General features: G+C 34.0%; 2 protein-coding genes across 2 annotated transcripts; one reads left to right on the plus strand and one right to left on the minus strand.

Annotated features, from left to right (window-relative positions):
• Positions 1-13,495: 13,495 nt before the first annotated feature.
• LOC128185124 (uncharacterized) lies at positions 13,496-33,093 on the minus strand. Its single transcript, XM_052854800.1, has 4 exons — positions 32,918-33,093; positions 17,754-20,251; positions 14,142-14,323; positions 13,496-13,564 (listed from the first exon to the last, which is right to left on the minus strand). The coding sequence occupies exons 2-4, from the start codon at positions 20,248-20,250 to the stop codon at positions 13,496-13,498; spliced, it is 2,748 nt and encodes a 915-aa protein (XP_052710760.1). The 5' UTR covers position 20,251; positions 32,918-33,093.
• A 22,052-nt stretch (positions 33,094-55,145) lies between these two features.
• On the plus strand, positions 55,146-58,913 carry LOC128185125 (uncharacterized). The gene is made up of 5 exons (XM_052854801.1): positions 55,146-55,151; positions 55,299-55,436; positions 55,777-55,885; positions 56,181-56,942; positions 58,801-58,913. Exons 1-5 carry the CDS (start codon positions 55,146-55,148, stop codon positions 58,911-58,913), a joined length of 1,128 nt encoding a protein of 375 aa, XP_052710761.1.
• Positions 58,914-72,089: the final 13,176 nt, after the last annotated feature.

The following is a 72,089-nucleotide window of genomic DNA, read 5'->3' on the forward strand; positions in this document are numbered from 1 at the left end:
GTGAATAACACACTTTACAACATGATATGGAATATTGTTAAAAACATGTTGCTTTAATTTTATCCTACTGTCAGCTGACGTGTTTGTTAAACTATGTTCATAATTGGTAGTTTGATTGTATAATATCCACACATAGACTCAACCAGTATCAAAAACATCTTGGAGACTCGGAAGCGTTAACAGTTTGAGTTATGATGACTCTCCGCTCGTGCAGGTTCAAACTATTTTTTTTTTAAAGGGGCATGGTCACGATTTTGGTCAAAAATTATTTTTCCGATTTTAATGTTTACAATTCTTCAGTTAGGTATTTTTAATAGGCAACCATAATTTGAGTGCCATTCGTTGAGTTATAAGTGAGTTACAGAGCTTGAAACTCCTTGCTTTGTAAACAAAGCGTTTGTTTACATTTTGAATGTTGAAGTGAAAATTCCAGTTATAGCCTTAAAATGAATGTGATAAAGATTAAGAACTGTTTATTTATGCTTAAAATGAATAAAAGATAGACAAATTAGCTTGAAAAAGATTTTTTACTGGTATATTGAACCTATGTAAACAAAAACAGGGCACGAGCCTTGTTTACACGGCAAAGAATTGTGAGCCCTGTATCTTGCTTATAACTCTACGAATGCCTCTTAAATTTCATTTGATCATTAGAACTGCATTCCTTAAGCATTGTAAATAATAAAAACAGAAAAATAGAATTGGAGCAAAATCGTGACCATGCCCCTTTAAGTTGGATATATAAAAATGATTGATAAAAATTAGTGCCTCGTTTGCGGTTGGGAAGTTAAAAAGCTTTTGAAAACAAGTCGACGGTCACATCATCAAATGGATAAAATTTGAGGTTGTATTTAACATACAACATACCTCCGTTGAATATTAATGTGTTCACATAATTGACATGATTTGTAAGTGACTTAAAAAGGGCACATGGATTTGACTTTACTAAGATTCAGAAATATTGTAAGGATGCGCTTGGCCATTGGATAACAGTATTAGTTGAAGGTAAGACAGTTAATGAAATGCGTCTAATAAGTGTTTTAACTTTCCAGATATTGTGCATGTTTTGCATTTTTATGCATGGAATCTGTGAAGAGAATACATTAAAAGTTCTGATCTGGTTTCAGCTAGATAACAACAATATTTACAATTGGTGGTTCAATTGTATAATATCCACATATGGACTCAACTAGTATCAAAAACATCTCTGATCTGGTTTCAGGTAGATAACATTTTATAGGGATGTGGCCTCAACGAGAAAAACAGCCTGCAAGTCCGGGATTCTAGATACTACAGACACGGCAAGACAGTGAAAACACACATTTTTAGTATGGTTTAAAATATTGTTAAAAACATGTTGCATTTATTTTTTTTCCTACTTTCAGCTGACGTGTTTTTTTTTAACTTTGTTCATAATCCATGGTTCATTTGTTATTATCCACATATAAATCCAAACAGTATCAACAAAATCTTTGAGATTCGGAAGAATTATCAGTTTGAGTTATGATGATTTCCGCCCATGCAGGTTCAAACAATCTTATTTTCTTGGTTGAAGCTATAAAAATGATTAATTGAAATTAGTGTCTCCTTTACAGTTGGGAAGTGAAAAACTTTTTAAAACATATTTGTAGAGCTTGTTATGAAGCCAACGGTCAGATCATAAAATATATTTATTTAAATTTGTTGGTCGTATTCAACATACAATATTTACATTTACTTTCTTTACCCCTTTCAAATTGCATTTATTTATTTGAGTGATATTTACGCATAACACAGAAGACCCAATCAGCAAATCTGGTGCGTATGAATACAGCCTTCCTTTAGAATTTCACGAAAAACAATACTGACTCTCCACGAGACTTCACGCCAGATCACGACCCAATATTAACCTACGCTGAATAATATTTCATTGATGTAAATACATTTTATTAGTAAGATGAATTCAATTGATTAATTTCTTGGTAAACCAAAAGTATATTCATCAAACTACAGAAAGAAAAATAAAATTCTTTTATAAATTATCAAATCTTTGTGCACTATTTTTGTCAGCATGATTCGGCTGTTCCAATGGCTCTTCCGTTAATTGCACATCACTCTTTGAATAAGGCAGAGATTTTAAAAAATAAATTAAGTTTTCGGAAAGAGAATAAATGTTAAAAAACGTAATCCGTGGTTTAAATGTATAATTTCCACATAGAGACTCAACCTATATCAACAAAAGTTTAGAGACTCAGAAGTCATAACAGTTTGAGTTACTTTGCCTCTACAGTCAGGTTCAAACTATCTTGTTTTCTTAGTTCGAACCGTAAAGATGATGTTTAGAAAATAATGTCTCGTATACGGATACGAAGTCAAAGACTTTTGAAAATATATTTGTAGAGCTTGTTATCAAGTCAACGGTCACGTTAACAAATATTTAAATTTGAGGTTGTATTCAACATACAACATACTTCGGTTAAGTGTTACATCTGTCCTTATGATTGACTTCATTTTGAGTGACTTAAAAAGGGCACCTGAATCTGACTTAATTATAACCTGGATGGAAAAATATCATGGAGATGCGCTTGGCCATTGGTTAACAGTTATATTTGAAAGTGAGTCTCTCTATGAAATGCTTGTAATAAGTGTTCTTGCTATCGTGCTTTTTTGTCTATTAATGCTATGAAATATGTCAAGGAAACACATTAAAACTCTGATCTGGGGTCAGCCAGGTAACACCAATTGTTACAAAAGCGCCGCCTTTCTACTGTTCACCCTTATTCCCAATTTCTTTTATTTCAGTGTAGGCTTAAACCGATAATTGTCATTTATTGCATCAAATCTGGGCTATTGTTTATAGAAGCTACATAAGGTATATCATTAGGTCTATACTGTGCCTTTGCCATTTTCATAGACATGCAGCCTCAACAAGTAAAACAGCTCGAAAGTCTGGGATTGTACATACTACAAAAAACCAGCAAGACTGTGAAATAAAAACACACTAAATAAAATATTGTTAAAAACATGTTGAATTAATTTTATCCTACTGTCAGCTGACAATGTCATGCTTTTTAACTATGTTAATAATCCGTAGTTCAATGGTATAATTTCCACAAATAAACTCAACCAGTATCAACAAAATCTTAGAGACTCGGAAGGGTTAACAGTTTGGGTTATGATGACTATACACTTAGTTTCAAAATTTTATTGTCGTAGTTGAAGCTGTAAAAATGATCGATAGAAATTAGTGTCTTACAGGCGCTACTGTATGGGGAATTTGTGTGCCTCCATGAAATGACTGTACCATAGACGCCTTCGAGACAGTAAAAAAAACCCACATTTTACAACACTGTATAAAGTACGGTTAAAAAAAATTGCACTGATTTTGGAAAACTTTCAGCTGACCATCTTTGCTAGCCAAGGGGTTTCTGTTTACTTTGCTCCCCATAAACCCTTGGCGGATTTCATAACGAAAACTCGGTGATGTGGATGCGCTCTCTAGCGAGCATATTGCATATATACTTTTTGATCGAAATAAACAACGGGTTATATACACATCATGGCATTAATACAACTTGAAAACATGTTGACTACCGAAGATCGCAGCATAATTAACGATGCTTTTAGTAGTGATTAAATACAAATTAAGTTATAACCCAAGGAAAGTACGGGATGTTTTCTTTATAGTGTTTTGTAAGGACCTGTACTGGGAGTGAAAAGTCGCCGAATTTTATGAAAGCTTTTATGCTATAAAACCAGGTATCGTTATCGTGAATAAAACACAGCTCACTGAACCTTTAAAAGCAATAACCATAAGCCATGGTAAGCAGGAACGTATATACTGACGGGATAGGCAACTTCTACATTCGCCATGTTTACTTCCCATGCTATCACGCGAGCCTTGACAAGTTTGTAGAACTATGTTCAATCACCAGTAAAATATATAGGTTTTTAAAGCGATCTGGTAAGACCATTGTTGTGGAGGCACTGTACCCGAATTTTCGAAATGAAATCCACTTCCCTCCCAATAAACCATTGGCTAGCGAAGATGTCAGCTGACATGCTATTTTAAATACGTTAATTATGTTTATAATAGTGTGGAATTCTACCTACTTCGGGCGCCTGTAAAACAGTAAAAACATTTTACATCATGGTATAAAATATTCTTTAAAAAGTGTTAAAATGCTGAATTGTATTTGAATGCGCTTGATCCTTGGTTAGCAGTCTTTTTCAAAAGTAAGATTCTTATAAAATGCGTCTAATTTGTATTCTGAATCTCGCGCCCTTGGCAGGAGGAATGTTAATACAAGTTATCGAAAAATTATATCATTTATGGGAACCATGAGTACTAATTGCGCCTCATCATTGACGGGCCTATATTTGTATAATATGAAGCAGAATTTATTAAACGCTTGTACCAGAAAAAATATTAATCACTCGCTGTGGCCTTCAATACTTACATTCAGTATATCGACGACATATTACTAATTAACAATTGTTACTTACGTACTTATGTTGACTCGATATATACGGGTGAACTTAAAATAAAAGATACTATAGAGTCTGTTTTATCTGTTTCATATTTGGATTCTTCACTGAAAAGGGACATGGGTGGTAACCTAAGAACAAAATTTTATGATAAACGTGATGACTTCAATCTTTCTATAGTCAACTGTCCTTACTTATGTAGCAGTATATCTTCATCAAATGCGTATGATAGAGTTTTAGTCTCTCGATCAATTTGATACACAAGGGCATGCTTTACGTATAAACAATTTTAAGGCGAGGTAAGTTAAAGACACAAAAGTTCATAAAACTTTTATGGTCGATACTAGGAACCTGTCCGCAAATACAATCTTCCACTGGGTCGCATGCTGATCGACTCTTTTTTTTTTACTTATTGTTAGACCATAATTAATCATCTAATTATGTAGGTTTTCTTTCAGTTTTCCGATGACTACAAAGAATACACGGTGGGTGTGACCTGTCACATGAGGATACTTGCAAATACATGGTAGCTGATCCCTCCTCTAATTTTGTTTGCTCTGCTCCTATTTTGTAATCTTTTTTTAAAATTTGGTTTTGGTTACAGTTTGTATTCGCCACGTCATTTTTATGCCTTTATTGTGTATGAATTTTGTGTGTGCCTATGGCCTGATAATAGCAAAACGCCTCAACAAATAAAACAGTCTGCAAGTCAGGGAAGTTAAATACTTCCGATGACTGCAGAACAGTGAAAAAAACATAGGTTACAACCTAGTATAGAACATTGTTAAAAACTTATCGCATTAACTTTATCCTTTTGTCAGCTAACATTTTTTTCTTCCAATGACCATGTTATTTTCTCAAAAGACAGAATAAATAAGTTGAAAAACAATGTGTAACTGTTTTGACCCTCTAAGTGAAAAGTATAATTTGTAAAATATACTTATGTTCAACTGTTGTGATCTCCTCAGTAATCTTTAAAAATGGCTAAGGGTTCCATAATATATGAGTTGTGATTTGCCAATGAACTCTATCATTATTGTTCGCTAATTTGGGATTCTCTTAGATGATTGTTTCAATGGAACAGCGTACATGTAATAAAGTGTCACTGCTGTGATTACTTAAGAGGAATCTGTACCCTAATAATACAGAACAATGTGATCCTATGTAGAGGCCTTATCAGTGCATAAGATTCAAATGTTAAGATTCTCATATTGAAAAATATATATGAGTACTATTGTTGTTGTTAACTTCTCAGGTGGTTGAATCAATAGCTTAGGGTACCAATGAATAACTGTTGTAATCTTCCAAGTAGACTATCAAAAGGTCGATGATTTAAAGGTTCCAAAGTACAAGTGTTGTAATCAGCTATGTTGATTGTATCAAAAGTGTAGTTATTTCTTCAGTGAAGTGTATCAGTAGCCTCGTATACTTAAATGTTTGATCCTCATAGTAAACTGTGTCAAAAGAGCCAGGTACTAATTTGTTACTGCTGTTATCTTCTTAGTGGACTGTAGTGATGATACATCAATGCATAAGTGTTTTGACCCTTTCCTGTACTTTATCATTAGATTATGATATGTATGCGTACAGTCAATTCAAGCATATCTTTTACAACATACACCATAGCATAACATAACATTGAAATCGCATACCATAACATTAGAAACTCATACCATAGCATCAAAATCATAACATAGCATGCAATCTCATACATTCTCATTCGTCATATCATACCATAGCATACTATAGCATAGTATACAACATGCTTTTAACTCGATTTCAAATGCTTTTATAAAAAAGAATTAATGTTCACATTGCAGATTAGTGGTAAACTTTGGCTTCTAATCATTTAACATTGATATGTTTAGAGCTCCCCTGTGTATAGAGGCGTTTTTGTTTAAATCGCCTAACATACCATAGCATAGCCTAACATACCATATCATTAACCATTCATTTCAATTCCTCATAGAATAGCATAAAATCTCCTATCATTACATTAAAATCTCATAGCATATCATTTGAATTGCATATCATAGCAAAGCTAAGGTTGTAAAAGATATTAATGTACATAGAATGACTGTAACAGTTGTAGTTTTCTTAGCAATCTGTATAAATAGCATATATATTGAACAAATGTGTATGATTTGTGATCCTGTCAACGTACTTTTTCATTACACTGTGGCACTTACCTCTAACTGTTGTTAGTAGATAACATTAACCTTCTTACTACATTTATCAAATATCTACGTACTGATGTAATTAATACTGTATAAGTACAAACTGAGACGTACCTTAAATAATATGGTATTTGTTGTTTAACATGTAGGGAGAGGGCGAATTAAGTTTTTATAACCTGTGCCTAATCCCATTGCAATATATAATGCAATAAAATATGTTCAAATTAACTGTTGTTATTCCCTAAGTAATACAGTATTGATAGCATATGATAGTATTTAGATATCCTCTGATCCTCTAAATGAACTCTAACAATTGCATAACTTCGTAATGTATAATCGTTTTATCCCTCTTAGTGGAATAATATTGTTACAATGACACAGAGAACCAATATATAACTGTTGTCATCCTTTCAGTAGACTCTGTCAATTGTCTTTAGTAACAATGTGTAACTGTTGTGATCTTCTCCGTCGACTATATCAATAACCTAGGTTACTGATGCATAACTGTTGTAATATTCTCAGTAGATTTTTTCAATGGCCTAGAGTATTAATGCATAAGGTTTGTGAATCATGCAGTTAAATCAGTGAATAGCCTAAGATACAAATGTGTGAATATGTTGATCCTCTAAGTATTCGGTATTAGAAGCATACCGTACTTATATAAAACTTAATGAAAAGTATCAATAGCTTTGGTTTTCCTCTCAGTTGATTAAATCAATAGCAAAAGGTATCCATGTTGAATAATTGTGATTCTCTAAATACACACTAACAATATATAGGGTTCTAATGTAAAAGTGTTGTAAACCTCTCAGTTCACTTTATCAAAATGCAAATAGCATTCAGTACTTCCTTAACTGCTGTAATCCCCTCAGTGGACTGTATCAGATGCCTTAGGTCCTGAATTGTAAGTGCTTGACCCTCCTTGTGAACCGTATCAAACTCTTTGGGAAATAGTGTATACATGTAACTGTTGTGATACTCTTTGTGGACAGTATTAAAGCTTCAAGTTCAAGTGTAACTGTTGCTATCTTCTTAGTTGACTGTATCAATAGCTTAGGACACAATTGTGTTTTGTGAAGCTCTTAGCGAACAGTATCATTTATTTTAGATACTTATTCGTACTGTAGTCAATTTTTTCAATTATATGTATCAAAAGCTTAAGGCATTGCGACAGTGGTTGTGTTGTGATCCTGTCAGTAGACTGTATCATTATTTCAAAGTACGAATGTACTAATTTAGAAATGATGTGATTTTTCAGTGTGTTGGCAATGTTAGTAAATAAGGAATAAGGAATCATTCTTTGAGTATTATGCGGTGATAATTTCGGTCGGGGTGTGATCAAATCCAATAAAGCCCGAAGGGCTTCATGATAGATAGATTTGATCACCCTGACCGAAATTATCATCTCATAATATTCAAAGAATGATTCCTTATTACTTAATATATTTATATAATTTTAAGCCATCGTACCATTATTTATATTTTAATAATAGATAAGCAAACCCCGCTGGCGCCTCGATTTGGCGTCATTTGTATTATGGGTTATATAGTACAAAATCGATACGTAGTGTTATCACAGGCGAAGACACTGGAAAATGTAAATATAACTGAATAAAAGCTGCTGTGATTTTTTTATTTGACTGCGCATATATCAATAAATTACGGTACATGAATATTTGTTGAGATCACCTTGGATAACTCTATCATTAGACTTAGATACTCATGTGTAACTAGTGTGATTTCCTCAGTAGTCTGTATCAACAGCTTAGGGCACCAAGGTGTATATGTTGTAATCCTCTCAATGGACGTTATCATTATTCTAGGGTACTATTTTTGTAAGTGTAACTAATGTGATCCTCTCTTTGGAATGCACTGAATGCATAGAGTCCTAATTAAAATGTTGTGATTTTCCCAATGGATTCTATCAATATCTAAAGGGACTTACCCGATGTGATCCTCCCTGGCTGTGATCATTATTCTAAAAAAACTAATCTGTAACTGTTGTGATTTTTGTAAGTGGAATGTGCCAATAGCTAAAGTTATTATATAAAAACTCTTATGATCCTATATCAAAAGTCAAGGATACTTACATGTATATATTACTATAATTGTGATCACCAGGTAAATGATTCCGTGTCAAAGAGTCAATGCTTCAACTGTTGGGAAACTGGACATCGAAAACAGCAGTGTAAAATTGAAAGGGTCTGCGGGGTCTGTAGAAAAATGGGACACGCTCCTGGGTCAACCGAATGTAAGCATTACGTGGATCCTCCGACAACCGGGGAAGTGGTAGTGTTTCAGGGCATGTCCATTCCACTATCCAACTTTTATCCGTGTTCTATCAATGTGTTTGGTGAGAAGCACAACTCCGCTCCGCAGAATATGCTTATCAGCTGACTAACATCCGAAAAAAGGGATTAAATTCTAAAGCAGTTATATTATTTGTGATATTTTTTCATAATGAAATTTGATGTGTTTTTATAAATAATAAATCTGATTGTAAAAGAAATAGTAAATGAATTGCATTGGTTTTTTTTAATCTTAAATGAAAGAGATATACTAAAAGATATTTCTTTTAAAAGTATTTTGTAAACATTAACCGATCAGATCTATAAATGTTTTTATTTATATATGATATTTCTTTTCTTTGGGTGGATAATGTGTGTAAAATGCCTACACATGGATAAAATAGATGGCTGAACCCTGTAACAGGTTGCAATGTAGATAATACCGGTATACTAATTGTTATTATAGTTATTAGTAATTAATAATTTTAATGAATTAATTAGATTTATTCATTTAGAATTTTTTTTAACGTTCACATTTATGAACAGTAAAAAAATACCGAACCAATTCGGAAATTGTTTTATGCGTTTTGTTTATATAAGATACATAGTACTGTCTCCTTAAACATTGCTTTTTTTAGTTTAAAAAATGATTGATAACTCCATTTTTTGTTATGCTTAAAAACCCATAATTAAAATAGAAACTTTCATTCATTTCTAATGAACTCACAATATATTCTCTGAATATAGTAATCAAGGCAAACACAGGTAAATTCTACTTGTATCCTTTAAGAGGATCCCATAATTGCCTAGTTTAACATGTATAATAAGGTGTTTGTTTTGGCAAAAATTCGTGTGGGGAATAAACTAACATGCGCTTGAGGGTGACATTTCACATAAAGCAATTTTTCAAAACGAGAAAATATCTTAATTGTACCAATAAACCGCATACGAAACAAACAATCAAAAACCGAAAATAATTTGTATTGTTTTTAATCAGCTGCAGGAGTTTAGACTTCTTTCCTGTCCACTTCTCAATAAATTCAGCCAGTTTTACTCAGTGGATTTACTTTTTAAGACACAAGGGCAAGTTAAGAATAACAATAAAAAAGTGAACACAATATCTGCAACAAAATGTGAACAAAAAGAATAAGGTGGCAGGGTATTTACAAACCATAATGTTCGGGTATTTAAAACATTTTATCGCAAGCTTAAATAACTTATTTTCTTTGAAAAATAAAAGCTCCTAAAATCATTTAGAAAAAAAATCTAAATACAATTTTTTTCAAAACAGATTATTTATCTTTCATCGATATATTAGCTACTTTGAACACCGCAAAAAATTTTTACCTATAAAAAGCATTTGTATTTTTAAAAAAATAGTTTAACAAACAAATAGAAATAACCTATTTTCTAATCTTAAAAATATTGAAGACGAAAAAAATTGACGAGAATTTTTGTTGTAAAAATGGTAGAAAAAAAATTATAAATCAATGTTACAATTCCAAAACCAATTATTCATCAAGGTTTTAAATAAATCGATTAATTACTTATCAAATAAAAAACCATTAATCAACAGATTAATTTATTAGACAATTGGAAAAGTTTATAACAATACCAAGTTCAACAGTTTAAAGGAATAACACTTAAGAAATGTGCTTAGATGTCCTCTATGCATTAAAGCACACTTGATCCGCTCCCGACGCAGCGTTTTAGATCTGACCCACATTCGAGTCGGATATGACGTGTTTTGTTTTGAAGTATATTTAGCAAACAACGATGAGCACAAATCTATCGATTAAGTCTTAGAGTCGGATAAAAAGATGCATATTTTTTTTACAGAAAATTAATAAGAATGATTAGAATACATGACATATTAACATAATAATTATCACATTTTCCTATACATCTGTTAATGATTTTTCGATGATGTTAATTGCAAGAGTCACAATTAAATCACTCATAATAAGATATTTATGTTTATGTTGAGCGTTCGGCGTAGGTATGAAATTAACACTGAATTAAATAATGTCAATGTGTTTATTCAACACACAGTTAAAAAGGCCCACAGTGGTTACTAGTTGACCACACATATTATGATTTTAATAATTCATTGCTGGTGATAATAAACATTTAAGGATTAAATGAAAATTTATCGTTTAGAAAATAGTTTAATGTTTTCATAGTGAAAATGTGTACTTAAAATAGAATTATCCTAACACCCCCCCCCCCCCCAACATGTTAATAAAGAATTAATAAATGGTCAGTCAAGAATAAGGCCGGAGTGGTTTTCTCCCTTCGTTTGCACCTATGTGATAGTTAAACTTAGGTGCAAAAATTCAGTAATAACTTCTAAGGACTTAGGTGCAAAGAAAATTGTATAAGCTAAATCATTTTTTTGTTAATTTTCTTTTTGTCCGAAATTCAGATGTTTTTTTCTTAAAATCTTCTTTTCTCCCGATGTCATCATGAATAATCTCTTAAAAGATACATTTTCCCTATGAAAACAACCATTGGCACCTATGTGACAACTCAGACGGTTTACACCTAAGTGACAAGATTCGGTTATATATATATATATATATATATGTATACTGAATTTCTGGGTTTGTTAAGAAGCTCAGAAAATTGTCAATTCAAGTGCTTCATGGTAACTATAGTGTGTTGGAATCATTGAGACTCTTGCATTTATATCTTTGCCATACACGTGATCTATCGTGGTTCCACCATCAGTTGTTATTTCCGTCACTAGTTGAGTATATCCATTTCTTTCCATTAACTGCTTGATCGAAGAGATGCCATTGTTTATGTTTTGATTAAAATCGCCCATAATAAGGCAAGGAAGATTCAAAGTCTGAACAAATACTAACATTTTATTCATCGTTTTCAAAAAACATTCAACAGCATACGATGAAGGTCGGTACAATGTAATAAATAATACATTACTCGCTTTAAAAGCTATGTATTCTAGATTGTCAATAGGTAAAATAACTCGTTCATACTGGCATTGTCTGTTAAGCTTTCTGTAGACACATACTCCTCCTTTGCCCTGAGCTTGTATTGCATTGTCTGAAGTGTATGCATTTCTGCGAAGTTGATGAACTGATGAAAACAAATCTAATTCCGTATCAAGGGTTATTTCATTTGTCACCCATGTTTCTACTAAACACATGAAATCAATACTTCGATTTCTTAAAGTAATTTTAAGATCTTCTAAATGGTTTCGCAAACCCTCTATATTGTGATACAACACTGTCAGTCTCTTTTCAGTCACCTCTTTGTCTATGTCAAGAAACTGATGCATCGAGGCCAGACATTCCTGGATACATGGATTTGAATATATTGACTTTTCATTAAAATCTCGCAATGTCAAACCTTCGAGGGAAGTTACACGACTTAAGGCAACATAAGCTTGTCCTGGTTGAAAAATCTTTTTTAATGACACAACTGCTTTAGAAACGGTTAAACCTTGCACTTTATGAACAGAACATGCCCAGGCAAGTTTTAATGGAAATTGTTTTCTAACAATGTTACTGTTTTTCCCTACCATCTCTTCTACTCGCTCGATGGGTACTCTAATTTCGTTATTTACTTTTGTTCCACGTCGCTTACCAACACTTTTGTTGTCAAAACAAACTTCTACCAACTTCACCTCCGATGCATTCGTAGACTTTCCATGTACGAATTTTGTAACAGTTCCAAATGCACCGTTAACTAAACCATCTGCAATATCAATGTTATAAATCAGCATAACCCGTGCACCAACACATATCTGAAGCTCTTTTACTAACCTGAATTGATTTTTTACCGACGAAAGCATATTTCCTTTCTCTTCTCCTCGTGATGACTTTTGTTTGATACAGTCTTCCGCTCTTAAAACCGTTGGTTCTATTTCATTGTTTGAACAGAGTGAAGCTAATGCTTGTGCATTGAATTCATTGACTTGAGCATTCGTCGAAAATATATGCAATGCGTTAATAATTTCGTCATTTTCTCTGCTCTGTAGTAAATCTTTGTCCTCCGAACTTAAGTTTTCCTTCTTAATCTTTATTCTACATCTGTTAAGAAGCTCGGCAAATTGTTTATCTTCTTTTTGTCTCATGATCTCGGTCAAAGTCACAACTTTAAAAGAATCATTCCAAAGATCAAAGTAGCAATCGTGTATGAAAAGAGGCTTTCCCTTAACAGGCGGTAACTGAAAAAAATCACCAAAGGCTAAAACGCTCACATTTCCAAATGGTGTATAATCTCCAGTTTGTTTTATTTGTCTTAGACGGCCGTGTATGTAAGTCAACAGTTTCTTATCAACCATCGAGATTTCATCAATTATCAACAACTTTAGCTGCCCGAGTTTTGTTCTAAGCGTATTTAACTTGTCATCACCAAGTGGTTGATATTCTAATGGCAAAGCGCTGTTTCCAGGTATAGCAAATGTACTGTGAATAGTTGCTCCTCCAATATTAAATGCTGCTACACCCGTTGGTGCCGTTAACAATACTGATATATCGTCTGGGTTTGCTAGGGAAGGAGCAAATAATCGTGATAACTCATAGTAAATGCTTTTAATTAAATGACTTTTCCCAGTTCCAGCACCCCCTGTGATAAAAACTTGTAGTTGCGAAGGTTGTCTTCCACCTATTGTTTCAACACACCATGATTTTAGTTTGTAGAAAATCCTTTGTTGAGTTTCATTCAAAGATCGGATAATTTTTGTGCCTTCATCTTTTGAAATTAAAGGTTGGGAAATTTCAACCGATTTCGAAGACTTTTCTAACAAATCAGGAACTTGCAGTTCTAATTCATTATCGTCGGTTTCTTGAGCTTCTCTCTCAGTTATACATTCAAGCCGATCAACTTCTGATTCTGGACAAATCTGTGACCATGCATTTTCTCGAATACCACCATTTTCAAGTGTTTCTTCAGCCTTTTCTAAGGCATCTATATCCTTTTCAAATGAACTCCGGTTTCTTTCAACAATTTCTTTAACACCTGGAGAGTTATAAAATTCCTCGTAGCTATTTCTAGATTTAAATTCTTCGATTGATCTGTGAGGACAAAATAATTGCAAAATACCGAAATAATATTTCTCAGCGGATTTATCTGGTGAAAATCGGGGGTATCGTATGACAGCTTTTTCAGTTAATGTTCTTTTCTGAATGTAACCCAAGTTTTTCTGCAATAAATGAATGGGGCTTCTTGGATTTTGTGATACCTGCGATGAAGCTAAAACTCTATACGCAGAGCAGAACTCAGCTAAGCACATACTATCAAATTCATTAGAGACGGGTCTTGCAATGTACTTCTCAGTGAGGCTTGACATCCAAATTTCTTCATCTGCATCTGATTTCTTTTCCAAAACTTTTAAAGGTAGACTCATACGAATCGGATTTTCACCTATAGGTATAAACTGAACCTTTCTTGAACATCCTTTCAACTGCAAATTGCAAACTCTGAAAGCAGCTTCTTGTGCACTAACCTCTCTGTGATGTAAATATGCGGCTCCAAGTTTTTTCATGGCAGTTCTTGCTTCATGATTACCATCTCTTGCTTCTCTTTGGGTGCAATCCAAAATTTGACTCATTTCTCTTTCTGCTTTTGAAATGTAAGACACTATATAGACTACGCATGCATATGCATCAGTTATATATTGAATGTCCATGTTTGCATTCCAGCAGGAGAGTAGCTGTGCGTTATACTGATTAATCCATGATTCTTTAGGATTCCGTTTAAGGACAACACATGTTGACTTTGTTAGAGAGTTGTTTGCTTCTTCAAACTGTTCCTGAGTAATACCTAATGTCTGGAACAATTCTTCAGCAACCATCTCTTTCGAGTCATTCTCCTTGATAAAATTCCAAATCCTTGATAACAACTCCTTTGATCCATCTTTTCGGTTGGTCTCTTCAATATTGTGTCGAATAACTTTATCGTATTCTTCTTCGGACATATTCAAGTCAACAGTCTTTATGTTTTCTTGCCGAGGATGACACACAAAAGTTTTGTTTGATGGTGGTCGTGGAAAATTGAATCTACATTCTTTAGAACCTTTTTTACATGACTTCGAATGCGACTTGCTGTGCGTTTGAACGCTTTTAACAATTTCATATGTTTCATCATTTTCACAAGGAATTTCACAGGTAACATATGCATCAATAAAGTCAGTTACCTCACAATCAGCATCTGTATGCAATTTTGGCGCATCTTCAATCCAAAATAGACAATGTGTATGCGGAGATCCTCTTTGCTGAAATTCAACTCGATAAAAGTAATCTTTAACTTTTCCGATAGGATTTGCATTTGATAAAATCACTTTCTTGAGAAAGGTTCGAAACCGATAATCAAACATGCGTGAAACAGTTATTGGATTCTTTTTAAGAAGTTCCCATTTTTCTGAAAGTGTCAAGTCTTCAACATTTTTGAAGTCATTCTGTTGTTTTAAGATAGCTTCAAATATTTCCGGCCATCTCATTTCAGCAGCAGAGAAGGAACAAAACCATGTTGGAATACCCAGTTGCCTGATCATCGCAAAAAGATCCTTTTGTGCTGTCTGCCAAAATGGGGGAGTCCCTCGAATCGGTTTTAGAAATTTATACCCGTCGTCCGTTTTAAAAATTTCCTGCAGAGATTCTTTGTTTTTTAATGATTTCAAAGTTAACTTACTTCCATCAAAACCTTTCTCTGGTGTCTTTCTTAATGCTATTGAAACGTTTGATACTACTTGTTGCAATTCTGTAATATACTGAGAAAAGAAAATCGGTATCATTTGCGTATCTAGGGTCAACATTCATTAATTTGTTTAAAAGATATCTGGACAATGTTAAACGGACGTCTCTTTCATCGTCAAATACATTTTCACCCGTTGGGAAGTGACATGGAAAGCACTTTGTGTCTATTCCTTTTTCTGTTAAAATGCTAACTGGATTATTTCTTTCACAAGGTGCAAAGCAAAATATTTGATCGAAATATTGATCAAGAACTTCTTGACCTAAATCAACTGGCTGCAGACAAGTATCATGTGGCAATGCATGATTCAATTCGTCATCAACAGTTTCGCACATTTCTTTTTCGTGTACACCTTCCTCGTCAGAATCCTCATCTTTATCAGTAGACAATTCAATGGGATTTTCCCAGGTCTCGTCAAATTTAAGGTCTTTGTAATATTTATTTGCTTTGCACAAATATTCAATTGCTCGTCTGACCTTTTGAGTGTTAATAAACTTGAAATCGCAATGTCCTTTATAAGAAAGTTTTCTTTTCAACTTAACTTGAATCAATTGGTTATCATTTTCAGGTCGTGGCAGTGACTCTATAGTATCAGACACATTGCTTGGTACGCATACAACAGGTCCTTGAACACCAAGCTGACCTCCTTTAGGTAAAGCCATCATTTTCCTGAATGGAATGATTCGCGAGACAAGGTGGCGCTCAACAGAATTTAATTCTTTTAAAACTTCTGGTACCTCTACATTTTCTAATTTATTCATATAACATTCACTTGGCATAGTTCCAGATTGGAGTTTTCTATGGCAAGTGTAGCAGACCCACAATTTACATCTAGAAGAGCACACGTGTGTTTCAGTCCCTGGACAGCTTTCTAGATAGTTTCTGGATACACATGCTTGTCCTAATTCAATTCCGTCTGGTGTTTTCTTGTCGTACATTCGAGGATCGCATATCAAGACTTGTTTTCTGAAAAATAGTTTGTTGCATACTGAACAAACATGATCGGGATACATCTTCATTTCATTTTGAAACTGTTCTTGCACGAAAGTCCAGTTCTTCCGATTTTCGTGATTTTTTGTCCGTTTGGCATACACAGAATTTTTTATTTTTTGTCTGTGAACTTCGCTTGTTTTATACTGTGCATAAGAAGCTCTTTTTACCTTGTCTTTATGGTTTTCATCAGTTTTGTACTTTTGTATTGATGCCAGCTGTACTTTTGCTTTATGATTATCATCAGTTTTGTACTTATGTATCGATGCTTGCTGTACATTGTCCCTATGAATCTTATCCGTCTTGTACTTTTTCACTGAAGCTTCTCGGACCTTTGTTCTATGTTCGTCGTTTGTTTTGTACTTTATGATTGATGCATCTTTTAGTTTGGCTTGGTGGATAGAATCTGTACTGTACTTTGTTTTTGATACTTCTTTAACTTTGTCCCTGTGATGCTGATCCTCTCTATATTTGATTTTTGAATACAATTTTAAACTCTCCCTTAGCTGTTCACTTGATTTGTATTTCTGCTTTAATGCATTTATCTTTTCCTGCTTGTATGTTTCATCTAAGATGTATCTATTTGATGCATAGACTTTTTGTTGACTTTTTCGTTTATTTATTTGATTAATACACTCAAAAGCATTACAATTTTCTTTTACTCTTTTCTTTCTGTATATATTCAAGGTTTCAGTACTTTTTCTTTTTCTTCTCAATTTCAACGAGTCAGACATTTCATATTGGGCAAGTGGATAGCTCTGTTTAGAATCTAGAACATCTGAGTTTTCAAAGGTAGACAGCTTATGATCGTTTTCTGAATTAGTTTGTTCTACCTTATTGATCTCAAACTGATCACTGGTTTTTGAGATAGGAGGGATCATTTGACATTCATATGAACTTGTAATTTTTACCCCAGTGACCTCGAACTGCTCAAAACCATTGGCATTCATAGAATTTGCCAGCGCTATACAATGTGTATTAAGCTCTTCAATTGTATGATATTCAAGAAGTATACAAGTTCCACATCCCGACACTTTACCATACATATCTCTGGAGTGAGGATCAAAAACATAGAAGGAATTTCTGCCCTTAAGGATAATGTAGGTATTACCTTTGAATGTGACAAAAGCACCATCGGAGTTTACAAGAGCAATATTCAATGCTTCGTGTACAGTATAGCTTTGCAAACCAGAATCATGCAGGAAATTTCCAGGATATATCAAACCAAACAATGAATCAGCAAATTCGAATGTAAATTCTTTATTGAAACATTCAATTTGTCTAGGAATTTCTGAAATCATTACATAATCATTGTGCATGGTAGAGCTACCTGCCAGAAACTTATACAGATCATTTCCAGTATTCAATACAACATTCATGTCAGTAACATTCCAGTCTTGTGTGTGCTTTACCTTGCTATACATCAAAGAAGCAAGACTGTTCAAAACACATTGTTTTCCGGCGGATGCACCGAACCTAGGATGTCCTTGATGACAGTTGCCATGCAGTATTTTCCTCTCCAATTGACGGTTTTCATCACCAGTGCTACATTGAGAAATTTCTTCCAAAGTGGTGTCGTAAGAAAATGTGTGTTCACTTTCTAATGTCTTGCTTATTGATTCATCCTCAACATTGTGAAATGCTCTTTTCGAAAGAACATTGTTTGTGACTGTGCTTGCAGACCTCTTTGGTATGTTTTCCTCTTGGTCGTCCACAGATAGAACAACTTCGTAATGTGCTCGGTAACAATGTTTCAGATAAATTGCCTCAGGTTCTACACTTAATCTGCTGTTTGCTTGTTTTCCGGAAAACCTTGCCCATGATTTACCGCTATTGTCAAACACAAAAATATCCGTTTGTAGCAGATGAGCTGCAGCAATAATTTCAACTTCGGTGGCCCATACACCATTTTTTAGCATACCCTTTTTCATAACATAATTGCAGACAGACTGGTATCCTGATCTTAAAAAGCTCAAAAATGTTTGCTCATTTTTTAAAAGATGATTCACTATAATGCTTCGTATTTTAAAATGATGGCATTCATCGCCAAAGATTGCAAATGACAGTGCTCTAAAGAAACAATTTCCGTCCCCTACAATAGATCTGGTTTTAACAGGGACCGTGAGCATTTGTTCAATATCTGTGGATTCTTCCGATTCATTTGAAACAACACTGGAGTTTGTTCTTTTTCGCAACCGTTCTTTTGTGACTTCTGATAGTGGACAGAAAGTAAATTCAGTTTTTTCACTTTCAATAACAGACAGTTCCACATTATCTTTCCTCAGTTTCTTCATGACTGCTGGGATTTTGGTTCTCGGTTTTTCTTTCAAAACATCAATCAATCTAACTTCCCGTTTTCCATAGTTTGGTTCTGATAATTGCTGAAGCTTGCGATCAATTTGGTTTTGTATATCAGTTGGAAATGAAGTACATCTTTTCTTAAGTCTGTTACTAATCTCTTCATTCTTTTCTTTGTCACAAATGAGTGAATCAAAAGTCATTTTACGTTTGCTTGAATTCTTGACATTTTTATTCGTATTATTTTCTTTATCAATCAAGATTTCACTTTTGATATTTTTTTCAATATTCACTTCATTCACATGACTTCTTTTTCTGTTTTTGACATTCTCTTCAGCTTGGCATAGACTCAAATGACTATTTGATTCCGTGTGACATTTCGTTTTCCGTTGACATGTAGTTGTTTCTTGTTCAGTTTTTGTTTTTTTATAAAGTTTTGAATCAGTTTCTTGTTTAATTTTCTGTTCTCTTGTTTCTTTGTTCAGTATACGTGTTTCAGTTACCTGATTAGTTTTCAGTTCTCTTGTTCGTTTGTTCAGTTTTCTTTCAGTTTCTTGTTCAGTTTTCAGTTCTCTCGTTTGTTTGTTTAGTTTTGTTTCAGTTTTTTGTTTAGTTTTCAGTTTTTTTGTTTGCTTGTTCAGTTTTGTTTCAGTTTTCAGTTCTCTTGTTTGTTTATTCTGTTTCGTTTCAGTTTCTTGTTTAATTTTCACTTCTTTTGTTTTTGTTTGTTTGATCAGTTCAGAAGTTCCATTGTTCAGTTTAGTAGTTTCAGCAAAGTTCAGCTCAGTAGTTTCAGTATTGTTCAGTTCAGCAGTTTCAGTATTGTTCAGTTCAATAGTTTCAGTTTTGTTCAGTTCAGTAGTTTCAGTATTGTTCAGTTCAGTAGTTTCAGTTTTGTTCAGTGCAGCAGTTTCAGTATTGTTCAGTTCAGTAGTTTCAGTTTTGTACAGTTCAGTAGTTTCAGTTTTGTTCAGTTCAGTAGTTTCAGTTTTGTTCAGTTCAGTAGTTTTTGTATTGTTCAGTATAGTAGTTTCAGTTTTGTTCAGTATAGTAGTTTCAGTTTTGTTCATTTTTGTTTCAGTTCTTGTTTGTGTGTCAAGGTTTTTTATAGAGGCCTTGACAAGCCTCTGGCCACTAACTTTGTTAGTTTTGGCCAATGTTCCTGTAAAGGAACATACTGTTTCTGGGTTTTTAAAAGAGTTCCCCACCAAACTCTGTGAGTGTTCAGTGTTTGCTGCAGACTTTGCTGTCTTTCTCTTTTCTTTTTCCCTGGCTGCTCTTTGGGCAGCAGACACTCGTTTCGACCTCATTCTACAAAATAAATCAAAGCAAAATTAAGCTTAACAAGAATAGTCTTACTATATTAAACAAATAGCGAAAAATTGCATTACCTTTAACACTCATAATTAAATGTTTAAACCACAAAAATGTCAAAGTTTTAAGGTGGCTCAACATACAAAAATATTCAATGATAATGTTCAATGAAAAATCATGGTTTGAAATAAAGAACGGATAACAGGGCTGTTACAAAATATTGTATTCAATTAATCACATTTAACTTAATAATTAAATTAGAATTTCTTCAAATGCTTGCGATTAAAATAAAATTGATGACATAGGAGAAAATTCGTAAAGTATTTTAGTAAACATTCGATAGGCTATTAGAAACCAAATTGCAGACCAGAACAGTTTACAGATATTATATAAGATGTCTAATGAACTGTGACTTCTGTGATTCAAGACTTCAAATCACCCCTTTAGGTTTCATAATTGCAAAGCCATATGGACCCACCCTAGGGATGCGCCAATATCCCATTGGCCTTTACTTTACCTACTAATAAATGCTTAAATGCAACATGAGATCAAAATTTTAAATGCATTAAAATCACATCGCGTAGCACTTTTTACACCAAATATCTTAATGAATGAGTCTTTTCTAGCTTTCAATTTGTCAAAAGTAAATTTGATTAAACGTTCATTAAATCAATATAAAAGGAAATTAAAATATTGTATATTTATCATTCTTTTTTACTATCATACAACTTGGCATTGAAATAGTAATCAAAGTTTGGAATCTAACAAAAACTATATTTTTGATGGAACATTGGCGTAAGAAAATATCCATGTTTTTTCAATTCAGAGTTGCTTTAGATTCAAAAGTAAAAAAATAACATTAATTTTGGATTTTTTTATAATATGAACTAATAAGATACATGGGTTTCAGAATATGTTTTTTTTAAATATAACTTGCCTATCAAAATAAATTTATATTAGCTTTTTAAGCACTCATTCTATAAAAATATTTGTGTGAAAAAATCATTAAAATCAGATTTTATCTCTTATTATTTTAGAATAGTCAATATATTAACTTTTCTGTCAATTCAGATATTTATTTACGTCCTTCATAAAATGAAAAAAACAGAAATATTTTAATATTGGAAACAAAAAAAAATAATCAAAATATCCTCAAAATTTAAGAATGTTAAAGGAAATGCAGGCTAAACAATATCAATTTTAGTTAATATATTTATTATAATTTTAGTAGTTTAAGCTGTTAGACATTGTGGTATTCTATCATTTCACTGAAGAATATGAATTTCATATCTTAAACAGATGTTTACATAACTGCGGATAATTACATTTATTTTTTTTCATCCTTTAAGTTGAGAAAAAAGGTAGTCACCTTGACCTGATGTTAATGTGAAAACAAGATGGTCAAATTTGATAACATTGATAGAATCATTTGGTTATATGATCTGTTTGACTGTCAAAATTTCATGAAATTCGTAATATCAGTAGTACGTCTGATAACGTAATACTCTGCCCTTAATTAAAAAAAAACCAATGGGAAATCCATAATATATGACAAGTGCGAACAAAAGACCCAGATGCTGAACAACACGAGAAGTTCAAGTATTATTAACTGAAATATTGCAATTAACTCATGTTTATTAAATGTTTAAGTTGAGTGGCAGCCAATATAGCATGTAGAGTATTTTCATAGACACCAATTACTATGTAACAGATGGTAATAAAAAGATGGTAAAGGTATCTTCATTTTCATGTCTATTAGTTGCTATATATGCAAGGCTGTTCAAAGTTAATTCTATGTTTAACGTAACCTGCTCGCGTAGGTTTAAAGGGACCTGGACACGATTTCAGATGACAATTTTATTTTTGATTTTTATGTATTAAATAATTCAATTGTGTATTTTGAATGATTGACCAAAATTTGAATGTTATTAGTCGTGTTACAAGCGAGATACAAAGGAAAGAAGTCGTTATGTAAACAAAGCTCGAGTCTTATATTTGTTTACAAATAATGTAAAGAAATTACCATTTCTTTGACAAAATAACTGGTGGAAACAATGTGTTCATAAATAAGTTTATCAACAACAAAATGCAACATTAGATTGAAACTTTTACCAATTCAAGACATATGTAAACAATAACAAGACTTGAGCTTTGTTTACAAAACAAAGTATTTTAACCTCTGTAACTCGCTTGTAACTCCATATTTGACTTTCAAATTTTGATAGAGCATTAAAAACATCCATATTAACCATTCTTGACGTTAAAATAAAAAAATATAGAAAGCTGTCCAGGGACTGAAACACATGTGTGCTCTTCTAGATGTAAATTGTGGGTCTGCTATACTTGTCATTGAAAACTCCAATCTGGAACTATGCCAAGTGAATGTTATATGAATAAATTAGAAAATGTAGAGGTACCAGAAGTTTTAAAAGAATTAAATTCTGTAAATGAATGGAAATCATTTGTTTGAAAATTTTGTTTGTTTTAATTTTATCGCCCTCCCTCTTAGATTTGGTATTTTGAAGTGACACAAGCATAGAAATAATTTTGGGTGGCCTAACAATGACAGTTTAATGATTTAATGATGAACATCCATTGATGTGCACACATAATACAGAAAAATAAACATGTGCAGATCTAGAAAATTCAAATTTCTTTAAATTTACATAGAAATTACCAAAAATATGCCTTGAATATGCTAAGTAGATCTGTTTTATAATAATACAATTATTAGCAAACAATTTTATCATTTTGAAAGATTTTCAGACAAGTCTAAATTTGTCTTATTGGCTTCCAATATGGATTCATACCATTTTGCTGCGAGGGCACTAAGCTAAAATCATATACAAGTTTACTATCTAGAGAAGTCACTTTCCTAATAAAGCATGGTAATAAAACATTAGATATCAATACATGTACAACGAGATGTAATTATAATCGGGGCGATTATCAAGTCTCCCAAATGAATGAGGCCATCATTGGGGGTAGGGATGACCCACATGGGTCAAACTTTACAGACAAAAAGATTTAGAACCTGATTATTTTTATTTCTGAAGTTTCATGATGTTTCCCAGGGGTCCTTTACTAAATACCAGGTGAACCAACATGACCCAAGGAACAAGAATATATATGGCACTTCCTGTTTGAGGGGGGTCAGGACCTACCTCAGGGCCCATGACCTACATACCACGTGATGCCCCTTGACACAAGGAACAAGGATACATATGGTTTTGGGGTGGGGATCTTAACCATTTCCAAGATATTCGGGAACTTCCAGTTTGAGGGGGGGTAGGGGAGTCAGGACCACCCTCAGGGCCCATGACCTACATACCATTTGATGCCCCTACACAAGGAACAAGGATACATATGGATTAGGGGTGGGGATCCTAACTGTTTTCAAGTTATTTGTGCACTTCCTGTTTGAGGGGGGTCAGGACCACCCCGGTGCCCATGAACTACATACCATTTGAAGCCCCTAAACACAAGGAACAAGGATACATGTGGTTTAGGGGTGGGGATCTTAACCGTTTCCAATATATTCGGGCACTTCCTGTTTGAGGGGGGTCAGGACTACCCTCAGGGCCAATGACCTACATACCATTTGATGCCCCTAAACACAAGGAACAAGGATACATATGATTTAGGGGTGGGGATCTTAACCGTTTCCAAGATATTCAGGCACTTCCTGTTTGAGGGGGGTCAGGACCACCCTCAGGGCCCATGACCTACATACCATTTGATGCCCCTTGACACGAGGAACAAGGATACATATGGTTTAGGGGTGGGGATCTTAATCGTTTTCAAGTTATTTGTGCACTTCCTGTTTGGGGGGGGGGGGGGGGGGGTCAGGACCACCCCAGTGTCCATGACCTACATACCATTTGATGCCCCTAAACACAAGGAACAAGAATATATATGGTTAAGGGGTGGGGATCTTAACCGTTTTCAAGTTATTTGTGTACTTCCTGTTTGAGGGGGGTCAGGACCACCCCGGTGCCTAAGACCTACATACCATTTGATGCCCCTAATCACAAGGAACAAGGATACATATGGTTTAGGGGTGGGGATATTAACCATTTCCAAGATATTCGGGCACTTCCTGTTTGAGGGGGGTCAGGACCACCCTCAGGGCCCATGACCTACATACCATTTGATGCCCCTTGACACGAGGAACAAGGATACATATGGTTTAGGGGTGGGGATCTTAATCGATTTCAAGTTATTTGTGCACTTCCTGTTTGAGGGGGGTCAGGACCACCCCAGTGTCCATGACCTACATACCATTTGATGCCCCTAAACACAAGGAACAAGAATATAAATGGTTAAGGGGTGGGGATCTTAACCGTTTTCAAGTTATTTGTGTACTTCCTGTTTGAGGGGGGTCAGGACCACCCCGGTGCCCAAGACCTACATACCATTTGATGCCCCTAATCACAAGGAACAAGGATACATATGGTTTAGGGGTGGGGATCTTAACCGTTTCCAAGATATTCGGGCACTTCCTGTTTGAGGGGGGTCAGGACCACCCTCAGGGCCCATGACCTACATACCATTTGATGCCCCTTGACACGAGGAACAAGGATATATATGGTTTAGGGGTGGGGATCTTAATCGTTTTCAAGTTATTTGGGCACTTCCTGTTTGAGGGGGATCAGGACGTATGCATGGGCCCATGACCTACATACCATTTGATGCCCCTTAACACATGAAACAAGAATATATATGGTTTAGGGGTCAGGATTCTAACAGTTTCTGAGATAGATGGTCATTTCCAATTCCTGGGGATGGGAATGACCCCAGGGGTCAGATCTAAGAAACCCTATATATTGCCTGTAACGGTCAATATATGATTCTGAAAACCCTATATAATTATCTTTGTCCCTTTTTAAGTTATAACCATTTACAATAGAGTTTATGATTTTTCCCATAAGGTTTAATGTTAGAACCCACACCCTTTTGACCCCCAGAAAAGTGGTTGGCCAACCCTAAATGAGAAAAATCAAACCAGGGTGCACACCTATCGTATCCTCGAGTTTTGTACAATTCTGTTCAGCCATCTTTGAGGAACGGGATCTTCGTTTGGGAGACTTAATGAATTGTGGGTAAATAAATATCCTATAAATAAATTATAGCTACATGTGGTGTCTTTAATTACTTTACACTAACAAGAAAAAAAATCACATTAAATCTTTCAGTAAGCTTAGAAATAGTGAAAACCTATATAATATCATTCAATACATACACAAACTCAATCTTTCATTTTTGTGAAAACTCGCAATTTGCTGGGTTTTCTCAGATTTTATTAACACTGATTCCGGGACTTGGGTGCTAATTGACACCTTCGTTACTCCCAATCTTTATAATTTCTAGCATTCAGCAATCTCACACACACTTCCCATTACATGACACATTAAATTAAATATCAACAGGACAACATTAAGATGGTGACCATCTCAAAGGGCCCCACTTAAATAATGGACAATAGGATAAAAAGCATTTCATATAATTTTGCTTTTGACCTTGACCTATAAATATAACTTAAAAAGTTCCCAGCTGGCATTAGAACTTTCAATTCAATCTCATTACTCATAATACAGACATACATTTTTGTTCAATTTGAGCAAGATATTCACTAAATATGATTATAAGCTTACTTTTTTCATGAAAACAAGAAATCACATGTAGGGCGGCATGTCTTTTGGTTAATAAAAATGCTACATGTACAAATTATCCATTTATCAAAAAAGATCAATTTTTAATATCAGTTATGGTTGTTTTCAAATATGTGTGAGCAATGACTCAAGGAAATTGCCACAAGTTTCATAATATTAGGTAAATGTGTTTAAACTAATGCTTCTTATGAAAATCAAAAGATAGGAGAGGGTATACATGTAAGTGTATTTCTAAGTGATGTGATGCTTTTATCATGATAATATCATGTTGATGTATGTAGCATTGAATAAGGTTTCTTATTTAAGGAGGTTGAACAACAATTGACCTCTAAAAGATTAGGTGAAGATGCTTTACTTATGGAGAGCCCTATGAATCTGTGTTAGATAGAGGAAAGTGTAAATAGTGGGTTCATTTAAATGACCATATTTTTCTTAAACCTCACTGGAATTGGCAAAATGTGGTATACTTTTTCTCAGAATAGCATAAGCTTTTTAATTCTAAGACAAAATGAGTTTTCAGAGAATGTTAGTGTGAGTTAAAGATAGCAAGGGACAGTTTCGGATAAAGTACCCGTAAATATTTTTGTAAAATTGAGAGTTGCTGTACTTGAAGGCTTATGAGTGTTGCTAAAATTCATGAAATTATTTTTAATGATTATCATTAGTTAGAGGGATGTCTCTTGTTGAAATTGACATGAAATATGTAAAGTACAGGCAACGCGGATCCCGTATTGGCCTGCGTTACCGTCACGGTATTTTTATCGTTCCCGCGATACACCATCGCGGTTTTTGATCGCGGTATGGATAGCGACCGTGATGACACCATGACAGTGGGATTTACCGTTATTCCTGCTGCTGCTTGTTGTTGTTACTTTACCTGTACTGTACATTACAGGCAATGCTGGTCACGTAAATCCACGTCAAATATGCGACTTTAGATTTAAGCATAACAGCTGCATTGTAAATAAATTGTGGTCCATATTATTATAAAATTAATAAATTATATTTATGAAATAGAATTTCATGAAATCGGAAACTACATTCGAATTACAACATAACATGATTATATTACGCTGTTAAATTTTGTGATGTGTAAATAAGAACACATATCTTTGTATTTGACGTGCTTATTTCAGTTATTATTTCTATTAGTTAATAATCCTGTTTTTATAACAATCTTAAAATTAAATATTTTCATTAGATGAACTCGTATCAATGCAGAGCAATTTCATCTTCTCATTTTATAAGTTGACACGCATAGTGCCGTAAACTGTCAATACATGTGTATGTTTTAAATTGAAAAATGAACAAATGTCGGGAATCAACTAACAAATCTATTTTTCCATTCAATAATAAAATTATCATTCATATATAAAGTTGGTGCTGCGTTAAAGCACATGGAATCATAACGTGTTATCAGTATGCGTTTCCTGTGTAAACATATTAAAAAGTTTAAGTTACGATCATTTTCTGTGTATACATGTAGTGATTAACAAACTCAGGGGAGAAAACGACATGCCCTTGAGGGTTTTCACACCTTTTCACGACAAAAGAAAAAGTCTATATCACGTACGGCTTCGTCTAATCGCACAACACCTTACAGGAGAGAGAGAGAGAGAGAGAGAGAGAGAGAGAGAGAGGGGGGCGTTTAGGCGTAATTTAACGTACACTTATGTGAAATATACTAATATCCAATACTAAATATTCATAAAATTAGTATTCATAAAGGAATATGGTACACTGTGATTGAATCCATCATGCAATTTCAGATTTGAGTCCACGTGCTGCACCTGTGAATCAAATCAGCCCGCTAGCTCTACCATGTGTTTCCTTCATGATAAAGTTCCGTTCTATTAGTTTTATTTTTAATAAAGAAAATAAGAAGTATGTTTAACAGTGAAGTTTTTTTTTGCAATGTTCATGATGCATGATATACTGTGTTTGGAAAGTTTAATTCGTTGTGTTTTTTCTCTATCTCTCGTTTAGTTTATAATGGAGGTTTTTTTGCGGGAAGGAACATCTTCAACACGTTTAGCGGTTAAAGAACGCAGTAAAATGAATCAATTATTTGATATAACTATTAGTAAAATTGTTTCATATGCATGTAGAATTCTACTTGGTCAATCGTTACACAGATTATCTACCTGCCTCATTCCTGTGTATTCTGTGCGTTCAAGCGTAGAGTGAATTCCTGTCAATGCGACGGTTTCACACCTATTGGGACTAAAGTTAACTTCGACAGTCATAAAGCGGTGGGGGGAGGTAAGGTTTCGGGTTTACATATTTGTAGTAGCTTTCAATATACTGAAATGTTTTAATGTTTTTTTATCGGCATGAAATATCAACAGCAAAACTTTCAAAACATGTTCTTAATTTCTTTCAAATGTGTAAGAACATAAGAACGGTTTAACAACATTTCGTTCTCAAAAAAAATTATCTAGTTATTCTGCTGAGAGAGAGAAAGAGAGAGAGAGAGAGGGCTCGGTCGCGAGCGAACGCTAACCTCCATCACGGCGGGTAGCTGGTACACCATCATGACACCAAGACATTGGATACCCACAATATCTTTCGATTACATAATTTTATGCAACCCTGGGTATCTCTAAGACTCCTTACTCTCTATTTGTTATAATTTAGTTCAGAGAGATACACGTTAATTTGATTTTTCGCATTACAATGGGGTGTATTCGTAGGTGGCAAAGAAGTTGATGAGAAAGGAAAGGCTGGTAGACACACGGTATCTTCCATCTCTCGCAGCTTGGCCCTCATGTCCTGCTCACATCCAGCATGCAAGACCACAGCTCGATCGACTTCCTCAGGCCCACTGAACGTCACACTCATTTCCACACTGAACATTCAAGTCAGACTGAGTCTTGAAGAACACACGGCTTCGCACTTAAAGATTGTCGTCGCAAACGTAATGCACTAGAAAGTGGGAATCCTCGCGCAATTGACAAAGATGAGCCATACATGTACCTAAAGTAACGCAACACAAATTCACTTAAACTTGAATTCACAAAAAATGTTCTTTACACGTAGAAGACCTTGTAAGAAATGAACCGAATGTGCTAAAAATACCGGGTTGGTAATTTTATAGGAAGCCCTAATTTTTAATCACTTACTCATCATTAGTTGACACACATGGACTTCAGCAACAAACAACACAAATGTAGGCGGACCAATTAATTGTTAAGAAAACACAATCGCACTGCGTACACATTTATAATTTTATTGGCAATTAAAATCATTTCATGATAATTTTTAATTTAACGACCTTTTTAAAATATGTTTATTTTATTTGCAATTGCTGCACAATTATTAAATTAAATACTTTTATAATTTATTTAATAGCTATGAAATAAAAAAAATAGTAAAAAAGACTTCGATTATAATCTCTGTCAAAATCTGGTTAAATATCGTCATTAAATATAAAGAAACATGCAATGTATTTGTAATTCGGGGAGATAACTCCCGCTTGTATACGATACTTTTCCATCGATAATTTTACGGTGGCGGGGACAGGTAGATGAAGAGTTTACCGTGATGGGAACGCGGTATACCTGTCTCACCTGGCCGATCACCTCGATGTGTTTATACCGTGACGGGGCGCGGGAAACACGGGATCCGCGTTGCCTGTACTGTAGGCCCCATATGTAAGGTACATGAGAATCAGAAGTAAAATGCAAAACCGCAGCTATGACTGTTGTGTTGACTTTTCACAGTGAAATTGCAAGTAACAGATGGGAGGTAAAATAACACGAAAAGTAGGTGGATGGGACATTGTAAACTATACACCGTCCGATATGTTTCTGACATGTGATGGTGCAACATGCACATGGTACGGAAGGTCAACCCTTTACAGGGAATTTATACCTGGGGGAGGTCTAAAAAGCTGAAAAATCATGAAAAATTAGCAAAATATGAAAGGGTTAAAATCTATTAAAATAAAATTTGTAGAAAAATTTACAGGTTTTGAATAGTAGTCTTTTTCAGAGATTGATGACTGGCCCTATAACAAGTGAATTAAAGGTATTTGTGCTGAATTGGAACTAAGGAAATTCTAGTTACAGAGTTCCAAAGACACAAATCCCCTGGCTACAATGAATTGTATCAAAAAAACTGTCCTGTGCCACCCGTAAGCCTTGCAACTGCATTACATGGGGTATAAAAATGAAACATCATAACGTAGACTGAGTAGGGCTGTCACGGTTCCAAAATTGTTGGTTCGGGTCGGGTCGTAAAATTTTTGGTTCGGTTTCAGGTTTTTCAGGTCAGGTCTAATTTCAAATAAAATTTTCATTTTTTTTGCCACTTCAAAAGTTTATTTCAATCCTCTATTACTTCATTCTTTAAGAACAAACTTCAACATAATAACTAGTTTCATGACTAGCAAATTGAATTACATTAGATAATATAAGTTAAATAAAAAAAAAACTATTTTAATTTATAGAATATAATCATCACCGATTTATAAAACTTAATGCTTATTATAATAAATGGTTACAAGTGATTTGATAAATCTAATATAATGTTAACAAAATAAGTATATTTAAGATTTGAAACAAGTATAAAAAAAGTCTAATGATACATGTATGTTCGTGTATTTTCGAGTTGCAAGTACATGTACATACATGTAATGCACACGGCCGTGTGTTCTGTTTTCTGTAACCACGCAGATTTTCCCACATTATTTTGCATGAATTTGACTTCTGGCTTTCCTTATTCAATCTCACTACTTATAAATCCAGATAGTTCTTACCCTAAATATTTCTATAAACAAATATTGAAAACATGTTCATCTTGAGCTGCCATCTTTGTTTAGTGAAGTCGTGTTTTTCCTTTATACACAGGTAAATTGCCTGATACTTTATTTAATGAGTGCACACGCATCGGTGAACATGGCCAGTTGTATACAAGTCAATGTTCATAACAAACAACAGGTCCATACTGATGAACCTTTCAATTTAGATGCCATTTTTCATAGAAAACGGATAATATTTCAAAAATCGGAACCGAAACCAAATTGTTCCAGGGTTTTTGGGTAATAATGGTGACCAGTGACAGCCCTAAGACTGAGCATGCAACCTTTAGTTCAGGTTGGTAAAATGAAGATGCTTTGGATCCAGCAATGTAGGTTTGAAATTTACATATTTCGTTTCCTTTTTTACCCCCCCCCCCCTAAATTTACTGTCTTTGTTTTAAAAATCTGCACTCGACTCAACAAACACACATAACATACATTATACTGAGCGTTCCCTTATCATACTTGCCAACCTCCAACATGTAAAAATCTGGTCATGACCAGATTTGGAAAGTAAAAAATCTGGTCATAGCGCGTAACAACATTCACGACATATTTCAATGATGTATACAACAAAAATGTGTGTTAAAATATGTGTGTTATATTTTATTGCAAAGAAGCATTGTAACTAACAGTTGCTGATTTTGAATTGTTTAATACTTCCGATGTTGGTATGTACTTAAAGCAATCAACAGACTGGTTAAATTTACAAGACAGAAGGGCATTTTAATTTTCATTATTAAGTTCCGAGCGAAAAGTGTGATTTTTTAACAATGCTAAAAAATGCATTCCAAGTTTTAAGTAGAGCTGAAACGAATACCATAAATAAATATTCAAATATTTGTGAATGCTATTCTAATCGTATTCGAATATTAGTAGATGTCATCTACAAAGTAGTATTTACGTTTGACAGCTTATTTGACTATGTAATATTGCATGTGTAGACTGCATTAACATGTCATCTAAACTAAACATATAAGTATCCAATGAATAAGGGGCACATTTTATTTTTATGAAAATGATATTAAAATACATCTCAATTAACTACAATCAAAAGATTTATTACTTCTTAAATATAATACAGCAGTACTGACACCTGAGTCCGATACGTAATCAATCACTTCCTGCCATGCCATGTATGATTATAGTATTTGATAAAACCAAGAACAATCTTTAAAAAATCTTTTGATTTACCTTCGATATTATCATTCTGTAACCAACATGCACTCGCTCAAACATATTTAACAAATTATTTAAATCTTTCTGCTATAAATACAATATTCATATTAATATCCGAAATGCTTGTCTCCGTCCGATGTAAACCGTGCTTTAAATTCAATGTAAACAAGTATGGCAGTCATAGATCAGAATTTTGAATTTATGATAAAATAACAAATATCATGAGACCGATTGGTGTTTTCCTTTTAGATGATTGGTTGCAGCTTTCTATATAATACTTCTTGTACCAACTAGACAGAGTTTGCAAATGGCATTGTATAGTAAAATGTTCCAAAACCAAGCTTCTCTTTTCAATCGTAACGAAATAATACGATGCTGTATAGTTTACAGCGCTGCATACGGACGTTAAACATGTGACTGAATATTTGAATAATAAATTTCCATTCCAAATATTAGAAATTTACTATTCGTTTGCGAATATTCGAACACTCATTTCAGCACTAGTTTTAAGATTTGCATTTTTTAACATTAAATTTAATGACATAGTACCCATACTCAGTCTTAATTACATATAATACAATAAAGAATAGATATGCAAGGCTGTCTAGCTGACATGTAAACTGATATAGTTGACACGGTGTAAAATTATAACATCTGGTGATATTAATACTGTTATAAAAGTGTTGCCATCTTCATGCTCTTCGAAAAAGGTCTGAGTAGTTGCAGTTGTAAAAATATGAGCAAAGCGAGCCATCGGGAGAGGTCACCAAATTTCCCTTTATATACTTGTTTACTGCTCATAACACAAATTTAGTGTTTAGGTAGGCTAGCCCACAGGAGCTCGAGTTTTTCTCAAAAAAGCCAAAAAACTTACTTTACTGACTGAACCATGAGCTATGTAGCTTAATAAAGAGACTCCGATGTGTTCAGTCAGTTAAGTAAACTAACTTAATAGTACTAATGAGTCCACATGGTACCAACACATTTGTTCATGAATTTGTTTTTACTTACATGTTTTATATGTAGGTCTCTTCTTGATACAACAAATGATACAGCTAATTCAAAGCACCGTCTTCACAAATTCTTCTGAACCAGCGTTGTCAACCTTCGTAACTCTTGTAGAATATTCTATGACTATCTCAGACTACCAAACATGTGAGCAAGTGAAGTGTCGATTTGCACGAGGTGTTTTAGCTATTAGCGTACTCTCGAACCCGATGTACATGAACATGTTAATTCGCTCCACGACACGTTCGCAACCCAGTGATTTAAAGCGCATTTCTTTCATCCCCGTATACAAAGGTAGACGGTATCTCTCATTGCTTCATGAAAAAGTGAATTTTAACTTTACAAATTCAATGACTGTACTTAAATTATCTGCATACCTGTTTTTATAAAATACTGACAATAATGAATTGTTTCTATAATAGAATTTCAGAGTGCGGATGCATGAATTTTCTCGCGAGAGATAGAGAGAGGAGGGGGGGGGGGGCATTCTAAGGCGTGATTAATCAGTCTTGACATTTCTTTGATAGATTAAATACGCTTTGTATAGCATGATTTTCGTTCCGTCCATAACGATTTTGGTCCCACGTAAAATATTAATTGCAGTTCCGGAGTGCAATCACAATCTTAATCAAAGTACTGAATAACTGGCGGGAGTTGATTTTGTCGATGTTTATTCCTTTTTAAATCAATGATATGTTATTTTGCATGACAAGTACATGTATACGTAGTTTCTAATTTGAATTACGCATATTTTTATAATATGCATGAATTTTTTAACTTTTTCGACTAGAATGTCGAGAAACCTCCTTATGAATCATGTTAAATAATATTTAAAGATAAAATTAATTCAATCAAACTATGTATCAGTGGTAGAAATATTTCTCGAAAACTGTATGGATCCAAGCAATATTGAACTCTAGTCTCGTTCAACCAAACGCTCGGCTGACACCGTAAATCTCCGACAAGGGTTTACGGAGACAGCCGAGCGTCGAGTTGAACGAGACTATATTGAACTCTGGCGTAGGAATACATACGACTACAAAAAATATTTAAATTGTTCATACCATTTAAAATCTGACTATTTTTAAGGTGTTTGTAAATAAGTTTCCTTGAAAAACAATGCTTTAGCATACTTTACATCGAATTCATCAATTATTTTCAAGAACTAAGTCTTGTCAGGAGCAATGATTTGTGCTGAGGTCCAAACACTGTTTCACTTTCGGTTTGTCCGAGTGACTGTATAGGATAGTTGATTAAAAATCAACTCCCAAAAAGTTATTAACCCAGCCACCCTTATTTAAAAATTATTTCCATGTGTACAGGTTCAAATAAAGATCAAATAAATAGAATATTATGAATGCATATACATTAAATTGACCATAAAAAAGTTTAGTATCCGACAAGTGACACATATAGGCCTGGATAAAAAAAATCATGTACATGCGTATAATAAACTTGTAGAAAGGGAATCCTGTTAGAAAATTCAAAACCCTAAATCCTTATTTTGTGAGTACAAAATTTAATTTGAACCCACCATTTATTATTATGGTGAACTCCAAGTCGAAAAATGAATGTATTGAAATACCATTAGCTTACGGACCCCCCATCGTTCGAGAGCTTTTATATAGTATTAAGCAGTAGCCTGGTGTGTAGTATCAGAACGTTTTTCGGTCTGCTCATTGGTTTTTGTTCATGACTATGACATGTTTGAATATCTTACAATATCTAAAACGATTCATGCTTAAATTCCCTTGAAATTAGAATTAAAAAAAAATAGAAAAATCTAAAATGTTATAAATGGTATAAAATCAGAAAAAACTATCCCCTGCATTAGGCTAATGATTGATTTCAAGTTGTCTCTTTATTTTAAACCTTATAGGATATAAGATTTTTTTTTTTAAATTAGAAAAATAAGACACAAAAAACGCTCAATGACTACTAATATTTAAAGCCCTTGTCTAAGGATTCGAGGTTTAAGAAAAATTTCAAAATTGAGGATGACATGTAAAATATTTTACAATACATCAGAAAGCTGATTGCGAATTTTTAAAAAGTCACACATATTTAACAAAGGATCTTCCATAGAGAAATTAAACAGAGCAATCCTATAAAATCGAAAGAACTTGCTTCTAAGGTATTAATAATATAATAACAAATTTTGCAGTTTATGTTTAGGTTGTGTAGGTTGATACATGACCCCGTTCGCTATTATACATGGAGATACTTAATTTATTTTGATTTTGGATTTTAAAAATTCTCTTTCACAGACACTTCAAGAATTAAGTCAATATATTATACACAGCTAATAATTTCTTTACTTGTTCTTTCAATTTTTAACCTTAAAATGAATTATTTTATTCAAAATTTATTGACTTAATTGAAGAATGAAAAAGTTACAGTTTTTATCCCAAAATCTGTTTTTCTGTCTAAGTATAAGATCCCTTATTATACAGATGAAATACAAAAACATAACTGGTTGATTATGTTTTTGTACATCTTAACGATATTGTTTTTATGATTTCTTAAAGAGATGGTTTAAAAGAACATATTAGAAGTATAGCTGCCCAACGAATAAGCAATAAGAACAATATACATGTAATATCGATTCTTACATTTCTAGTATGTTCCTTGTAAAAACCGGAAAAACCAAAAACGGAAGTCCAAAACCATATATACGCGTCTTATTTAGAATTGGTACAAGACTATTGCATACTACTTTTAATACTTTAAGATTTTGTTGGAAATATGGTTACGCATTAACTCGCAAAAAATTTAAATGCTTAAAGAAAGATAACTCTAGAACTTTATATCTAAATGTACTGTTAAATTTTCCATAGAAGATCTTTTAAAATTCATATTTTAGAAAGTACTCATCTATTAAACACTTAACCTGGTATGTATATAGCTTTTATGATTATCATCCATTGTGCAAAGCGAGACAACTCTTCTAATTTAATTTTTTGAATTGTTAAAAATATATCATTTTGAACCCCTTGAAACCCCTATAAGGAGTCAAAAAGTTGCCCCTTGGACCATTTTTTTTTTTAATTGTACTCTTTATTCTGAACTATTAACCGTAAAAATTTTAAAGATCGGATGAAAAATAAAAAAGTTACAGCTTAAGGGCTGTTTTGAATAGTGACCCCTTCAGATCCCTTATTTTTCGGAATTTTATTTTCAGAACCTTTTCCGGTCTGCGCATTAGGTCTCTAATTGTAAATAAGAAATATAAAAATATTTGCTAGAAAACTGTTTGAGAAAACGTTACATGCGTGAATTTAATTTAACATAGAAACTCCCGTAGACAATTTTCATCGGCTCATAAAACCGGAAGTACTCAATACTATTCAATGAAACTTGGAATATATCTTAAATACGTCTATTTAAACAATATCTATCCGTATTATAACATTCCTAAGTTTTCTGATTTTTTTTTGTTTTTTTCATCCCCCCTTTTTTCAAGTTTGAGGCCTAAAATCTCAGAATACAGTCAAAAAATGGCGCTCGGACCATAATTTTTAATTTGTACTCTTTATTCTTAACTAATAACCGAAAAGAGTTTGAAAATCGGATGAGTAATAAAAAAGTTATAGCTAAAGTGCTGTTTTTAATACTGACACCTTCAGGTCCCTTATTTTTCGGAATTTTTTTCCCAAGACCTTTTCCGGTCTGCACATTAGGTCCCTAATTGCAAATACAAAATATAAAAATATTTGCTTGAAAACTGTTTGAGAAAACGTTACATGCGTGAATTCAATTTAACATAGAAACTCCCATATACAATTTTCATCGGCTCATAAAACCGGAAGTACTCAATACTTTTCGATGAAACTTAAAATATACCTTAATTACTTCTATCTAAACAATATCTAAACGTCTTATAACATTCCTAAGCTTTTTGTAATTTTTTGTTTTTTCATCCCCCCTTTTCTTAAGTTTGAGGTCCAAAATCTCAAAACTGATAAGAGATAGAAACTGGCCGCCGCTTTACTTTTTAAACAACTCGACATGGTTGATGTAACTCTAAAATTACAACGAATTTCCTTTAAAAATAAAAACAATATATTGATTCATTTAATTTCTACTATTTTGCTTGTGTGAACCGGAACTAACGGAATCGGAAGTCCAAAACCTTACATACTGGTAACATTTAAAAATGCTATAAGACTGTTGCATAGTTATTTCTGAAATCCTTTCCGTTTGCAAACAATCGCTGACGGAAAATCTGTCGAGAAAAAGAATAATAATAATAATAATAAAACATCAGAATAACAATAGGTCTTTTCGACCGAAAGTCGAAAAGCCCTAAAAAGATAATGTAGGTCTACTGGGATACAGTGATCAAGGACATAAAGTAATTACCAGCAAGTTTGCAGGCGTACACACACTATAAGGCAATATCAAAATATAAATGTTTATATAACACTGTAATTCTGTGACATTTATGTGTATAGACAGAGTGTTACACGTGACATTATATAATACCATGCTGCTGCATCCCTAATTAGGCGGAAATTAAGAAGATGCAAACTATAAGAAAAATCTGTAAATGAAAAATTTCAGGGTGACCTTACGCCTATGAGAAACAATCAGAGGTCAACATAGTTCAGCAGATAAATTAATTTCGAAATTTTCTATAACAGTTTGCCACCAGGCTTCTCTAAATAAATAGATCCTATCACAAGTAGTAGAAACATGCTCAAAAAATATTTTTGAACGATTTTTGACATAAACTGCAGATGTGCGGGGAGAGGTCAAGGAGAGTCCAAAGATTAACAATACATTTACTCAGAGTAACTTCCTGAACGTCGCTAGGAATTTTCCATATCCAGTCTGGTTTGTCGTTTCTTGTTATATGTCTAAATTGAGTAAAGTCGTTGTCTCGGAGCATGTGGTTTGATTAAGAGGTTGTAAAGTGGTATAGCACAGCTAAGTGAACAGTAAACTTGCAACCAAAATAGATTTTCTACTTTTTTATAAAAAACAATGTCTCCACACAGTATAGAAGGCCTTCTGTTTGTCAGGAAAGGCCAAATATACTGGACTACCCTATATAGCTACTACCTACTAAGTTATGAAAGACCGTTTCTTGTAGGTTAAATGAAGGTGATATGCATCCAAGTTTTGGATGGAATCCTTGCTGCTGTGGATTTGGAAAGGAAACGGAAAAGAGAACATGATCTTGAACCCTAGGCGTAATATTTTTGTTTCAGAAAGTTTCATTAAACAAGGAAGAAGGGCTATCGGTCGATAGTTGTCAGGTGAGCTCTTTGATTTGTTGTTACTTTGTAAATAGGAATGATGAGATCTTTTTTCCAGATAGATTGAATTCTGCCTATGTTGATAACTGGTTAAAGAAGTGTGAGACGCAGGTGAAGAGTTTGGATCCTCCAAATATGAAATGTACATTCTGGATACAGTCGAGCCCAGGTACCTTCCTGTCTTTAAGTTCTTTAATAGCCTTGGTATTTTTGGTAGTGGTTGATGTCGTGAGTTGTGGGGGATGGGGGGGGGGACATTTACGTGGTTGTACAGTTTTCCTATTTCTAGCAGAAACTCAACATATATGCTTTAAAGTTTAATAATTCAGATTCATTTAGTACATTGATTTTGATTTAAGCATACATAAACGATCCGTACACATTATGAAACGTGGCTGAAGATCTAGCGATCGGTAGTATGCTCTGATGGACAATTCTAGTTGCTTGTGGTATGTCAACCCATAGTAGTAGATATGTAGCTATTATTAATATGATACAATTTTCGCGTGATAAATGTGCGATATCTGTCAAAGTCTCTTTTGAATTTCGGACTACTTCTATTGTAAGTAAAACGGTAAGATTTGTCCAAAAGTCGACTGCTTGTTTCGATGTAAATCGGATTACCTTAATCTGTTGCATGCTTCAGCTTTTAACAATGGGAAAACATCTATAGTCTGTCCCAAGTTATTTCTACCATAACTTTTTTATGATTTTTAATATAAATACACATACCTGTGAAAGAAGTAAAGTTGAAATCGACAAAAGGGAAAATATCCAAGATATCTTCATTGAACAATTATCATTTTCACCTCATAAAATTTCACAGAAACAAAAACAAATTTATCATGGAGATTTATAATGGGAAATGTTTACATCTTTTCTCCATTCGGAAGTACTCGGGATACCACGTGCAATTTTTCAACGTTATCATCCGGGCTTAATAATGGCTGATGCAATGCAAAATGTCCGTAGACTTTCAATTTTTGGATGTGTATTGATACCTGAAGCGGTAGGGGGGGGGGAGGGTGTTTCAAAACAGATAATCTGGACATTTCTTATATTAGTGGATGTACATAATTTGAGCACAAAGGTCATTATGATAATCGAAATATCAAGCAAAAAGTGGTGGAAGCAAAACTCGGGACAGAGTATAACCATCCAATACTACAAACTGTTCGTTTCTTACCTTTACTTGATTTAAATCCCAACAAAATGACAAGTTGTTAACTTGAACTGCATACGGTAGCGATTTACTTCAAGTAGTACATACAATTACTGGAAATGTTTAATGTTAAGTCGCACATAATATTCCTGTTTTCGGTTTTTTTTACAATTATTAAAAAAAAATCAATCAATAGGGTTTGTCCTTTTACCATGCCAAAGAAGTGAACGAAGTTTGATTAATATTCATGAGAGGGTTTTCTTTGGAATTTTGCTAAAGAGCTGACAATGGACACATACATGCATACACACACATGCACAGCAGCGGTGCTATATCCCCCTCGCAACAAGTTGCGCGAGCGGATAATAAACAATGGTGTACAAGTAATTTTTAGATCATTCAAATATTTCTGTGTTTATGATGTAATACATGTAATAAACATATGTAAATAGGTGTATATTTTCATTGTCACTTATTGCACTTTCACCCCAAAGTAAAACATAAGTATTGACAATGTTTAGGTTTAAAATATGAACAATTCTGGTAAATAGAACATTTTAAGCATCTTTATATTGTTTACATGTAAAAAAGGTAAGTATCTCTGAGCTTGCCACAAGAACAGAGTGGACTGTTCATATATTGCATTGAAATAAATTATTATTTAGTGCACAATTGTGACGAAGTCTATCTTTAATCCGTGTCTGTTCGTAAAGGTGTTTTTACGTGTAAATACTTTTTCTTCTCTCTGGCCTCAGACAATGCAAAAACAAATTATTTAATATTTCTTCCAACAACTAAATCGAAACAAGCAGAACGTGTTGAAACTTTTGAATTCTTTAACTTATCAGCTACATGTAAAGAAATGTTTTTTTTTTAAATCAAGTTGATATCTATGTAAGCCTAATAAGCTCAAAGTATTCTACATTCAACTTCTTTTCGTGGTGGTTTGTATACTGATCTATGAAATTTCAAATGATTTTTTTCGATGATTATTTTCAGATAATTTTTAAATTAAAGGAAAACAAAATCCTTGATTTTAAATTTATTTGAATGTAAATGATTTTTAGCTGGGGTTTTTTTTTTTTGTTTGACGGGAATAAAACTTTACCAAGATTAAAATCATTCATTTGTAAATACTTTTGTGTTAATATTGTTGGCATGAAGTATTTTGGGTTGTTTTTTTTTTTCTAAAAGCCTGTGAGCATGATTTACACAAGATCACAACTGTTTAATGCATATAGTGTTATAGATACATTTATTCATAATCATTACACTGATTAAGCAAAACTAATAATATTCTTAACTAAACATTACTTTAAATCATGTGTTGGTTATTCAATTATTTTTTATTTCAATTCAGATGGGTAAATAAACCCCAGTGACAGGGGTGTTAGCTTGTGTTGTTTTAGGAGACATGTGATCCATTATCAACTCAGGTGCAGATAATTACCTTTAAATGGTTCCTTCACTCAAAATGGAATTAATATTGATTGTTTACAGGGTATAGTTTTTTCAAGCATTTACTTGATATTGATCTATTTCTGTTAAATTAAAGTGAGTGTAGTCAGGGTAAGACGGCATCAAATTTTACATAAAAATGATGGCTTAGGATTTTGTGTTTCTCCCAATCTGATAAAAATATACCGAATAGGTTCTAATTGAAGAAAAATGGGTTCACCAAAGTGATAACGTGAACATTTTCGGTATACCATGTAGACTAAAATCCGCCAAATGTGTATCCCGCCAAATGTATCCCGCCAAAAGACCGGCTACACGGTACATGTAACAGATACCTTTTAATATATTTTTTTTTTTTTTTATTAAATTTTTATTGTCATTTTCATAATTATTACAAGGAATTCAAAAAGACAAAGCAAATATTTATTCGCACTCACACACCCTTTCATACACTTGCACACATAAATATCAGAAACACATTCTAATTGTTTACAGGAGAATTAAATTTCAAAAATATTTTTCCAGTTTGACCATTGTTTGTCAAATTTTAACATTTCACATGATTTAATTGATATGTATCTTTCAACCTTATATTTGAAATAGATATGTTGTAATAGTCCCTTTAAGTGAGGGATCTTTTTTTGTTTCAAACAGTTAAAAATATACTGTTTGGTATACAAAATTATAAAGTTTACAACTTTGTTACCCTGATTTAGAGGTATTTCACCAAATATTACATTATTAACATTAAATCCAATTCTATTTGTAGTTTTACAATAGATATGCATGCTGAGTTTATTCCATAATGGCAGTATTTCTAAACATTTAATAAATACATGTTGAATTGTTTCTACATCTTCTTTGCAAAAAGAACAACAATCATCAGTGCTTACATTGATTTTTTTAAGATAGTATTTTGTAGGCAACATTCTGAAAAGAATTCTGTACTGAAGCCATTGTACTGAGGTATCAGCACTTGTTTTAAAACATACTTTAAAGAACTCTTTAACAGAAACATTAATTTCTAGTTGCATGGATAGTTCAGTGTTCCATTTCTGAATGGAACTTGGTATAATATCTTTACTATTAATAAGATTGTACAAGTTTTTCGAACATTTTTCAAACAGTAATACATACTCAAAGTAAAATGGAATGTATGGATAGTAATATTTTCTAACATCAGATCTTTTTATAGACTGAGATCTAAGGAAACTAGATATTGCATTAATAACACTGTTGTATAGCATTGTACATACATTAGACAGTCTATAATTTTGTGCAAAATCATGCTGTTTCAAAAACTGACCATCTTCATTTAGAAAGTCACCTATAGTTTTAATACCATGTTCATACCAATTATAAACAATGATTGGTTTATTACCAACACATATATTTGTATTGTACCAGATTGGCATAGCACATACATTTGTTGTAGATAATGAATAGTCAATTGTTCTTAAAACTTTTAACCATGAGTGTAAAACATCTTTCCAAAAATTATTACTATGATTTATTATGTTTTGTACATATTTGTCACCAAAGTCTAACAAATGCTTTACCACTTTGTTGCCATGAATGTCTAAAAATATATCCGTCCATGGTTTGTTATCTTTTGTTAACCTCTTTATCCATGAACATTTTAATGACACTAAAAAATTGTTAATATCCAACATTTTAATACCACCCTTTAAGTAGTCTTGAGTAATGAGTTGTCTCTTGACTTTATCTATTTTTGAATTCCATATAAATTCATAAAAAAGATTGGTAAGGGAAGAAATAATTTCTTTATCTGGACTTGGTAAGGAAATAAAAAGGTGATTGAGTTTTGGAAGAAGTAATGTTTTAACTACAGTAACTCGACCAAAAGGAGTAAGAATTCTCCTTTTCCACTGTTGTATTAAAGCTTTGATTTTAGGTATTTGAACACTATAGTTTAGACTAACAATTTTTTCTAACTCAACAGAGAATTCTATTCCCAGCAGATTGAATTTTGTACAACCCCACTCCAGTTTCCATCTTGTATGATGATATACTTGTTTAGAAAATTTTTTTGAACCTATCCACACAATTTTTGTTTTTGAACTATTTATCTGCAATCCTGAAAAAGTTGAAAAAAGATCTATGGTATTCAGAGCAGCAAAAAGGGATTCTGAAGAACCATCAAGCACCAAGGTTGTGTCGTCAGCATATTGGGATATTTTATGTTCTTTTCCATTGGCTACAATGCCTCTAATATTTACATTTTGTTTAATAAGGATAGCTAATATTTCTGCACAAAGAATAAAAAGATATGGGGCAATTGGGTCGCCTTGTCTACAACCTCTATATATAGGAAATTGTTCAGATAGCACACCACACTGTAAAACAGAAGCTGTGATCTTGGTGTTTAGGATTTTTATCCAAGTGATTATATTTTCACCGAAACCAAAATATTTTAAAACTTTGTAAATAAATTTCCAGGATATAGAATCAAAAGCTTTCTCAAAATCTATGAGCACCAGTAAAACCAGGTATATTTTTAGACTCAGTGAAGGATAATAAATCATAGACAAATCTAGTATTTTCACCAATATAACGACCCTTAATGAAGCCAGATTGGGTTTCCGATATTAAAAAATCTAAGGAGGATTTAATTCTATAACTAAGGCACCCTGAAATAAGTTTATAGAAAACATTCAAAAGAGTAATTGGGCGCCAGTTTTTTAAAAATTGCCTAGGTTTGTCACCTTTTGGAAGACATGTAATGATTCCAAGTCTTTGCGATATAGGCAGCTCCCTATTAGCAAAAATATGATTAACAGCTAAAACAATATGGTCTTTGAGATCCCTCCAGAAAAACTTAAAAAATTCTACTGTAAAGCCGTCACTTCCCGGTGATTTGTTGTTTTTCATATTTTTTAAAACAGTAAGTATTTCATTCTCATATATACTACTCTCTAAAACTTTAGAGGTGTTTTTGTCCAACTTTGGAACCCCCAAATTTTGTATTAAATCCTCAAAGTTGCTATCTATGGTATCTGAATCTTTGCTAGCATAAAGGGTTTTATAAAAAGTTCTGACCTGATCTAAGATTTCAAACTGATCATAAATAGTTTTATCATCAATTTCTACTCTTTTTATAGTTTTATTCAAAAAATTCCGCGATTCTAAAGAACAAAAATATTTGCTAGGCTTTTCCCCTTCTTCAACCCATTTTGCTCGTGATCTAATGATATGACCCTGTAATTTTTCTTTCCTTAACCTTTCGAGTTTCAACTTCTTTTCCTCTAAAAGATCCAAATCTATGTTACACATTGCCTCAATAGTTTCAATTTCTTCAAGCAAGATTTTTTCAAATTTATCTCTCTCTTTTTTCTTGTATGATGAGTATGAAATAGTGATGCTCCGAATTTCCATGAGAAGAACTTCAAGAAATAAGCTATGATTTTGAAAAATATTTAGATTGTTACCTTGTAAATATAGATTCTGTACTTCAAAAATAGTTTTTTTCACTTTTTCAACATATATTTGATCTGTTAGAAGACTGTTGTTGAACTTCCAAAGCCCTCGACCTCTTGAAAATTTATTAAATTTCAGCTCTAAAACCACAGCTGAATGATCAGATCTATACCCAGGCTTAGTAGAGAACTTTTCTACCATATTTGTTAAACTTTCTGATATTAAAATGTAGTCCAAGCGACTTTGCTTCAGAGGATTTTTTTTTCGCCATGTATAGATTCTTCTGTCAGGATGAAGAATTTTAAAGTAACTGAAGATCTTTCATAATATCTAATACCTTTTCTCTGGCTTTTGGGTTATTAATGTTACAATAATTGAATGTATCCACCTCTGGGTTCAAAACAAGATTAAAATCCCCACATAATATAAAATAGTCATTGTCTAAATTCAAAAAGGTATCTCTAACTTTTTCATAAAAACCCGGATTATCTGCATTTGGGCCATATATATTTATTAAAGTAACATGATTGTCTTCAATGGTAGTATCAATAGCCAATAAGTTTCCATCGTCGTCGTCGTGTGAGTGTGTGTGTATGAATGTCGTGTTGTGTTTATCGTCTTTACTACCAAATACCAGTTTACCTCACTATTTCACTACCATTAAACTACAGGTAAATTTCTTACATAGTCAACCTTGTTTGTCTACAGTCTCAATGTGTTCAAGTGAACGAAGAGTCATATATACAACATAAAGTCTGTCAATTTTTCATGACATTTATTTTTCTATTTTTTTTTTCGTTTTGTGATTGTTAGAAATGGCTGACCTCATAAGAATAGCGTCTGTAAACTGTCAGGGCTTAGCTACGAGCTCAAAAAGACAAGATGTACTTAATTATTACAAAAAACAAGGCTACTCTATCTTGTGTTTACAAGACACCCATTTTATACGTGATATTGAGCCACTTATTGAAACTCAGTGGGGTTATAAATGTATCTTTAATTCTTTTAAGTCAAATTCTAGGGGTGTCAGTATTTTTTTTAATAACAATTTTGAGTTTAAAATACACAATGAGATACCTTTTAATATTGACTATTCTGATTTTTGATTTACGCCTAGTCTTAGCTGTTGCTCTAGCATCCAATCATAAAAATACAACATTTGAGCGGAAGAATAGAACTGCTTTTGGCCTTTACCTCATCTCCATACTCAAAGTTAATAACAAGAGGCCTATGGGTCATATCACTCACATAAGCAATGAGAACTACTTTAATCAATAAAAATTACATAAACAATTTTAAAGAAGGGTTATCAAGTTAAAAAGATGTTTGAGACATTTTAAACATTCACTACTGTAATGAAGAAAACCCTGAGACTATCAAAAAACCCTGAAGAAACCCTGAGTGGCCATTAGAAAATCCTCAGGAAAAACCCGAGGAAGCCCAGGGAGACCCTGAGGTAGACGGCACTGAGGGTACTGAGAAAACCTGAGTGACCCTAAGATCGGCCCTTATAATAAAAAAAAAATGACAATTACAATTATTGGCGTCATTTTCATTGAATTTAAACATTTTTAACATATTGCATTCGTTTAAATCTATCTTATTGATGTAATCGCATATGAGAACAGGTGCTCCTTTTAACACCATCTTTAAATTAATAAATTGTATTACGTTAGAATTTACGGGATATACAGACACACAGATAATGTGTATATCCTGTACTTACATGTACATTATACGTGTATACTGGTTTTACATGCGACAAACGAGGGCCACATGTTTTAATAAATTTATTATTCAAAATTCGCCGTACGCTGTTAATGTTTTAAGCATTGAACCGATATGAAATTATAAAAGTCGGTCTTAAAATGAAACGTTTTTAAAACATATAATCTTGTTCATATCAATTCAGTCGCACTAACAACACATATTTATGAATGAGTATTCATAGATTCCAATTATCTCTAATTTAAATCAAGTGAAATCTTCTTTTTTTGAATTATCACGTAGTATATTCTTGTACCGTATGAAAAAAAACCAATAAGTTAAACTGTTGTGACAATCTATTTATAGTCCGTCCCAAGATATTTATGGAGCACATTTGGACGATTTTTAATAACAATACACATACATGTGAAAGAAATGCAACAGAAATCGTTGAAAGGGATAATTTCAAAGATATTTTCATTGACACATCATTTTTCTCTCGGAAAAATTCACAGGAACGAAAACAGTTTCCTTAAGGAGATCTATAATGAGGAATGTTTACATCTTTTCTCCATTCGGAATACGCTCGGAATACATCGCACAATTTTTCAAAGTTATCATCTGGACTTACTGCAATACAACATACCCATAGACATCAAATTTGTAAGCATGATATCTTAAAGTAAAATTATAACTGTTAAAATTAAATAATGAAATGAGGAAGTACTGCAGAGTGTAAAGAAATTAAAGGGGTTAAAGTAGGAGGTGGGTGTCATTTCAGAGACTTTGGTTAATTTGCTGCGGATCACTGAAGTTGTAAACAAGTTCAATTTTGACCTATAAACGCCATGGGGCCATATATATTTCTTGTGATTTTCTGTCAGTGCTTGGAATGAAGTTTCAAATTTTACAAAGGATATGTCTGTAAGTAATATAGCAAAGTAGCAAGGGGTGTTTAGGTTAACAGTGAGTTCTATGGGAAATTAATTGGTACTCTTTTTCCACATAGATAATTGTCCGCAGGAGGATAAAACGTACGCTCAACTAGGACCTCAGGTCACCTGCTTATTCACAACTACCAAATCTGTGCACTCCGCTTCAAAATGTAGTGCATTCAACCGCAAAGTGAAAGTAGAATAACTAGTAACACCACTTAGTCTTTAGAAATGATATACAACAGGCAGAATGGGTCATATCACTCACTCTAAGTATTGAAAATACACTATAGAGGATAAAAAATTCAACATTCACTATTATTTGAAAGATATATGATATACGTTATATTGACATAAGGTGACCCGTGCCCCCCCCCCCCCCCCCCCCCCAAGGATATATAAGTTAAATGTAACACAAAATCCTCCTCATTAAAATATCAAAGTACTTCACGTTCTTACTCTGTATACGTAGGTGTAGCCTGTAGAAAGATGTAGTTCCCCCCCCCCCCCCCGCCACCCACCCATAGACTTTTTACTGATACTTTAATATAATGGTAAAATGATTTGATAATAAATTACATTAAATGACCTCTGGTTTCCGAAATGGATGCATGCCAAAACAGTTTTGTATAAAAAAATACATGACATTTTCGAGCCCGTTAGTGATGAGAACTGTGTGATATTTTTTTTTTTCATACAGAGCTGTTTTCGGCATACATCGTACTTACATGTAAAACACTGCTACTGAATTTCATTGTTGATTTACCTGAGACAGTCTGATTTTGAAGGATATCAGTACTGTAACTACGAGTAACGGTCTTATTTTAAGAATCTCACTAATATCGGACTGTACATGTAAAATTTTAGACTGCTGGAACAAAGGAATGACATCAAATTTGTGTTCTAACTAAAGATACATCATACAACAAAGGCAACCTTATAAACTTAATGCTCTAGCTAACATCTCTTTATTGTCATTACGGAGTAGGTGTTCCCCTGTCTACAGGTGTTGCATGAAGGTTGGAGTTCACAACTTCCCTCCCCCCGCTCCACCTACCACTTCCCTGGACTGGATTTTCACTCATCAAATTATAAAAAAAAATATTTAAATAGCTAAAATAAACATAGTAAATACGGACCTATTGTGAATTGCATCTGAGAAATAAATGAAGACGAGCAAATCGTCACCCCTTTATCCCCCCCCCCAACATCCTTTGACGACAACAAATAAAGGAATAAATGTGATCGAAATGTGTACCGTTTTTGCTTATTTATAAAATCAAAGTCTGAACTTTTGTGTTCAGTAGATAAGAGTATAATTTGTCACACACCACATTTTCAACCTGTTGTCTCCTTATAAGTTATGCAATCTCTGGTCTCCCCAATGATGTACAATATATGGCGAACTCTGGTTTACTTATTTTTTATCATCTTTATGTGACACCTGTTCCCTCTAACAATTATGTTCTTCCTAATAAACACTATAAATATAGTGCATGATTTTCGTCTTGTAAAATGACATAAGATAACCTCTGGTATCCGTATTGATTTTCAAAATATTACATTGATTTAGAAGCTAAGGTGACCTCTGGTCTCCCAATAGACATTGGTTTCTTTACAGTGCATGAATTCTGCATGGTAATTCTCTATCTTGTAAAAGAAGGTGGCATCTGGTCTTTGTTTTGATGAACAATTTACAACAAAAGTTTGAAGTTTAAAGGTGACCTCTCATCTCCTTATTGATAATTCATTAATTTTATCCCTAGACTCTCTACCGTGGATTACTTTGGTCTCTCTACAGTGGATTACTTTGGTATCTCCACCTTGTAAAATGAAATAAGGTGACCTCTGATCTCCTTCTTAATTAACAAAATTATTACGACACATATCCAAGACCTAAAATTAACTCTGGTTTACTTACAATAGATGATATTTTATGATTCATCTTGTAGAATAACATAATCGGATCTCTGATCACCGTATTGATTTACATAGTTAATAATTACTACATCAATTTAGATCATAAGGTGACCTATGGTCTCCTTTTGGATATTCCACTTAAGGTGACCCTTGGGTCCCCTACAGTAGATGACTTTTTTGAATCTCCATGTTGTAAAATGACATTAAGTCACCTCTGGTCTCCGTTATTAGTTAACAAAAATATAAAGACATAGATCGATTACCAAAGGTGACCTTCGGTTTTCCTACAGTGGATGGCTTGTTGGGAATCCCCATCTTGTAAAATGGCATTAGCTGACCTCTGGTTAACGTATTGATCTTTGAATTAAATCTAAACCTTTTTGAAGCTAAGATGACTCTGGTCTCCTTGTGCATATTTTTACCTCAGGTGACCCCTGATCTCCCTACCATGGCTGAATACCTATCATGTAAATGACATAAGGTGACATCTGGTCTCCCTATAGATAAGGAAAATAATCCTTTACTTGATAGGGGACATGAACTGACCTCTGGTCTCCTTATGGGTGTTTCTGTAAATGACATACGTTGACATCTGGACTTCATGTCATTTTAAGAAAATTAAAACTACATTGTCTTTAGACCCAGGTTGACGTCTGGTAGCCTTTTAGATATTCACTGAGGGTGATCCCTGGTCTTCCCACTGTAGATGGTTTTGGTAAATCGTTACCTTGTATATTGATATTTTGTTAAACCTCAGGTCTCCATATTGAATCAAAGAATTGCAACGTCAATCTAAAACTATTGGTGACCTCAGGTCCCCTTATCGATTTTTTACTTAAGGTGACCCCTGGTCACCCTACCGTGAATAACCTTAGTGAATCTCCATCTTGTAAAATCATCAAAGATTGGATGAAGACTGATTAATCTCCATCTGCCGACCTCCAGTTTCCGTATTGATTTACAAAATCACTACGACATTTGTGTAGGAAAGACATGTAAGGAGGTGGCTTCTCTTTCTCTCATGATATTTCAATTACTACAGTGGATGACCGGTAGCTCTCAAACCTGTAAATTGACATGAGGGGACCCCTGGTCACCCTACAGTGGATGACCGGTCACTCTCTATCGTGTAAAATGACATAAGGTTCACAAAATCATGACGACATTTGTGCGTGAAATACATGTAAGAAGGCGACTTCTCTTTCTCTCATGATATTTATGTTAAGATGACCCCTGGTAAACCTACAGTGGATGACCAGTAACTATCAATCCTGTAAAATGACATAAGGTGACCCCTGGTCACCCTACAATGGATGACCAATGACTCTCCATAGTGTAAAATGACATAAGGTGACCCGTGGTCACCCTTCAGTGGATGACTCTCTATCCTGTAAAATGACATAAGGTGACCCCTGGTCACCCTACAGTAAATTACCAGTGACTCTCTATACTGTAAAATGACATAAGGGGACCCCTGGTCACCCTACAGTGAATGACCAGTCACTCTCCATAGTGTAAAATGACATAAGGTGACCCCTGGGCACCCCTCAGTGGATGACTGATGACTCTCTATCCTGTAAAACGACATTAGTTGACCCCTGGTCACCCGACAGTAAATGACCGGTGACTGTCTATATTGTATAATGACATAAGGTGACCCCTTGTCACCCTACAGTGGATGACCGGTCACTCTCCATAGTGTAAAGTGACATAAGGTGACCCCTGGGCACCCTACACTAATGACTGGTGACTCTCTATTCTGTAAAATGACATTAGGTAATCCATGGTCTCCGTATTGATATAAAGAATTAATACAACAGTGATTAAAAAAACTTAGGTTACCTCTGGTCCCCTCAGGCATATTTCAATTAAGGTGAACCCTGGTCTCCTTACGTTGGATGGCTTAGGTAAATCTTCACCTTGTATATTGAAATATTTGTTAAATCTGGTCTCTGTGATGACTCAAAGAATTACAACATCAATCTAAAAACATTGATGACGTCACTTATTCATTTTTCACTTAAAGTGACCTGTGGTTATTCTACAGTGAATAACCTTAGTGAATCTTCATCTTGTAAAATGATCTGATGAGGTAACACCAGGTAGTCAAAGAATGGATGAAGACTGATTAATCTCCATCTGAAAAATGCATCAGCCAACTTTCAGTTTCCGTATATATTGATTTACAAAATCATCACATTTGCGTTGTAAATACATGTAAGGAGGTGGCTTCTCTTTCTCTCATGATATTTCACTTAGGGTGACCCCTGGGCACCCTACAGTGGATGACCGGTCACTCTCCATCGTGTATAATGACATAAGGTCCACATAATCATAACGACATTTGTGTGGGAAATACATATCAGGAGGTGACTTCTCTTTTTCTCATGATATTTCTGTTAAGATGACCCCTAGTCACCCTACAGTGGGTGACCGGTAACTCCTTATCATGTAAAATGACATAAGGTGAACCCTAGTCACCCTACAGTGGATGAACGGTAACTCTCCACTGTGCAAAATGACATAAGGTAACCTGTGGACACCCTTCAATGGATGACTGGTGACTCTCCATCCTGTAAAGTGACATAAGGTAACCCCTTGTCACCCTAAAGTAGATGACCGGTGACTCTCACCTTATGTCATGTAACATGATGGAGAGTAACCAGTAATCAACAGTAGGGTGCTCACATGTCACCTTATATTATTTTGGAGAGTCAGGGTGGCCAGGGGTGCCCGTATATCATTTTACACGACGGAGAGTCACCGATCATCCACTGTAGAATGATCAGGGGTCACCTTATGTCATTTTACACGATGGAGAGTCACCGGTAATCCACTTAAGGGTGATCAGGGTTTCCCGAATATAATTTTACATAATGGAGGGTCACTGGTCATCCACCATCATTTTACACTATAGAGATCAATCGGTCATCCACTGTAGGATGACCAGGGGTCACCTTATGTCATTTTACACTTTAGAGAGTGACCGATCATCCTCTTCAGGGTGACCAGGGGACCACTTATTTCATTTTTAACTATGGAGAGTCACCGGTCATCCTCTGTAAGGTGACCAGGGGTTACCTTATATCCTTTAACACGATGGAGAGTCCCCGGTCATCCACTGCAGAGTTATTAGGGGTCCCCGGTTGAGAGTCACCGGTCATCCACTGTAGGGTGACCAGGGGTCACCTTATGTCATTTTACACAATGCACAGTCACCGGTCATCCTCTGTAGGGTGACCAGGGGTCACCTTATATCATTTTACACGATGGAGAGTGGCCGTTCATCCTTTGTTAGGTGACCAGGGGTCCCCGTATGTCATTTTACATGATGGAGACTCACCAATCATCCACTGAAGGGTGGTCACCCTACAGTGGTTGACCGATGAGTAACTTAAAATGATAAAAAAAGGTGACCTGTGGGCACCCTGCAGCGGATAACTGGTGACTCTCTATCCTGTTATATGACATACGGTAACCCGAGATCTCCGTATTGATATAAAGAATTAATACAACAGTGATAAAAAAAACTTAGGTTACCTCTGGTCCCCCTAGGCATATTTCAATTATTCATCTTGTAAAATGACATACGGGGACCCCTGGTCACCCTACAGTGGTTGACCGGTGATTCTCCATTGTGTAAAATGATATAAGGTGACCTGTGGGCATCCTGCAGTGGATAACTGGAGACTCTCCATTCTGTTATATGACATAAGGTGACCCGAGATCTCCGTATTGATGTAAAGCATTAATACAACAGTGATAAAAAACTTAGGTTACCTCTGGTCCCCCTAGGCACATTTCAATTATTCATTGTGTAAAATGACATACAAGGACCCCTGGTCACCCAACAGTGGTTGACCAGTGAGTGACTCTCCATTGTGTAAAATGATATAAGATGACCTGTGGGCACCTGTAGTGGATAACTGGAGACTCTCCATCCTGTTATATGACATAAGGTGACCCGAGAATCCCTATTGATGTAAAGAATTAATACAACAGTGATAGAACAATCTTACGTTACCTCTGGTCCCCCTAGGCATATTTCAATTATTCATCGTGTAAAATGACATACGGGGACCCCTGGTCACCTTACAGTGGTTGATCAGTGACTCTCCATTGTGTAAAATGGTATAAGGTGACATGTGGCACCCTGCAGCGGATAACTGGTGACTCTCTATCCTGTTATATCACATAAGGTAACCCGAGATCTCCGTATTGATATAAAGAATTAATACAACAGTGATAAAAAAACTTAGGTTACCTTTGGTCTCCCTAGGCATATTTCAATTATTCATCGTGTAAAATGACATACGGGGACCCCTGGTCACCTTACAGTGGTTGACCGGTGACTCTCCTTTGTGTAAAATAATATAAGGTTACCTGTGGGCACCCTGCAGTGGATAACTGGTGACTCTCCATCCTGTTATATGACATAAGGTGACCCGAGGTCTCCGTATTGATGTAAAGCATTAATACAACAGTGATAAAAAAACTTAGGTTACCTCTGGTCCCCCTAGGCATATTTCAATTATTCATTGTGTAAAATGACATACGGGAACCCCTAGTCACCCTACAGTGGTTGACCGGTGAGTGACTCTCCATTGTGTAAAATGATATAAGGTGACCTGTGGGCACCTGTAGTGGATAACTGGAGAATCTCCATACTGTTATATGACATAAGGTGACCCGAGATCTCCGTATTGATGTAAAGAATTAATACAACAGTGAAAGAAAAAAATTACGTAACCTCTGGTCCCCATAGGCATATTTCAATTATTCATCGTGTAAAATGACATACGGGGACCCCTGGTCACCTTACAGTGGTTGATCAGTGACTCTCCATTGTGTAAAATGGTATAAGGTGACCTGTGGGCACCCTGCAGCGGATAACTGGTGACTCTCTATCCTGTTATATCACATAAGGTAACCCGAGATCTCCGTATTGATATAAAGAATTAATACAACAGTGATAAAAAAAATACTTGGGTTACCTTTGGTCTCCCTAGGCATATTTCAATTATTCATCGTGTAAAATGACATACGGGGACCCCTAGTCACCTACAGTGGTTGACCGGTGACTCTCCATTGTGTAAAATAATATAAGGTTACCTGTGGGCACCCTGCAGTGGACAACTGGTGACTCTACATCCTGTTATATGACTTAAGGGGACCCGAGGTCTCCGTATTGATATAAAGAATTAATACAACAGTGATAAAAAAAACTTAGGTTACCTCTGGTCCCCTAAGCATATTTCAATTAAAGGGGCATGGTCATGATTTTGGTCAAATTCTATTTTTCTATTTTTTCTATTTTTATTATTCAGAATGCTTAAGACATGCATTTCCAATGATCAAATGAAATTTGAGTCATTGTGGAGTTAAAAGCAAGATACAGAGCTAAGAATTCTTTGTAATGTAAACAACGCTCGTGCCCTGTTTTTGTTTACATAGGTTCAATATACGAGTAAAAAAATTGTACACCTGATTTGTCTATCTTTTAATTTATTTTAAGCATAAATAAACAGTTTTTAACGTTTAACACATTCATTTGAGGTCTTAAATTCGAATTTTCACTTTAACATTTAAAATATAAACAAACGCTTTGTTTACTTTGCAAAGAAGTTCAAGCTCTGTAACTTGCTCACAATTCAATAAATTACACTCAAATTTCGGTTGCTTATTAAGAATGCCTTACTGAAGCATTGTAAATATTAAAATAGGAAAAGTGATTTTGACCAAAATCGTGACCATGAACCTATAAGGTAACCTCTGGCTTTGGTAAATCTTCACCTTGTATATTAAATTATTTATCAAATCTGGTCTCAATATTGACTCAAAGAATTACAACATCAATCTAAAACCATTGGTGACGTCACTTATTTTTTTTTCTTTACCTTAGGTGACCTATGGTTATCCTACAGTGAATAACCTTAGTGAATCTCCATCTTGTAAAATAATCTGAGGTAACACCAGGTAGTCAATGAATGGATGAAGACTGATTAATCTCCAATTTGCAAAATGCATCAAATGACCGGTGACTCCCCATACTATAAAATGACATAATGTGACATCTGGTTTCCTATAAATAAAAATTATTACTCCATTGATATCAGACCCACGTTGACCTCTAGTCTCCTTGTGAATGTAATTTGATATTTAGCCTTCTCTCAGTGATTGACTTTTGGTGAATATCCATCTTCAAAACTACATTAAGGTGACCTTTGGTCTCTCTATTCCCCATTTCAAGAACGTGAGTTATTTCCCCTAATTGGAACTCTCCTATTGTAAAACTGCGCATGCGTTAAAATATACGTCTACTTCCGCGGGCGTTCTTGACAACTGTCAAAATGGACGTACGAACGAAAAGCTCTGCTTCGGGATACCGCTCAAGAAAGTATTGTTGTATATGTAGTAATTATAGGGGGAAAACCGTAGAGGGACAAGTCGTCAGTCTCCACAGATTTCCAAGCGATGCAGATAAACGTAGAATATAGCTGCAGCGAGCAAGGTTAGTGCGCAAGGACTTCACCTACACCAAGAATTCGTACGTGTGTTCTTCACATTTCGTGAATGGTAGCGGCCCCTCTGCAGCCCATCCTTTGCCGTCGATATTTCCGAACAAGGTGTTCAAAACTTCGGTTAGTATAAACGATAAAACATGTTTGATTCACATTCGTGGGGAAGGGGGGGGGGGGGGGGTAAATCCAGCATATCTTGTAAGATAACGTATGTAATGAATGATTTTGAGTTTAGTGTTTGAATGATAATGTTGGAAGTTGTTATGCTTCAATCATTTAGTAATATTCCTCAATTATGTTTAAAAGTTTTTGTCATTGTTTATTTATTTTTTGAATGTATCTTATTTATTAACTATCATTGAGTGTTTTTGTGTATGTAAATTAATGTGTTAAAGGGGGTGGGTTCAGAGATAGAGCAAACATTTGAATTAGTCAAGAGCAACATTACTTTGCAATCCAGGCACCTTCAACCACAAATGCCCCAGCTGTTCCCTTTTCTTATGAGCCAGGTGTGCAGGACAATCAGTTTCCTGAGAGTGAGGATAACCAGGATAGCCTTGAACAAACAGGTTCTACATAATTTGTGACTATTACTTAATATAACTGATATAAATTTAATGAAAACTTAAAAATTTGCTACATATTTTTTATAATGTATTTCAAGGTGGTATGGGACAGCTCCATATTGTGATGCAATTCTTATCAGAAAAAAAAAACATAATTGCATGCATGATTTTAAATTTTTTTCTTTTCTGAAAATTTTACCCAACAGTGTAGCGCAATGCTTTACATTATAATCATAAATCTATAAGTCATGAGTTCGAATCCCTTACTGATATGCAGTATATATAATTTGAATTTCAGATGACCCGTTAAAGGATTCCCTAAATATGCATGATTATGATAAAGACTGGACAACATGTGCTGGTGAAGTTCCAAAAAATAAGGAAACTCAGACTATTTTGTTAACTGTAGATTCATCAACACAGACTGATGAATCCTTTTTTAACAGCATGGCCATGAAAAAGTGTGTTTCCTCCTCTGCAGAAACACAGACTGATGGAAAGCTTTTCATTGATAAAGGGATTCAAGTTTCTAGACAAGTGTTCACCTTTGAAGATGTAGAACAGGATGACTCCAAAATTTTATTCTACACAGGTATTCCTAACAAAGAGACATTTAATGCTGTGTTTGATGAGATAAAGGATAATGCACTCGAAAGTACAACTCGTGTAGGGATTTCATCTTCAAATCAAGGACGACCAAGAAGACTAAGGATTATTGACGAGTTTTTTCTTGTTCTCATGAGACTACGGCTGGGATTACTCCTAGAGGATTTATCAGACAGGTTTAATGTTAGTGTTTCAACTTGCAGCAATATTTTTAATTTATGGATTGATTTTTTGTTTGTTCAGTTGCAGCCTTTGATAATGTGGCCATCCAAAGAAACAATATATGCCACCATGCCATGTTCATTTAAGGGAAAATTTAGTAACTGCAGAGTCATATTAGACTGTACTGAAGTTTTTGTGCAAACACCTAGTTCTCTTGCTAACAAGTCATTACTCTACAGTGATTATAAATCCCATATGACATTTAAAGGACTCATAGGCATCAGTCCAGCAGGTGTTACAACATTTGTTTCAGACCTTTGGGGGGGGGGGGGGGGAGTATAAGTGACAAACAATTAACAAAGAATTGCGGAATTTTAGATTTGTGTGAAGTTGGCGATGCTATCATGGCAGATAAGGGTTTCATCATTTCAGATCTAGCTACGCCAAAGGGTATTCATCTTTTTATTCCCCCTTTCAAGAAAAAAAATACACAAATGTCCAGAAGTGATGTCTTACTGACTCGTGAAATAGCACATCTTAGAATACATGTTGAAAGACAAATGGAAAGAATTAAGAACTTTCATATTTTTGAAGGTGTGATGCAGTTAAGTATGGCATCTCAGTGTTCTAAAATTTGGAAAATTTGTGTTGCTTTGACAAATCTCCTTCCCCCTTTGTGTACTGTTCCAGAATATGACATTGCTTCATAGCTAAATAGTGAAAATGTGCTTGCATACAATTTAAGGTTCCTATGATAGAAAAAAATATTCCTATAACTTGTTCAATGTCTGCTTCCAATATATATAGCTATAGTTATTTGATGAGATTTTCATATTTTTTAATTGCATGTGCATAAATTCAGTCTCATTATAAAGAAGTGCATGCACACATATTGAGTACTAAGAACTCATACTTTTTGCAAAACATATTTAAAATCTTCTAATTATATTTATATATATATAAAACAATACTTCTGAATTTTTATACATTTAATGTATGACAACAGCAGGACATAGAGTTATAGGCTATCTTAAAAGCAATGACCACCATGAAAATATTAATGTACGTATGTATCAAATCATATTCATATTCTGCCAAATCATATTCTGCCAATGAATTGTTTGTCATTAAGGTAATGTTAATTCATTGACAGGTACATGTATTTGTATATCTTAATTTACAGATAAGGATTTTTGCACATATGAAAACAATTCTCATTCAAATATTTTGTACAATTGTTGTAATTGGTTTAGTACAATTGTTGTATGGTTGAAATCAAAAGAATTGTGTAGCATTGATTTTTCCATTCTGTATAATTGGCATTAAGTTTCACAAAATGAAAAAATGAAGTTTTTTTAACATTACATGTATATCAACTTGTTATTCCTTCTGCAAAAAAGGAATAGAATACCTGAACTGGTATCCATTTTAAGTTCTAAAAATGTATAAACACTGGCGTCGGAGGCAAATTAAAAGGGGGGGGGGGCTAGACTAATCCTCAGAAATCTTGACAAGCAAAAAAAAAAAAAAAAAAAGAAAAAACCTAATTCCCAAAATCATGACATTGCTAATCCATGGTGGGGGGGATACCTAGAGTTCCAAAATAATTCTTACTACCAAAATTTTTTTCCCCCTAATCGTGAAATTCCTATTCCGGGGGGGGGGGGGGTTGTTGTTGAATATTTGAATCTTTTTAAAGTAAATTTAGGAACAATTATGTTTGCAGCGACAAAAATGGGGGGAGGGGTGAACCTTCTTTTTTGCTATTTGCCTAATGGCTAGGTCTAACTTTGCAAAAAGAGTGGGGGGGGGGGTGCTAAGCCCTCCTAGGCCCCCGGTTCCGACGCCTATGATAATAAAACAACTGAGCAAAGGGGACTGAAGATCCATGTTGCAATTTATTTCAGAGACCTTAACAACCTCTGTGTGAATAGTTCTGGAAGCATGCTTTTCAGATAAAAATCATTCAGTCTATTTAAACATTTCAACCAGAATGATTCATCAAAATATATTCTTTCTACAGAGAGTGGTGGCTTCAGTGTCCATATTACAAAATCACACCATTGTTTATTACAAATTGCCATTTGACCTTGTACCTGAAAATAATAATTATGGTTTGTTTTTAGTTTTAAATTTTGATTTTTATCAAGTGAACAACAAAATTCAGAATCAAGTCCACATTCAGCTGGTGAAAGGATTCGCCATCTGTCTGATGCTGGACATTAAATTCCTAGCAGACCAATCTCACCAGTTGGTAATGTAACAATACCATCAGGACTACAACCTAGATGAGGGTATTTTGGATTAACAATAAGTCCTGACTGACTCACTATATATGAAGGATATAGTTTACAATAAAATCTCCTAGCAGCAGGCTCGTGTTCAATTCCCCACCTGACAAATTTGTTGGTGGGAAAGGAAACATCATACAAAAAGCATTTCAATAAATTTTGGGGGTCAGTTTCTGGCCTTAGCTTACAAATTTTTCCAAAATTTGAACTTGTCAACCTTCCTTTCCTGCATTCAAACCAGTTCTGACTTTTGTTTTGACCCTTTGTAAGTTTTTCAATTTTGGCACAATCAGCATCTGACACAGAGAGAGACTCAAAATATTTGCACAAATCACTTTGTACTTGTGAATTACACATATCTACACTATCATGATACATAAATAAAATATTATGAAGCAATGGTATATTTTCCTCAGTACCATCTTTTTTCTTTGCAAAATATGTAAGCCAGCCTGCTTTAGATTTTTTTTCAACAAGAGTTTTTCTAAATCTTTCTACGTTGAATGTTGTTGATGCTATGATGCTGTTAGTTGCAGATTTGCTGGTTTTATTTTCTAGAACTGATGAACAGCCAAATGAAAACTTTTTGAATTTTATTTCACTGCACTTTTTTGGACTAAGTTTTCTTTTCCTTGGGTTGTTCCACACACATTTTGTTGACGTACATGAAAGAAGACCACTTTTCTTTTTTTCAGCAATGTCAGCAATTGTATAAAGTAATGCAGAAATGTGGTTGCACGCCTCACCAAAACTGTGATTTAATGATAATAGAAAAATATATCTGTAATTATTTATTTAAAAATAACTTCACACTTTTCATGAGTTATATCTAAAGTGAAACAAGTACTTCATAGAAACACAAAGATTAAGTTTTTAAGTTTTTTCCCCATCTTTTTTTTATTAAATTTTTTTTTTGGTAATTAAAATATTGATTATATGTATTACACTCGGACCAGTGTCAAGAGTATGTCATTTTTTTTCTTTTCACTCTATATATCATTGAAAACCAACGTTTTTTAAAGATTCGTTAAAAAATAACCCCTTAATTAATTTTGAAAAAAATGGATTGACCAATTCAAAATATAAAGTTCTCTATTTTTTTTTTTTGGCATCATATTTATTGCAAAAGATATACAGTATAATAGAGTCTTTAAAAAATATCTTTGTGTTGTGTTTGAAATATCATAATTTACAAATGAGTTGTCAAAAAACTATTTCAACTTTTGTCAAACAGTGCAAATTGAATCTAATTAAATCAATAAAAAATTATTCAAAATCTGACAAAAAATAACAACAAAAACCCTTTTAAATATGTCTTGTTTCAATGAAATGTATAGGGAAAAAGGAAAAGTGTACATACTTCTGGCACGATAGTGTACACAATTACAATTAACATACCCTGCTGTTCAGGTGCAATGTGCAGCGAACACATTGCCTGTAACCTTTGACAAAAATGGACGCTTGCTCATGTCAGCTGATGGGAATGATGGTATAACTTTACAACGTATGGCACAATGAGAACTTTCATTATTGATAGGGTTGTATTCCACCGAATGGACATGTTTATCTTCAAGGAACACTTTTGATTTAAGTTGACGTTTAGTGTTCATTTTGATTACAAGATAATTATAAATATCTTTCTCTGAAAAATCGGGAATGTTAAATGTAAAATCTGATGACCAGTTAGACAGAGTGCGGATATCGGGTATAGGTTCTCCATCATCCAAAGATGAACTCTGGTGTCATTATAAATGGTTCACTTAAGATTAAGAAAATTATCTAATTGGTTACCTAAGGTAACCTCTGTTCTCTTTATTGGTGTTCGAAGTAAGGTGACCACCTAATGTTTCTTTACAAGTTAATATCTGGATGTGTCAGTCTTAGGATAAAATCGACTCTGGATTTACTTTTTTCTAATACTCAGACTGGTTTTATAAAGGGTTGATACATTGGTGAAAATACACGATTTATTTATGATCTTATGTCTTATACAGAAGTCAAGAATATCCCTGGATTACTCATGCTTATTGACTTTGAAAAAGCCTTCGATTCAATTTCATGGTCATTCATTTATAAGGTGTTACTTTTTTTGGATTTGGAATTCATATCATCAAATGGGTAAAAATTCTCAATACAAATTTTAAAGCGGCTGTTCTCCAAAGCGGCTTTCTGTCGCAACAGTTTGAAATACAGCGAGGATGTCGTCAGGGTGACCCTGTAGCCCCATATCTTTTCATTATTTGTACTAATTAAACAAAATAAAGATATTAGAGGCATTTTTGTGTATGATAGAGAACATAAAATATCCCAGTATGCAGATGATACATGCCTCATCCTTGACGGTTCTGCTTCATCTTTATTTAATGCTCTCGAAACTTTAGAATTATTTTCAAAAATATCGGGGTTGAAAGTTAATAGCTCAAAAACAAAAATTATACGGTTTGGTTAAAAAAAAATTTCATCTTAAATGTAAGTCTTTCATCACTCTAGATGGAAATTAGATTGGGGAGCCACTGAATTTGTATTATTAGGTATTCATTTTTTGTTGACTTGGAACAAATTCCTGAATTAAATTATAATATTCAAATTCCGAAAATCTCTGCACTCATCCAACAATGGGAAAGGCGAATTCTGACTCCCATAGGAAGACTTACTGTACTTAAAAGTCTTATTATTCCAAAAATAAACCATTTACTTATTTCATTACCAAATCCAAGAATAGAAACAATTAATTTTTTGAACAATGATTTTTTTAGATTTATTTGGAAATCGAAGTGTGATAAAATTAAACGCTCAGTCGTGACACAAAACCTCTTTGCAGGAGGTCTGTATGGTGAACTTGAATAATTTTATAACTTCTTTAAAGTGTTCTTGGATACAAAGACTAGTGCAGGGGGGACAATCTTGGTTGAGTATTTTTAAAGCAGTGTTTGGAGATATTGTGTCTGGATTTTTGGATTTTGGTGATGCTTTTATTGAAAATCTTTTGAACAACTGTACCAACACTTTTTGGAGAGATGTTCTGAAGTCATGGCTTATTGTATTGAATACACATTTTAACCAAAGTCAAATTTCAAATGATTACATAACATATGCTTCAGTTTGGTTTAATTCTAAAATTAAGGTGGATAAAAAGCCTGTGTTTTATTAAGAATGGTACAGAAGAGGTGTAAAAAATTGTGAAAGACTTTTTATATGAAAATGGATCATTTCTATCAAAATCTGATTTTGAAAAGAAATTCAATTTTGAAATATGTTTTATGCAATACAACAGTATGATCAGTGCTGTAGCAAAGTTTGTAAAAAGCTCAAAGTTCTGTAAGGAAGCCTACAGCAATATTATTGGTCCTTTTGTTCCTTATCATTGTACTGAAATTCTTTTATACAAGAAATGTACCAAGCATATTCACAAACTAATTAATAAGAGGGAATTCCACTATTGTACAAAGAGGATATCCTGAATTAATTTTACAGGATGTGTTTAAAATATGTTTCAAGGTCACAAAAGACTCTTCTATACAATGATTATAATATAGAACATTACATAGACTTCTTCCAGTTAAAGCTTACTTGAAAAAAGCTAAATTAGTTGATAATGACACTTGTACTTTCTGCAAGAGTGAAGTTGAAACCATTGAACATATTTTCACATCTTGCCCTACTGTACTTGCTATCTGGAATAGTTTGAGTATGCATATTTACAATACTGTCTCAAAGAGAGTTGGTTTTAATGTAATCAATATATTATTCGGAGAGGCTCCTCTCTCAAAGTCAAATTTATTCATTAACTTTCTAATTTTATTTACCAAACAGTATATTTTCAATGTCTTTGTAATAAAAAAAACCCAAACATTGCTGGACAAATGTGTCATTTGCATTTTAGATATGAAATTGAAAGTTTCTAGCAATTAGAAATTCTTCTTTTTACAAACATATTACAATATGGTCTGAATGGGAAAATCTGTAATATTTTATATATACAAGATCTAGAGCAGAAGTTATAGTTTTTTTTTCCTGATTGTATCAACTTTATAGTATAATTACTTATGATCTATGGTGTGTTTGTGTATGTATGAATGTGAAAAAATGTAATTACAAAAAATTGCAAATTAAAAAAAAGGTGACCACTAGTCTCCCTACAGTTGCTTCTGGTGAATTAATCTCCATCTTCAAAAATGCATAACGGTCAGACCTCTGGTCTCCTTTTGGATATTTCACTTAATGTGATCAATGGTCTCCCTATATAGATTAATAAGGATATTATTTCATTGATTTAGGACCTTAGGTGACCTTAGGTGACCTTAGGTCTCCTTATTGAAGTTCCACTTAAGGTTAAGGTACATGTAGTCTCCTACAGTGGCGAACTTTTAGTGATTATCCATCTTCAAAAATGGCATTAGGTGAACTTCGTCTTCCAGTATATTACCAAAATTATAACAACACTTGATTCAGGACCTAAGGTGATCTCTATTGATATCGTATTTATAATGATCCCTTGTTTCTCTACAGTGAATGGCTTCTGATGAATCTGTATCCTTAAAAATCTATAAAGGTGACCTTAGGCACGTAGCATCGTTTTTGAAAGTGTGTGTGTGTGGGGGGGGGGGGGGGGCGGGGGAGGGCAGACTCATCCAAAAAATCTTAAAAATCTTGACAAGCAAAAAAAAAAAAAAAGTTTCCCAAAGTCTTCAAAATCCGAACCGTGGGGGACTGGGGGGGGGGGGTGCTGGCTTCCTATATAACTTCAATTTCACTCCTCATTTCTTTATTTTCATATCAATTTTTTGTGGTGGGGGGGGGGGGGGGGGCTAATGCTACGTGCCTGGACCTCTAATTTTCCTATAGATAAATAGAATCCATAGGTCCTAATATAATATGACCTCTAGGCATATTATAAATATTTCACTTAAAGTGACACCTGCTCTATTAATTACCAAAATTATTTTTCTCTCTTCATATTTAGGACTTAAGGTAACCTCTGGTCTCAAACGAACATTCTACTTAATTTAACCCCCGGTCTCTCTTATATGACTTACTTCCAGTAAATATTAATCTTGTAAAATGTCATAAGATAACCGGATGACATCCCCCCATTGATATTACACATTAGGTGACCCCTGGTCTCCCTACAGTGGATCACTTCTGATGAATCTCAATATTGTAAAACTGCCACTAGGTAGCTGTTAGGTGACTTTTGTTTCCGTATTGATTAACAAAATGATTACGACATTGTTTTAGAACGTAAGGTGACCTGTGGTCTCCCTATGGATATAGAAAAAAAGAAAGTAGATTTACATTCTTATCTTTACTTGTAAAAGAGTTCCATAAGTGATCATTAATACACTCATATTTTGGAGAACTATTTTTGGGTGACCCAAGGTCCTAGTTGAGCGTACGTTTTATCCTTCTGCTAATTGTCCCGATAGTACCTCAAACAGGAAATAATAAAGTATAAACTCACACCGGAGTCAAGACGGTTGGAACACATTATTTCCGGCATCGGGGTCAATAAAAAAGCCTGTTCTTAAATAAGTTTGACACATTTGTGTAGTTCTTTTGATCCCACATAAATAGTATAAAACATATTTGTTTTTTAATATAGAAAATATGAACGAGAAAAAAAACAAGAAAAGAAAAAAATAACCAGTGGTGCTTCATATTAACTAAGGGCTGAAATGAAAAGGGCGGAGGGTTAATCTAGAATTACAAATCACAAATAATAGATAAACAGTGAAGAGAAACTATGGCTTCTAATTATTAATAACTTTTCAAACATTCAGTCCTTCGTTTAATACGTTTTTAAACATATAATATTCATTCATATAATAATACTCTTTGTATGCATATAACGTTTCATATAAATAATAAAATTATAAACTCACTAATATCACATGATGAATACTTGCAAATGTATGGATTGAGTAATTTGCGAGGCCAGTATTTTACACAGACATGGGTAGTTTTTTGCGGCACTGAGACCTGTCTTGTTGATATGCGCGAAACGTCTTGGTCCAATCTTGCTCCCATACGACACGACCTCGAGCGCGTTTTTCACTTCATTATCTGTCAGGGTCCTGAGTAGCTGTCGTCCCCCGCCATGTTCCCCGTCGTCATCGAAATCTTCATGAATGGTTCCGTCGGAGCTTACACAAAATGTACGCATAGACATTATGTGTGGCACTCTGAACACCGTCGATACGCATGATTTCCATTATTAATCTCCTGACATGTAAAAAATACAAGATCTTTTTTATAATGAGGGTGTTTTTCTTGTCGAGAAACAATATAAAACCAAAATATAAAAACCAAAATATAAAAACACATTTTACTAAATATGCAAGCTTAAAGAAAAGAAATATATGAAAGATTAAATAAAGATAATATCAATGAAATCAAATACAAGTCTGGCCCAAGTATACCCAGTCACATTAACACATCACGGGGTCCTGAGTAGCTGTCGTCCTGCGCCATGTTCCCCGTCGTCATCGAAACCTTCATGAATGGTCCCGTCGGAGCTTACACAAAATGTACGCATACACATTATGTGTGGCACTTAGAACACCGTCGATACGCATGATTTCGATTATTGATCTCATGACGTGAAAACAATACAAGATCTTTTTGATAATGAGGGTGTTTTTCTTGTCTAGAAACAATATAAAACCAAAATATAAAAACAAATTTTACTGAATATGCAAGCTTAAAGAGAGCAATAGTTGAAAGATTAAATAAAGATTATATCAATGAAATCAAATACAAGTCTGGCCCAAGTATACCCAGTCACATAAACACATCTTCTTCACCAATAAAAAAGGTTGCAAAGACATGTATAACGAACTTATTAAGGAGAGAAGAGAGCCAATTACATCTGTAAATAAATGGCTAGAAAGGGGCTACATAGCAAAAGAAAGTGTTTGTCGGAATTTCCTCTGTTTCAATTTTTATCTACCTTTATCATAGCATAGCTTCCTCAAATAAATAAAACATGAACATCAATATTGATTTTTGATAATAAAATTGTTATTTTGTGTTTTAAAAAAAACCCTTCTGATTTTGTAAAAATATTTTTTGAATTCTCAAAACCTGAGTAAACGTAATTGTAGTGAACTTATTCCGAATTGTAAACTCCATTCATGAAATCTAAATTTAGTGTCATTGCCTAATTTCCGGTTACAGAAAATTGTGCAACAACATCTGAAATGTAAACCCGTCAATGTGTAAGTTAAAACTAAATAGCCTAATATGTTTTATGGTGTAACCGTTTGAAGGGCGAAGCCAATATATATGGGGCTAGATCAGTAGATGCCCTTTTAATCATCTGTGGCATCATAAATTGTTTTGTTTGGACTCTAATCTATTACATATTAAATTGTTTCAAGCCCGGCCCTGATATACTATAGACTATAGTCTGTTCCAGGTTACTGTTTCCATCAATTTTGACAATGTTATAGAAAGGTACACAACTAAAATCTGAACATCTTTTTTTTTTACTCATAGATTTTCACATGAAAGAAAAATTTATCACTTGCAATACAAATCTCCATAGATTTTTTATTAACAGCTGCTTTTTCAGCCGAACAAGTCAGAGAGAGAGAAAGAGAGAGAGAGAAAGAGAGAGAGAGAGAATTCAAATACACAAACCTGTAAACAAATTTTCATTCTGGTATGTAAATAAATATTGTTTGAACCCTGAAATATTTCTTCTTCGTTAGCCAAGGGTTTTTGATTCTGCGCTGCTCCTGGAGATCACAAACCCTTGGCTAGCAAAGGTAGGGATATTTATGAATAACTAATAATGAAGCAAAACGTCTTGGGACAGTTAAAAATTATTTTGATTCTATCAATATACATGTGTATTATTTTGAAGTCTTATTGTCTAGTCTGAAGTAATTTATACATATATTGGATGCCTGGCTGCAGCTACATGTAGTATCTACATCACAGATCGATCTCTGGATAATTTCTCAGCATGAAGTATTTTAACTTTTTACTCCCTCATTTCAAATGTTTGCATAAAACATGAATTAAAAAGTAATGACGTATATTTTTTTACAATAAGAAAATCCATTTATCTTCAGAATATTTCACTTGTATGGACAGATATTAAGATTATTTTTGGTCCCTAAATTCACTAAAATTTGTCATCCAAACACTGAATTATTAAACATTCAATGATTGATTTGTGCATTAAAACTAGAGAATTGAGATACTATGTAGTAACCTAGCTAATTCACATTATAAGGTGCAAATTATGTCCTTCATGTATATTGTACATACCGGGGTGTATAATTTAATCTGAGTTTGTCTGACAATTGTCTTACATTTAGTGTCCAATGCATATTGTGAATGATTGTGAATGCAGATCAGTACTTCCTATTATAAATAATTTTTAAGTATTTATAATGCATATTACTCCAAATAATCTCCCTATTTGCTTTTTTTTTATGGCGGTTTGGGAGTACTTTGAATATTTATTGTATTTTTTAATTATATACGAATGGTTTACACATTTGGGAGGGGGGGTTGATTTGAAATCGGGAAATATTTTACAATGTGTCTGTCAAAGATTAGGATGTCTACAAAATTAAGTTTTGATTATCTTTTGTTTTATATTGAATTAGTTATTGGTCGTAACTTAATTTTTTTTTTTGGATTTTGATAGTTAATTTGAATTCTGGGTACGAAATGACCTGGGTATGAGTATGTTAGGCTACGATTTGAGAAGAAACCTAAAAACGAAATTTCAAAATTGAAAGTTGGAGAAAAATCGTCTTTGGTGTTTTCAAATAGTAATCAGAAAGCAAATTTAATTCAAATACATGATGTTATATTTAATTACGATGAATTAAATCTGCTTCACTGTTGAATCACGTTTTTTGTCCAATCAGATGTCCTGAAATTCATTTGATCGGATTTAATGCAACTGTTGAAAGTTGTAGGAAACGAAAATTTGTTTTGTTAATTAGGAATTAATTTTTCAAGAACACACTATGTAAGTTTGAATGTATTTATCACTCATTAAACAAAGCTGATCAATTATCACTAAACGTGAAGTTAGTACGATATTCAAATTCAACATGTCACTGCACGTGAAGTTATTCCTTTTTCCTCCATCTTGGAAAAGTTTTTCAACTTCATAGGCATAGAGTGTAATTTCTATTTTTAGACATATACATGTATACACGTTTTGCCCTTCGGGCCCGTGAGAGAACTTCGCCCTCTATTATTGCATATTATTGCAATGCATGTATTTATAATACTTATCAATTCCTGTGAACTTAACGTATGTTTACATTTGAAACAGGTTGAAATCATAAGTTTGATTATTAAAAAAAATAATAAATGGATTGAAAATAGTTCAATAATACATCATATTCTCTTGTTCCTGCAAGTCACACATTTTGATTTCACACGTTTTATTAGGTTTTTATTTTTGGTATCAAGTATCTACTCCGAAGTTTGGCAAGAGTAACATCAACTCCGGCATGTTCTCTGTCATGAATTTCTTTTACAACAAGCATTCTAAGAGTATTGCATAAGCAATACACGTCCCCTACCGGTAACCCCTTTGATTGAAAATGGCAAAAGTTTAAGACCTTGTATATTAAATATCCCCTATCATAAATGTAGTAATTGTAAAGTATGAAATTATGAAAAATGATTATAATAAACAGCAAACAATCTCAAAAATCCATTTAAAAAAGTACATATTTGTATCAAAGCAAACACAGAAGTCTAGTCTATTATTCAACAGCCCAAACCCGATAACGAACCCGATTGTAATAATAATAATGATAAAACCCTGCCGTTAAAATTTACACAATACTTGACACCATTTTACAGAACTTGTTTGTTATTAGAAATGATAAATGTAATAATACAAATAATGCACGATATTATTTATTATTTTACTGACCACATAATGTCCTCGTTCATTTAGTACACACCGAGCCCGATAACGAACCCGATCATTAAACAATTTGGAGTAAAACAATTAAATTTCTGGAAGTTGTGTTGACTACACGCTACAAAAGTATAAACTTGGTCTGCTGTTTGATATTTTGAAGCTGCTCAGCAAGTTTCACATCATTCGTCAAACGCATGCAGAAAAAAACAACGGAAAACTGAAGTGGGACAGACAGACAGACAGACAGACGGACTGACGGACGCAGAGGAAAGCTATAGTCCCCTCTGGTGAAACCGGTAGGGGACTAATAAACTCTGCAAATTGGTGACTTGATGGAACAAGAGCAAATGATGTCTTACTCCAACTATTTTCAATCCATTTATTCATTCTTTGACCAACAGTAATAATTCCATCTGATGTGGTCCAAGACGTCTAAATCTGTACATAACATCCTTTGGAAGATCCTTTACTTCTATATCTTGTTTAATAGGCCACGTGTGAAATCAAAATGTGTGACTTGCAGGAAAAAACTTAAAATCACAGAATCTCAACAAATGGGACAAATTCCAGGCATCAGACTCAAGCCAGCACCACCATTCTACTTCTGTGGTGTGGACTTATTTGGACCACTTGTTATCAAGGATACTGTACAGAATGGGACTCATGGAAAAGGATATGGAGTACGTTTTCACTGTTTAGTGTCTAGAGCTGTATACATTGACCTAGCTGAAGGTTATGATGTTGGAATTTTTATGATGGTATTCCGTAGATTTGTGTCAATACGTGGATATCCCCGAAAAATGATATCAGATGCTGGAACACAACTTGTTGCAACAGGAAAGGAGTTAAGGACTGTTGTACATTCATGGGAATGGCACAACATAAAGAAATTTGGGAAACAGGAAGGTATGGATTGGGAGACAATCGAATCTGCAGATGCTCCATAGGAAAATGGATACAGTGAATCCCTCATCAGATCAACAAAAATCTGTTTGGAATCTGCAATTGGATCTGCAGTCATGACATTTTCAGAACTTCATACAGTTCTTTTCGAAATTGGAAAGTTACTCAACGAACGTCCGATCGGCACCAAGAATTGCGATCCTGTAGAGGGCACTTACCTTTGCCCTAATGATTTACTACTTTGACGTGCCAGTTCACGAGTGCCATTGGGAGAATGGAACACCTGTTTAAACCCAAGGATCAGATGGAAATTTGTACAGCGTGTTATTGATACATTTTGGAAACGATGGATGAGGGACTATTTCACACCCTTCTTATTAGACAAACATGGCATACAGAAAATCGAAATGTTCGAGTTGGAGATATAGTGCTTGTTCAGGATTCAAACAACATACGCGGACAATGGAAATTTGCCGAAATTTGTGAAGCACTCCCTGCAGTGGATGGAAGAGTTCGGGACGTCAAATTAAGATTCAAGAACGTTAGTGCAGGACGTGATTATCATGGATGTCTGAACACAATTACAAGCAGATCTGTACGACGTTTAGTCATCATCTTACCAATTGAAGAACAAAAGTGATACGGTTATATTATATGTCATTAGTGTGGGGGAGTGTAGTGAACTTTTTCGGAATTGTAAACTCCATTCATGAAATCTTTAGTGTGATTGTCTTAATTCCGGTTACAGAAAATCGTGCAACAACATCTGAAATGTAGACCCGTCAATGTGTAAGTTAAAACTAAATAACCTATTATTGCATATAACTGCAATGCATGTATTTATAATACTTATCAATTCCTGTGAACATAACGTATGTTTATATTTGTAACAGGTTGAAATCAATAAATATGATTACTACATGGCAGTTTAGATCTACATATATTTGAGTTCAACAGTAATCCTTAATGTGAAGTTTTCTTCTTGTCAAGTAACATAGGGCAACAAAAGTTACCGAAATAAAATTATTCTTTAACTGTGTCTTTTATTAAAATCATACAGTTTTACACTGACCTCGGAAATTCCTTAACCCTCTCGGCATTTACGGTTCTAAAAAAAAGTATAATTTAATCGAGTGGAAAATATTTCTAAATTCGGAAATTTCAACATTTCGAAAAGAAAAAAAATTCTTCCAAATTTCTACTAGCATTGATTTTAAAAAGCTTTGCCGATTTTCATAATTGATACTGGATATAATGTTGAGATCGAAGGGCTGTTTATCTTATTTTAAAGGAACTAGGGTGCAGGCAAGTGCCCTGTTTTTGAAAGTGGGGCGGGGATAGACACATCAAAATATATTGATAAGCATAAAAGAGCGGGAGGGGGGGGGATAAAATATGTACAACTTCTCAAAATCGAAAACTCCATATCCGGGATAGGGGGGGGGGGGGGTTAGCGTACTGTTTACTGCACCTGTAACTTCAATTGTTTTCAATTCCACTCCTAAAAGGGGATGGGGGCAACTTCATGTTCATAAACATTTTTTATATGTAACTTAAAAAATGTTTGCTCCGAGGTGTCAGCCCCCCCCCCTCCCCCCGGCGATGCTACGTGCCTGAGGTGTACCGTCCAAATAACAGTACGTGTTGCATGTATTGGAATAAATAATAACAATGTGTAGTCTGAACTTGCACAACACAAACATTTTTCTTAGACTGAGATTAACACAGTAACAGTCCTGCAGTAGGTAGTTATTTCGTCTGTGATATTAAGTTTTGTTTTCTGTGATGTAACATAGAGGAGTCATGTTCTTTAAAGTTTGTCCCAAGTTATTGCTTCCATCAATTTTTGATGATTTTTAATAAAATACACATACCTGTGAAAGAAATACAATTGAAATCGATGAAAGGGAATATATCCAAGATATCTTCATTGAACAATTATCCATTTTCACTCATTAAATTTCACAGGAACGAAAACAATTTTCTTACGGAGATTTGTAATGGGAAATGTTTACATCTTTTCTCCATTCGGAATACACTCGGAATACATCGCGCAATTTGTTAACATTATCATCCGGGCTTTTTAATGGCTGATCAAATGCAAAATCTCCGTAGACTTTCAATTTTTGGATGTGTATTGAAACCTGAAGCGGTAGAGGGGGCCTTTAAAAACAGAAAATCTGGACATTTTTCATATTAGTGGATGAACGTAGTTTGAGCACAAAGGTATTTACTATTATTGAAATATCAAGCAAAAAGTGTTGGAAGCAAAAACTCGGGACAGAGTATAGTAACATGTACTTGTCAAACCAAAGGACGGGTATCTTTCAAAAAATTG

Source organism: Crassostrea angulata, chromosome 5, assembly GCF_025612915.1.
Source record: "Crassostrea angulata isolate pt1a10 chromosome 5, ASM2561291v2, whole genome shotgun sequence".
In the NCBI taxonomy this organism is placed as follows: Eukaryota; Metazoa; Mollusca; class Bivalvia; order Ostreida; family Ostreidae; genus Magallana; species Magallana angulata.

Bases quoted from the DNA above. Each gene is read 5' to 3' on its own strand.
- LOC128185125 (XM_052854801.1), top strand. The intron at 55,437-55,776 runs GTTAGTATAAAC...TTTGCAATCCAG, and splicing joins ACAAGGTGTTCAAAACTTCG to GCACCTTCAACCACAAATGC. The intron at 56,943-58,800 runs GTGTTACAACAT...ATTTTTATCAAG, and splicing joins CATAGGCATCAGTCCAGCAG to TGAACAACAAAATTCAGAAT.
- LOC128185124 (XM_052854800.1), bottom strand. From the start codon at position 20,250: ATGAGGTCGAAACGAGTGTCTGCTGCCCAAAGAGCAGCCAGGGAAAAA. The intron at 14,324-17,753 runs GTAATACCTACA...TTATACCTATAG, and splicing joins TGCTTTTGTCACATTCAAAG to GTGAAAATCCGATTCGTATG. The intron at 13,565-14,141 runs GTATCACAAAAT...TTGAAACAATAG, and splicing joins GAGTTTTAGCTTCATCGCAG to GTGGAAGACAACCTTCGCAA.